This window comes from Odocoileus virginianus, chromosome 13 (genome assembly GCF_023699985.2).
Source record: "Odocoileus virginianus isolate 20LAN1187 ecotype Illinois chromosome 13, Ovbor_1.2, whole genome shotgun sequence".
NCBI lineage: Eukaryota > Metazoa > Chordata > Mammalia > Artiodactyla > Cervidae > Odocoileus > Odocoileus virginianus.
Window position 1 is genome coordinate 3,426,632 of NC_069686.1, and position 72,089 is coordinate 3,498,720.

The following is a 72,089-nucleotide window of genomic DNA, read 5'->3' on the forward strand; positions in this document are numbered from 1 at the left end:
ACTTGGCTACTATGGGATGTCACTAAAATGTTCTTCCATAAAATTGGATTAATATATTGGGTTGGCAAAAATGTTCATTTAGGTTTTTCTCTTACAGCTTATGAAAAAACCTGAATGAACTTATTCAGCAATCTAGTATTTTTTAAATCAACAATAATAAGAATGTAGGAAGATAACATATTTTAAAAAAGGTTCTATAAATTGTAAAGACCTCAATAAATGTTAGAGGCAATAATACTAAAATTAAATCTTGACCTCTTAATAGAGTATGATTTTATATGAAGTTATATAAATTATATGTAAATTATAGAAAGTTATATAAATATAACTTTACTTAAACATGTATACTATAAAATATATAACCATAAAATGCTCTTATTCTAAAGCTATCATTTACATTACAACATATTACAAACCTTGACACTTTTATAATCTAAACATTTGATAATCTACTAGGAACTAATACACATTGAGGTTTGTCCTTTCCATTATTATAATATCAGTAAAAGAAACATTTCATTCTGTTATGAACACATTTGGAAGGAATTTTAAGATATATTTGATTAATTTCTCTTGTAGCTTTGAGAAGAGAATTTTCAAATTAAACAAGAAAATTACATTGAGATTTAAAATATATATACTGTACTTGAAAATGTCTCAACATTTTAAATCATTAAAGTAAGTAATAATGTATTAGTACGATTTGAATTTAGAGAAGACTATTGATGTATCTTTCCTGGTGGCTCAGACGGTAAAGCGTCTGCCTACAATGTGGGAGACCCGGGTTTGATCCCTGGGTCGGGAAGATCATCTGGAGAAGGAAATGGCAACCCACTCCAGTACTCTTGCCTGGAAAATCCTATGGACAGAGGAGCCTGATCGGCTATAGTGTATGAGGTCGCAAAGAGTCGGACACGACTAAGCTACTTCACTTCACTATTGATATATCAGAATTCAATGTTAAAAACTGAAATATATATAGTTTATGCAACTAGAATAATTTATTATGCCATAGAATATTTACATTTGTTTTCAATTTTTCCCTAATATAATCTCTTAACATTTCCAACCAGTTCAGTTCAGTTCAGTCACTCAGTCGTGTCCAACTCTTTGCGGCCCCATGAATCGCAGCATGCCAGGCCTCCCTGTCCATCACCAACTCCAGGAGTTTACCCAAACCCATGTCCATCGAGTCGGTGATGCCATCCAGCCATCTCATCCTCTGTCATCCCCTTCTCCTCCTACCCCTAATCCTTCCCAGCATCGGGGTCTTTTCCAATGAGTCAACTCTTCACATCAGGTGGCCAAAGTATTGGAGTTTCAGCTTTAATGTCACTCCAATGAACACCCAGGACTGATCTCCTTTAGGATGGACTGGTTGGATCTCCTTGCAGTCCAAGTGACTCACAAGAGTCTTTTCCAACACCACAGTTCAAAAGCGTCAATTCCTTTTTGCTCAGCTTACTTCACAGTCCAACTCTTACATCCATACATGACCACTGGAAAAACCATAGTCTTGACTAGACAGACCTTTTTTGGCAAAGTGATGTCTCTGCTTTTTAATATGCTATTTAGGTTGGTCATAACTTTCACCCCAAGGAGTAAGCATCTTTTAATTTCATGGCTGCAGTCATTATCAGCAGTGATTTTAGAGCCCAAAAAAATAGTCTGACACGGTTTTCACTGTCTTCCTATCTATTTGCCATGAAGTGATGGGACCGGATGCCATGATCTTAGTTTTCTGAATGTTAAGCTTTAAGCCAACTTTTACACCCTCCTCCTTCACTTTCATCAAGAGGCTTTTCAGTTCTTCTTCACTTTCTGCCATAAGGGTGGTGTCGTCTGCATATCTGAGGTTATTGATATTTCTCCCTGCAATCTTGATTCCAGCTTGTGATTCTTCCAGCCCAGCATTTCTCATGACGTACTCTGCATATAAGTTAAATAAGAAGGTGACGATATACAGCCTTGACGTACTCCTTTTCCTATTTGGAACCAGTCTGCTGTTCCATGTCCATATATATATATATAACCAACCTATAACAATTGCAGAGCAATTATTTTCTCACCTTCAAAAGTGAAAGATACTCTAAAGTACTTTGCCTGAAGTTACACAGTTATCCTATATGCGACCCAGGGCTAGAATCTTGATCACCTATATCTCTATAAAAGGAAGCAACATGTTTTCTTAAGGGCTAAAGGAGCTGATTATAGTCGTTAAAGAAAGTGAAGTCCCTCAGTCGTGTCCTACTCTGTGACCCCATGGACTGTAGCCTACCAGGCTCCTCCATCCATGCAATTTTCCAGGCGAGAATACTGGAGTGGGTTGCCATTTCTTTCTCCAGGGGACCTTCTCGACCCAGGGATCGAACCCAGGTCTCCCACATTGTGGGCAGATGCTTTACCTTCTGAGCCACCAGGGAAGCCCTGATTATAAGTCATTAGACTTGTTGTAATCTCTAAATAAGTGGCATCAAACAGAAATATCAAGCATTTTAAGTACAAGCTTTTCTATTTCCATGACAACATTGTAAGCAAGGTAGAGTATTGCTGACTTAAATAAAAGTACATTTATTATGATGCATCACTGGATAGGCATTTGATAATATTCCCAAGTGGCATTAGTGGTAAAGAACCTGTCTGTCAATGAAGGAGATGTAAGGTACATGACTGATTGATCCCTGGGTTAGGAATATCCCCTGGAGGAGGGCATGGCAACCCACTCCAGTATTCTTGCCTGGAGAATCCCACGGACAGAGGAGCCTAGTGGCTATAGTCTATGGGGTCACAAAGAGTTGGACATGACTAAAGAGATTCAGCACGCATGCACAAAGCAGCTTAGCATACAAGCATGCATTCAAAGAACAGTAACTAATCACTGAATGCATATAATATAAACTATATTCTTTATATACAGTATAAACTGAAGTGATTTAATACAACAATATTCATCCAGGCAACAAACCTGGTTACATACTGCAATAGTATGTGCTAAGCACGGTTCAAGGTACTTAGAATTAGTCAATGAACAAAACATATACATATCCCTGTTTTTTGGAATTAACTGGTTAGAAGAATGAGCAATTTTAAATAGTAAACAAGATAAAGTATGTTGATGGTAATAAGTTCTACCAGGGGGTGGGGGTGGGGGGCGGGGAAGCAAATTGAGCAGTGACAATGAGGCGTGAATGTTGGATCCAAGAGAAAATAGATACACCATGTCCAAGGGCAAAGGAGAAGCCCTAGCAAGATGGTAGGAGGGGCAAAATCGCATTTGGAATCAAACTCCTTACCCGCCAGAGACTCTCAGAGGACTCAAACAAATCCTGTGTGCACCAGGACCCACAGACCTCACAGAGACTGAGACAGAGCTATGTTTGAATGTATCCTGCAAAGATACAGGACAGCAGTGGCCTGACACAGGGGTAGGGGCTCTGGATGAAGCAGAGCTGAGTACGGCGTAAGTCCTCTTGGAGGAAGTCGCCATTAACCCCACCAAAGAGCCACGAGAACTTACACAGGACTGGGAAATAGACTCTTGGAGGGCACAAACAGAACCTTGTGGACACAAGGAACCAGAAGAAAGGAGCAGTGACCCCACAAGAAACAGATCCAGACTTGCCCGTGAGTGTCCAGAAGGTTTCAGAGGAAGTGTGGGTCAACGGTGGCCTGCTGCAGGGTCGGGGGCACTGCAAGGGACCTTTTGAAGGAAGTCCACAATATCTTCATTACCTCCACCATAGTCTGACTTCAGGTCAAACAACAAGGAGGGAACATAACCCCGCCCATCAACATAAAATTGGATAAAAGATTTACTGAGCATGGCTCTGCCCACCAGAAGAAAACCTAGTTTCTTCTACAGTCAGTCTCTCCCATCAGGAAGCTTCCGTAAGCCTCTTATCCTTATCCATCAGAGTGCAGACAGAATGAAAACCACAATCACAGACCTAAACAAACTGATCACATGGACCACAGCCTTGTCTAACTCAATGAAACTATAAGTCATGGTGTATAGTGCCACCTAAGATACACGGGTCATGGTGGAGAGTGCTGACAAAACGTGGTCCACTGGAGAAGGGAATGGCAATCCACTTTAGTATTCTTGCCTTGAGAACGTCATGAAAGCATGAAAAGGCAAAAAGATAGGACACTGAAATGTGAACTCCCCAGGTCTGTAGGGGCCGAATATGCTACAGGAGATCAGTGGAGAAATAACTCCAGAAAGAATGAAGAGACGGAGTCAAAGTAAAAACAACATTCAGTTGTGGATGTGACTGGTGATGGAAGTCCGATGCTGTAAAGAGCAACACTGCATAGGAACTTGGATGGAATGTTAGGTCCATGAATCAAGGCAAATTGGAAATGGCCAAATAGGAGATGACAAGAATAAACATCGACATTTTAGGAATCACCAAACTAAAATGGACTGGGGGGGGTGAATTTAACTTAGATGACCATTATAACTACTACTGTGGGCAAGAATCCCTTAGAAGAAATGTAGTAGTCATCAGTCAACAAAAGTCTTATTTCAGTACTTGGATGTAATATCAAAAATGACAGAATGTTCATTTCCAAAGCAAACCATTCAATATCAAAGTAATCCAAGTCTATGCCCTGACCAGTAATGCTGAAGAAGCTGAAGTTGAATGGTTCTGTGAAGACCTTCCAGAACTAACATCCCCAAAAGATTTCCTTTTCATTATAGGGAACTGGAATGCAAAAGTAGGAAGTCAAAAGATACCTGGAGTAACAAGCATATTTGGCCTTGGAGTACAAAATGAAGCATGTCAAAGGCTAACAGAGTTTTGCAAGAGAATGCACTGGTCATAGCAAACGTCCTCTTCCCACAACACAAGAGAAGTCTCTACACACAAACATCACCAGATGGTCAACACCGATATCAGATTGATTATATTCTTTGCAGCCAAAGATGGAGAAGCTCTATACAGTCAGCAAAAACTGACTGTATAGGGAACTGACTGTGGTTCAGATCATGAACACCTTATTGCCAAATTCAGACTTAAATTGAAGAAGGTAAAAAAAAAAAAAGAAAGAAAAAAAATTGAAGAAAGTAGGGAAAACCACTAGACCATTCAGGTATGACCTAAACCAAATGCCTTATGATTATTCAGTGGAAGTGACAAATAGATTCAAGGATTAGATCTGATAGACAGAGTGCCTGAAGAACTATGGACAGAGGTTCATGACACTGTACAAGAGGCAGTGATCAAGACCATCCCTAAGAAAAAGAAATGCAAAAAGGGAAAATCATTGTCTAAGGAGGCCTTACAACTAGCTGAGAAAAGAAGAGAAGCAAAAGGCAAAGGAGAAAAGGAAAGATATATCCATTTAATGCAGAGTTCCAAAAAATAGCAAAGAGAGATAAGAAAGCCTTCCTCAATGATCAATGCAAAGTAATAGAGGGAAACAATAGAATGAGAAAGATGAGATCTCTTCAAGAAAATTAGAGTACCAATGGAACATTTCATGCAAAAATGGGCTATATAATGGACGGAAATAGCATGCACCTAACAGAAGCAGAAGATATTAAGAAGAGGTGGCAAAAAATTCACAGAAGAACTATGCAAAAAAATGATTTTCATGACCCAGATAACCACAATGGTGTGACCACTCACCTTAGCTAAACATCCTGGAATGCAAAGTCAAGTGGGCCTTTGAAAGTATCACCACAAACAAAGCTAGTGGAGGTGATAGAATTCCATTTAAGCTATTTCACGTCCTAAATGATGATGCTACTAAAGTGCTACATTCAATATGCCAGCAAATTTGGCAAACTCAGCAGTGGCCAAAGGACTAGAAAAGGTCTGTTTTCATTCCAGTCCCAAAGAAAGGCAATGCCATCGAATGTTCAAACTACTGCACTATTGCACTCATCTCACACACTAGCAAAATCATGCTCAAAATTCTCCAAGCCAGGCTTCAACAGTATGTGAACCATGAACTTCCAAATATTCAAGATGGGTTTAGAAAGGCAGAAGAACCAGAGATCATTTTGCCAACATCTGTTGTATCATCACAAAGGCAAGAGTGTTCCAGAAAAACATCTACTTGTGCTTTATTGAATACATCAAAGACTTTGTTGTGTGGATCACAACAAACTGTGGAAAATTCTTCAAGAGATAGAAATACCAGACCACATGACATGCCTCCTGAGAAATCTGTATGCAGATCAGGACGCAACAGTTAGAACTGGACATGGAACAACAGACTGTTTCCAAATCAAGAAAGGAGTACATCAAGGTTGTATATTGTCACCCCGCTTATTTAACTTACATGCAGAGTACATTGTGCAAAATACCAGAGTGGATGAAGCACAAGCTGGAATCAAGATTGCTGGGAGAAATACCAATAACCTCAGATATGCAGATGACACCACCCTTATGGCAGAAAGTGAAGAAAAACAAAAGAGTCTCTTGATGAGGGTGAAACAGGAGAGTGAAAAAGCTGGCTTAAAACTCAACATTCTGAAAACTAAGATCATGGCCTCTGGTATATCACCTCATTGCAAATAGATGGGGAAACATCAAAACAGTGATAGACTTTATTTTGTTAGGCTCCAAAATCACTGCAGATGGTAACTGTCACTGTGAAATTAAAAGATGCTTACTCCTTGAAATAAAAGCTATGACAAACCTAGACAGCATATTAAAAAGCAGAGACAATACTTTGCCAACAAATGTCTGTCTAGTCAAAGCTATGGTTTTTCCAGTAGTCATTGAGTAGATGTGAGTTGGACTATAAGGAAAGCTGAGCACTGAAGAATTGATGCTTTTGAACTGTGGTGTTGGAGAAGACTCAATGGATATGAGTATGAGTAAACTGCAGGAGTTGGTGACAGACAGGGAAGCCTGGCGTGCTGCCGTCCATGGGGCCACAAAGAGTCGGATACAACTGAGCAACTGAACAGAACTGAACTGAATGAGGGGTGACAAAAATATAGTGGAGGGAGGAGGTTGTTGTTGTTTTTCAGTTGCTCAGTCATGTCCCACTCTGTGACCCCATGGACTGCTGCGTACCAGGCTTTCCTGTCCTTCGCTATCTTTTGGAGTTTGCTCAAATTTATGTCCATTGAATTGGTGATGCCATCCAAGCATCTCATCCTCTCTTGTCCCCTTTCTTCTCCTGCCTTCACTCTTTCACAGCATAAGGGTCTTTTCCAGTGAGTCAGTTCTTCACATCAGGTGGCCAAAGTATTGGAACTTCAGCTTCAGCATCACTCCTTCCAATGAATAGTCACAGTTGATTTCCTGGCTTGATCTCCTTGCAGTCCGAGCGACTCTCCAGAGTCTTCTCCAATACCACAGTTCAAAAACATCAATTCTTCAGTGCTCAGGCTTCTTTATAGTCCAACTCTCACATTTGTACTTTTCTATACAGACCTATGTTGGCAAAGTGATGTCTCCGTTTTTTAATATGCCGTCTAGTTTTGTCATAGCTTTTCTTTCAAGGAGCAAACGTCTTTTAATTTCATGGCAGCAGTCACAGTCCGTAGTGATTTTGGAGCTCAAGAAAATAAAGTCTGTCACTGTTTCCAGTGTTTCCCCATCTATTTGCCATAAGGTGATGTTGGGTAGCTATTTTATAAAGCATGGTCATAGAAAGGGTTTCCCTGGTGGCTCAGATGGTAAGGAATCCACCTGCATTGTGGGAGACCTGGATTCTATTTGCTCTATCCCTTGGTTGGGAATATCCTCGGAGGAAGGCAAGGCATCCCACTACACCTTTCTTGCCTGGAGAATCCCTACGGACAGAGGGATTCTGGCAGGCTATAGTCCAGGAGGTCTTGAATCATGGGACACGACTGAGTGACTAAGCACAGCACAAGGCAAGTATCGATGAGAAGGTGAGCAATGACTTCGACCTGATTAATAGTAAATCATACGGATTTCCAGAGAAGGCAGTTCCAGGAAGAGGAAACTACTGCAGCAAGGGAACATACTTAGCAATATGCTTTATTGTCCTGAAATATTTGAAGAAGGAAAAGGCCAGTGTGACTGGAGAAGAATGAGCAAAAGGAAGAGGAACATGAGGTGAGGTGATGGAGAAGGCAAGAGACTGGGTTGGAGAGCTCTGCAGAGCTTCAGTACCTGCTGCTAGTGAAAGAGGAAGTTCTTAAAGACTTTCCTCTGAGTCAGAGGAGTAACATTACTTGGTATATGTTTTATCAAAACCTCAACAATGTTTTATTGACAATGCAAACCAGGGAGGGGGGTGGACACATTGGGAAACAGGAATACCAGTTAGGAAGGTAATAAACAAAATTAAGCAAGAGATGATAGGTAGCTTAAATAAAGCAGAGATGGTGAAGGGGTTCTGATCCTAGGTATATGATGAAGGGAGAACAAACATGACTTCATGACAAACTGGATGTGGTATATGTCAGAGAAAAATTGAAACCAACAATGACATTAAAGTTTTTGTCTTAAGTAACCTAAAGGATAGACTATCATCACTGAGCTAGGGCAGACTGTAGTAGGGACAGATTTAGGGTAGGCAGATAAGAAATATTCAGTTTCAGGTATATAATGATTCACAGATCTATCAGTTTCATCAAGTGGACAGCAATATGTGACTGGAGCTACAGAATATGGCCTGGACTGGAAATATATATATGAAAGTAGTTGGCGTAGAAGTAGTATACAATGTCAGGAAACTGAAGTCAGCACAAGAGAGAATGTAGGTACACAGAAAAGTCAGTGACTAAGGACTGGATGACTCCAATGTGAAGAATTTTAATGAAAGAGAAAGAATCAGTAAAATAGGGCTTCCCTTGTGGCTCAGCTGGTAAAGAATCAGTAAAATATAATTGAAAAAAAAAGTTCTTCATAGTGAAGTAGGAGGGAAAGTAATGAATAGTGGTTTTCTAGAAGTCAAGTGAAGAAACTACAAGATATAGTACACAGTAAACTAAGAGTACAAAGAACCTATTACTGTTAATGTAGAGTTCAAGAACAATTTCATTGGGGGTCAAGGAGGAAAACACTTTTTTGAGTGACTGAATAGAGAAATAAGGAGAGAATTATTAGATGACACTGGCAATGTAGAGAAAATTATTTTGATGAAACTTGCTGCAAAAGAAGCAATAAAATGTAAAAGAAAAGTTTATGTTTGCTCATTGTTTTTAAAAGAAGATGAAGTGTATAATATATTTATATGCCATTGGGGATAATCCACTAGATAAGGGAAAATTTATGCTGTAAGAGAGAGGATAATTATAGGTTCAAACTTCTTGAACAGGGAAGAGAGGATGGGTCATAGAGACCAAGTAAAGGGACTGGCTTGAGACCAGATCAACTTAATGTGATGCATTGTATTAACACAACATTATAAATCAACTACAATCCAATAAATTTTTTTTAATGATGCACTATATAATTCTATGTTTAAGTATGCACCCTATGTTTTAAATTTGGTTTCTATATATTTGAACAGATTTCTAATTTAATGCAAATTGATAATTGTATACAACAATTTGCTCATACTTCCTATAAAGATGACAAGACCCATCTTAACAATGTAATACTCAGCTGAGTATAATTAAACTATGTTCAATGTTTAGATATGACACATGCGTTATGATGGCTCAATCAACAAATATTTTCTGAGCATTTGCTGTATCCTGTAATTTTTTCCTGAATTAAAGACACTTCCCTGTCAAGGGCTGGGTTAAAATAATGCTACTTTGAGGTTGGAATTCATATCTGTATGTAATTGTTTTTTGACCAGACTACACCAAATTAATAAAAAGATTATCTATCTTATACATGTGTTATGTTATAATATGTTATGTTATGTTATGTTATGTTATGTTATGTTATGTTAAGTCGCTTCAGTCGTGTCTGACTCTGTGCGACCCTATGGACAGCAGCCCACCAGGCTCCTCCATCCACAGGATTCTCTAGGCAATACTGGAGTGGGTTGCCTTATACATAGTATTGGATATATGTCAATCCCAATCTTCCAATTCATCCCACTGTCCCATTTCCCACCTTGGTGTCCCTACATTTATTCTCTGTGTCTATGTCTCTATTTCTGCTTTACAAATAGGTTCAAGTGTACTATTTTTCTATATATATGCAATAACATATAATACATTTTTCTCTTTCTGACATTTCACTCTGTATGACAGCCTCTAGGTCCATCCACATCTCTGCAAATGGCACAATTTCATTCCTTTTCATGGCTGGATAATATTCCATTGTATATATATATATGCCACATCATCTTTATCCATTCCTCTGTCAATGAACACTTAGGTTGCTTCCATGTCCTGGCTATTGTAAATAGTCCTATGATAAACATTGAGATGCTTGTATCTTTTGGAGTCATGGTTTTCTCTGGGTCTATGCCCAGTACTGGGATTGCTGGGTCATTTTTAGTCCTATTGAAGGAACTAGTTCTACTTTTAGTTTTTTTAAGGAAATTCCATACTCTTCTCCATAACAGTTGCACCAATCCACATTCCCATAACAGTGTAGGAGGCTTCCCTTTTCTTCACACCCTCTCTAGCATTTAGTGTTTATAGATTTTTTCATGATGGCCATTCTGACCAGTGTGAGGTGATACTTCATTGTAGTGTTGATATGTATTTCTCTAATAACTAGCGAAAAAGCAAGACAGTTCCAGAAAAACATCTATTTCTGCTTTATTGACTACGCCAAAGCCTTCAACTATGTGGATCATAATAAGCTGTGGAAAATTCTGAAAGAGATGGGAATACCAGACCATCTGACCTGCCTCTTGAGAAACCTGAATGCAGGTCAGGAAGCAACAGTTAGAACTGGACATGGAATAAAAGACTGGTTCCAAATAGGAAAAGGAGTACGTGAAGGCTGTATATTTTCACCCTGCTTATTTAACTCACATGCAGAGTACATCATGAGAAATGCTGGGCTGGAAGAAGCACAAACTGGAAGCAAGATTGTTTGGGAGAAATATCAATAACCTCAAATATGCAGATGACACCACCCTTATGGCAGAAAGTGAAGAAGAACTAAAGAGCCTCTTGATGAAAGTGAAAGAGGAGAGTGAAAAAGTTGGCTTAAAGCTCAACATTCTGAAAACTAAGATCATGGCATCTGGTCCCACCACTTCATGGGAAATAGATGGGGAAACAGTGGAAACAATGGCTGACTTTATTTTTCTGGGCTCCAAAATCACTGCAGATGGTGACTGCAGCCATGAAATTAAAAGACACTTACTCCTTGGAATGAAAGTTATGACCAACCTAGACAGCGTATTAAAAAGCAGAGGCATTACTTTGCCAACAAAGGTGTGTCTAGTCAAGGCTATGGTTTTTCCAGTGGTCATGTATGGATGTGAGTTGGACTCTAAAGAAAGCTGAGCACTGAAGAACTGATGCTTTTGAACTGTGGTGTTGGAAAAGACTCTTGAGAGTCCCTTGGACTGCAAGGAGATCCAACCGGTCCATCCTAAGGGAGATCAGTCCTGAGTATTCATTGGAAAGATTGATGTTGAAGCTGAAACTCTAATACTTTGGCCACCTGATGTAAAGAGTTGACTCATTGGAAAAGACCCTGATGCTGGGAAAGATTGAGGGCAGGAGGAGAAGGGGACAACAGATGATGAGATGATTAGGCAGCATCACCGACTTGATGGACATGGATTTGGGTGAACTCCGGGAGTTGGTGATGGACAGGGAGGCCTGGTGTGCTGCGGTTCATGGGGTCGCAAAGAGTCTGACACGACAGAGTGACTGAAATGAACTGAACTGAACTGAATAACTAGGGATGTTGAGTATTTTTTCATGTACCTCTTGGCCATCTGTCGGAGAAGGCAATGGCACCCCACTGCAGTACTCTTGCCTGGAAAATCCCATGGACAGAGGAACCTGGTAGGCTGCAGTCCACGGCGTCGCTAAGAGTCAGACACGACTGAGCGACTTCACTTTCACTTTTCATTTTCATGCATTGGAGAAAGAAATGGAAACCCACTCCAGTGTTCTTGCGTGCAGAATCCCAGGGATGGGGGAGCCTGGTGGGCTGCCGTCTATGGGGTCACACGGAGTCGGACTCAACTGAAGTGACTTAGCAGCAGCAGCAGTTTGGCCATCTGTATGTCTTCTTTGGAGATATGCCTATTAGGTCTTCCTCCCAGTTTTTGATTGGATTTTCGTGGTTTTCTTTTTTTTTTTTTTTTTTTTTGACAATAATCAAGACTGTATGGTACTAGCACAAAAACAAATATAGACCTATGGAACAACACAGGAAGTCCAGAGATAAACACATGCACCTATGGCCACCTAATCTATGATAAAGGAGGCAAGAACATACAATGAAGAAAAGACAGTCTCTCCAATAAGTGATGCTGGGAAAAACTATATGCAAAAGAATACAATTATATTGTTAGAAAACTCTCTAACACCTACACAAAAGTAAACTCAAATGTATTAAAGACCTAAATATAAGGCCAGACACTATAAAATTCTTAAAAGAAAACAGGCATACACTCTTTGACATAAATCATAGCAAGATATTTTTTTGACTCATCATCTAAATAATGAAAATAAAAACAAAAATAAACAAATGGGACCTTAATTGAACTTAAAAGCTTTTGCACAGCAAAGTAAACAATAAGCAAGATGAAAAGACAGCCTCCAAGATGGGAGAAAATACTTGCAAAAAAAAAAAAGCAACTAACAAGGGATTAATCTCTAAAAGAAAGATCTTCTTAAATTTTAAAAATATAAAGCATCAATTAAAAATACTGGGATCTTTAAGACACTTTGGAGACAATTCTGATATGATTCACAATGTCTGATTTCTTAATGAGCCAGAATTATTCTTTATGATAATTTTTGCTTCTTGAAAAGAGCTCAATATTTTCTTTTCACTTTTTAAATGCTATGAATTGATCTGTTAAATATTCAAGCATCTTTCCATAGCATAAGACAAAATTGTTATTTTCAAAATTATTTAAAGCAGATATATACAAGAAATAGATAATTTAAGCTACACAGTCAAACGACTATTTTCATTAAAATATTTTATAAATATTTACCAGAGTTGAAGTTGAACATCAAATAAACACATTGCTTAAAAGAGACATACACAAATGTTTATCTGGAGTAGTATAACAAAACTTTTGAATAGTTTCATTTCTTCTTTAGATGTTAAATTTCATATCTGGTAAAAACATAATATTATATCTTTCCACATTGTCCAATTAGTTTGAATTTTCCATTCTTTTGTTAAAGAGCATATTTTGCATTTTCTGATGGCTTTATAATTTTTAAGTACATATTATGTTTTAAAGTCATATATTTAAGTTGTCTTAATATTATATTTTTTCCTAATATAAATTTTACATTTATTCATGTATAGTTATAAACACATATACTTATTTCTGAAGATCTCCCATGCCACAAGAAGTTATTACCATCAATTTGTGGCTTTTGAGTGTCCTTCAGTCCCTTTTGCACCTATTCTTTTCTGCTAATAACACATCTTCAATACCTTATTCCTTTCAAATACTATGATATTATTTAGCTTATATGTTCCTATCCATCATTATCATTGCTCCTTTTAAAAGCATTTGCACCTTTCCCAAACTCCAATTTTCCACTGTTCTAGTTTGTGAAGCTGTTTTCATTAAGATCCTCTCTTTATTTCAACCCAATTCTAATTTCATACTTATTTATATTTTGTTTATTATCTGCATATCACAAAAGAAGGTAATTGCCATGAAAGAATCTGTTGTTGGTGTATAGTTGACCCTTAGTAAGAATTGATTAAGTGAATAAGTAAATGAATATTTGCACTCATATGAAAGGCTATGCTCTGCATTAATGAGAATATATGTTTAGTTTCTACAGCAAAGAATCAGAATAATAGAGATACAGTAATTATCAATACATCAGGGATTTAAGTTCAATCTAACTTATTGCTCTGCCACTTCATAGCATTACTCAAATCCATATGGTCCACTGGATCACAACCAAAGCTGAAAAGAAGAAAAAGATACAATGACCTCTTTCATTACAAGGCCACGTATCCATTACCTACATTAGCACTACATTAGTCAAAATTAGTTAGGTGTCTTCAACTTGCTGCAGTATAGCCTGGAATGCTAGTCTTTATTCCAGGTGAGCCAGTATCTTCATAAAACTTAAGATTTTGTTACTAAAGCAAGAATGGGGGTTGTAGCAGCTTCTGTCCTTTCTCATGTTTACAATCACTTGCTATTTTGCATCATTTTTGATTTTCAGAGAAAAAAAGAGCAATATAATCAATTTGTTTTATCAAATAAAAACATTTAATAGGTTAAGTTCTTAACAACTGCATTGGAGGAAACCAAAAACTTTTCCTTTGTATTTTTCCTTTAATTTTAATTTTGATTAAAATTAAGAATGCTGCAGAAATACAGAGAAAATATCTGAAATTAATCAACTGTATGAAACACATACACAAACACATTATATATGTACATATATAATGTGTGTGTGTGTGTGTGTGTGTGTGTGTACATGTGCAAGCTTCCCTGGTGGCTCAGTGGTAAAGAATCCACAGGTAATGCAGGTGATCGGGTTTGATCACGGGGTCTAGAAGATCCCCTGGAGAAGGAAATGGCAACCCACTCCAGTATTGTTGCCTCAGAAATCCCATGGACAGAGGAGCCTGGCAGGCTACAGGCCATAGAGACACAAAAATGTTGGACACGACCTAGTGACTAAACAATATTATATGCACATGTGTGCACACACATATTGCTTCTCTCGCCTAAAGTCATTTTTATCTTCTCAAAACTCCACTAGTCTAATGTACTAGTTTGGGAAGTTTTTGATAGCTGTATGCACGAAGTGCTCCTATTTCTTATCTTTATGAATTCACTTCTAATAACGTGTTTTAAACTTTTCACATCTGCTGCAAAAGATAGATGCCACACACTTATCCAAATATTTTTAGAAGATAATAAAGAAAGACAGAAAATAGGCTGTGTTTTCCTTGTAAAACACAGAAAGCCCTAAATCTTGGGGTGAGGAATGAGAGATGGGTCACTGACATTTTTTGCATTATTTTTTTGAAAGCACATAGATGAAACAATGTAATGTTTTATGTTCTGATTATAAATCATATATATACTTAATAAAGAAATACATGAAAACAATAATGAAAATAGAAATGTGTAAAAGCTTCATGCATGGTAGGAGCTTGTGGCCCCTGTCATAAAGTTTCCAAACAAAGTAATTAGAAGTCATAAATAATTATCAGCATTTTTAATAATCTTAAAAAATCAATCTTAAACAAGTAATGATGATACAAGACAGCCTGTGGTAAACACAGATATGATTTTGTTATTTTGTTGATAGGTATTGGAAGACCAAATATTTCATATGCTCCTCTGGGGCTTTTCTGACCTATCCTATGTGGTTGAAATATCTTATTTTCACCCCCTGGAATTTAGTTTACTGTAAGGCATCTTTTAATGTTGTACAACCAAAAATCCTCTAGGAAATTTATAAAATAGCTCATAGTGGCTGTTGCTTCAGCCTTATTGAAATGATTAAACTGTCTTGTTCTTAATTGCAGAGTACAGACTGCTGTTGAAGCTTTTTCACTTGTAATAAAATAAAGGAGTCTGAAAAATAATGATAGGATTCAGCAGGAATTATTCACCTTTTGTCTTCTAAGGGAAATGCTTTTCGTTTCCATGGAGACATGTTTTATATCATATGATGAAAAGTTCATGAGAGATGGAGAGAAGTTAAGCAGTGCAGGATTTAATTCAGAAGGGCTAATATGACACGGAGACTCATCTGGTTCCAGTGGAATCATTATTAATGCAATTGCATAAGTAGCATTCTCTCCCAACAGTCAATTAAACACCAGCAGTTTGCCAACAGCATAAAAGTGGTGCTGAATTTTTTTTTCTTGATTTAATATTACAATTAAGATGTCTGCTTCTAAGTTTCAGCATTCAGACTAATTCTGACAGCTATAAGCTCTGATCTACTTGGTGAGAAGATGAATGTTTATACTCATATTAAAATAAAAAGAAAATATAATCTAGGGACAAACTATTAAAACACTTTAATAAATGCATAATGTTTATATAGCAGGTAAGTAAGTGGAAAAGCTGGGACTTCCCCGGGGGCTCAGACAGTAAAGAATCTGCTTGAAGTGCTGGAGACCCAGGTTCCATCCCTGGGTTGGGCAGATCCCCGGGAGAAGGGGATGGCTATCTACTCCAGTATTCTTGCTTGGAGAATTCCATGGACAGAGGAGCCTGGTGTGCTACAGTTCATGTTTATACAGCATCAAATGTTTTTTTTTCCTCACCAACAAGCATGAATACACTAAAAAATAAGACAAATATGTTCTAGTCAATTTTAAAATATAAAGAGAAATAACTTCATTATCATTATCAATATTGTCAAAATCAACAACAACACAGCCTAATCAAAAGTATCACTTATGGGTGCCTATTATGTTCTAGACTTTTATGTTTTTTAAAACATATATTAGCTATTTGATCTTAACAATAACTCTATAAGATAGGCATTTATTATCTTCTTAATATTTTAACTGATTATAACATTTGCTAATTAACAAATGAACCATCCATATTACAGCTATCTGTTCTTGTCATGAATATACCTACCTTGCCCTGTTGCTAGACAGCAAAACATTAGGTATGTTCCTAGCAGAAGGTGCAGAAACATAGAAAAATGTAAATAAATTTGGTTGGGGCCTTAAGACATTCCAGGTTTTGAGATCCCATGCAGTGTATATGATTTCATTTCCATTTTCTACAACTCTTAGAAACACATTTTTCTAAATGGACAAGTGTACATGCACCAAGCATGGCTTCCCTGATGGCTCAGTGGTAAAAATTCTACCTGCCAGTGCAGGAGATGTTTGACCCCTAGGTCAGGAGATCCCCTGGAGAAGGAAATGGCAATCAATTCCAGAATTCTTCCCTGGGAAATCCCATGGTCAGAGGAGGCTGATGGGCTACTCTTCATGGGGCCTCAAGAGTTGGACACAACTAAACAACAATAATAACACTCATTTTTTTTATATTTGACTACTACTTTATAAAAATAGAGGTAAAAACAAATAATTTAGGGTTCTTACAGATTGTTACCAACTTAAATACATTATCAAAGAAATGAAATTTTGTCTTCAGGAAATCGAAATATGGTTTCTTCTCTCTTCCTGCTTTAGACATGATGCTAATTGAAGTTGAAGAGTAGGATGCCTAATAACTTTCAAATACAATCTAAGGAAACTGTAAGATATATAGGCTGATGCATGCCTCTCAGTTAAAATATGGCTGACTACACTACAGAGTGAACTGCCGGCATATTTATTATGATTTACAGATATGTAGTAATGACAATATTTTATAATGACTCACTAAAAATTGGGAAGCTCTAAGTCTCTACTTCATTCACCTTACTGTGTTTATGAAGCTCCTAAAGTAGGAAGCTTGAAGGACTCCATAGGGATCAGAAGAAGCTATTTGTTTCCTTGTGTACAGTGGATATAGATTATTGACTCTCAGTCCAAATATATGTATACAACTTATATATTTCTCAAGCATCTTGCAAAAAATTAACAAACATCTCATTTAAACAGAGCTGAGAAACCAGAAGGGGAAGTTCTCACACACTGAGACATCAGAGCCCAACCAGTAGAAGAAAGACTTCTCTTCTTTCCTGGCAAGGATTCATTATAACCTTCCCACTCCCAGCTTCCTCTCCTCTCTAGAAAGTGGTCTCCTTCCCTTGCTGTGGGGGGACTTGGGAGGCAGCTCACCATGGTTGCAGACTCTGAATTGCAATTTTCTGCTAATCTCAAATAAGTACATCATTGCTGGAGAAATATCTGTCAGTCTATTTGATTCAGGTCAACAACCTATTCACATTTACCCTATTCAGACATAATATGTGCAATAGTATTCTATATTAATCTACAAAACATATATTTTATAAGAAATATGTTACTGGTATGTTGTGATAAAACTCTTCTTGATAAACAGTGTGTTTTTATTTTATTTTTTAAAATATTTCCCACTAGATACAGCAGTTTTGATGTTTGCAAATGCGTAGAGAAAGCAGTATTTGGCCTGATCCTAGATGTTTTCCAGAAAAAGAAAGCAAAGATGTCTCAGGATGAGGGAATAAATTACATTAGTAAAGGCATGGAAGTAGCAAGGTATGGTGTGAATTAGCACAAACCCAATGTGCTTCAGGGAGATATAAGGCATTGCCAGAAAATTATGTCATTTTTGAAGACTGTGACAAGAAGAATAACAAATCTCAAAAATTTGAATTTTTCCTAGTACCCAATGTGAAAAAGAAACTTTTGTTTCTCTCTTCTCTTATAGCATTTCCTTATAATTTAAACTTGTAGCTCTTTTCATGTAAATTATTTCTATGTCTCTGAATTGTACTTAAATCTTTTAAAAGCTAAATAAGACTCTTGCTGCTTTTTCACCCCAGGAATCTTTCTTCAGGTTCTTGGAGCCACCTTTTTGAAATAGGAACATCAGGAAGGATTGCAGCCTGTCTCCCTGATTCTGTCTTTCTAGAGATCTGGCTACAACTGGTGACTTCTTTCTTGTCTCAGAGATAAGAGATTATTTTTCCTTTGGATAAAATACCCAATTTTGTATAATGAATTGTATCAACCTAGCTACATGAAAGCATGGGATCTCTTTCTGTCTTTGTAATTTCTTTACTGGATAGCCTAAGATGCAGACAGCAGTCCGAGTTAACGCTTATTCAATAATACAATACTTTTCTTTATTTTTTTACACTTGTAGAGAGAACTTCCGGGATAGCAGATTTTATTTTTAACCATTTCCCCAACACAAGACATCCAAACACCTTTGGTTCCTTACTCAGAATGCTGAAGCTCATTTCTAGAAAAGCCCACTAAAGCTTTCAAAGTGATGCTCTGACTGCTGCCGCTGCTTACTCGCGTCAGTCCTGTCTGACTCTGTGCGACCGCATGGACTGCAGCCCTCCAGGTGCCTCTGTCCATGGCACTCTCCAGGCAAGAATACTGGCGTGGGTTGCCATTTCCTTCTCCAGATGATATGACTAGTTAGGTGTAGAAATAAATTATAGTAGAAATGTGGATGTTGGTTTATCAAGAAAGGCTAAAAATTCTTTATGCAATAATTATGTAGTAAGTATATCTTATTGCACAAACTAATAGAAATATTAGTTTATGCAAAAAAATTACTTTATGCAAAACTAATAAGAAATATTAGTTTATAGACTATATAAAATTAGTGACTGGAGAGACAGAAATGTCTAGGACAGATATAAAAGTATTTATGAAGGTAGAATTTGTAGAATTTAATGTCATGGATACCAAAGATGCTGTGAAACTAACAATAATTTATGACAAAATATTTCTTTTTAGCTTTTTAAACAAGTAGCAAATAACAATAATTAGCAGTTACTAAATGACCACTGTGTACCATGAACTGTTATAACTGTCTATATGTATAAAAGTGTCCTCAACACAATCCTATGAAGTAGATTCTACTACCGTGTTACAAATGAAGACATTGAGACAAACTTTTGAACAACTTACCAAGGGTTACAAAACACAGCTAAGGACCCCTGGTACTTACTGTAACAAGGGTTATAACCTGATACACTAATCACTTGAACATAAATAGATCAACAAAGAAACAACTATGAACCAAGCAGAAATCTGTTGGACCCTCCAAGTACAAGGGTTCCTCTATGTCCCCTGCATCTTGTTCATAGAAAAGCTGAAGTCTCCTCCTAGGCCTCCCTGAGTCACAAAAGAGCAAGCTCAAGCAGCTAATGATTAGGACATAGAATCACTGATGAAGTTTCTGATGGATATCCCTGAGCTGTTGTACAGATATGATAACTCCCACCAGAGGGGGAAAGCTAGCTGCATGATGACCAGAGGCCACTTGTGACATAAACTTATCCATCTTGAGTAGTAGTGAATCTATGGCTAGCACAATTCCGAGAACTGGCCTTAAGAGAATGGTATTAACACTACTGTTTATTATAACCTATATGTTATTGTTATTTAGTCAGTATTCATGTCCAACTCTTTGAGACCCCATGGACTGTACCTGAGGCCTTCTTGTTCCTCACTATCTCCTGGAGTTTGTCCAAGTTCATGTGCATTGAGTCAGTGATGCTATCCAACCATATCATCCATCTCATTTGTGCATACACACACACACACACACACACACACACAAATACACAATTGTAACTTGTTCTAACTATATTCATAAATTGGCAACTAAAACTGTCTCCAAAGAGATGCTACAAACCCATGCTCTCATCTTCCACGCTAAGGATATGGCACCCTATGTCAGCATGAAGAAGGTATAAAAGATGGACCTTTGTTCAGTTCAGTTCAGTCACTCACTCAAGTCCTACTCTCCATGACCCCATGGACTCCCACATGCCAGGCCTCCCTGTCCATCACCAACTCATGCAGCCTGGTCAAACTCATATCCATCGAGTTGGTGAGGCCATACAACCATCTTATCCTCTGTTGTCCCCTTCTCCTCCAGCCTTCAATCTTTTCCAACATCAGGGTCTTTTCTAATGACTTAGTTCTTCACATCAGGTGGCCAAAGCACTGGAGTTTCAGCTTCAGCATCAGGCCTTCCAATGAATATTCAGGGTTGATATCCTTTAGGATTGACTGGTTGGATCTCTTTGCAGTCCAAGGGACTCTCAAGAGTACTCTCCAACATCACAGTTCAAAAGCATCAATTCTTCAGTGATCAGCTTTCCTTATGGCCCAACTCTCTCATCCATAGATAACTAATGGAAAAACCATAACCTTGACTAGACAGAACTTTGTTGGCAAAGTAATGTCTCTGATTTTTAATATGCTGTCTAGGTCAGTCATAGTCTTCTTCCAAGGAGTAAGCATCTATTAATTTCATGGCTGCAGTCACCATCTGCAGTGTTTTTGGAGCCCCCCAAAAGAAAGTCTCTCACTGTTTCCATTGTTTCCCATCTATTTGCCATGATGTGATGGGACCAGATGACATGATCTTAGTTTTATGAATGCTGAGTTTTAAACCAGCTTCTTCACTCTCCTCTTCCACTTTCATCAAGAGGCTTTTTAGCTTCTCTTCACTTCCTACCATAAGGGTAGTATCATCTGCATATCTAGGTTATTGATATTTCTCCGAGTAATCTTGATTCCAGCTTGTGCTTCATCCAGCCTTGAATCTCACATGATATACTCTGCATATAAATTAAATAAACAGGGTGACAATATGCAAATTTGACAGACTCCTTTACCAACTTGGAACCAGTCTAATATTCCATGTTCAGTTCTAACTGTTGCTTCTTGACCTGCATACAGATTTCTCAGGAGGCAGGTCAGGTGGTCTGATATTCCCATCTCTTTCAGAATTTTCCACAGTTTGTTGTGATCCACACAGTCAAAGGCTTTGGCATAGTCAATAAAGCAGAAGTAGATGTTTTTATGGAACTCTCTTGCTTTTTTGATGATCCAATGGATGTTGGCAATTTGATCTCTGGTTCCTCTGCCTTTTCTAAATTCAGCTTGAACATCTGGATTTTCATGGTTCACATACTGTTGAAGCCTGTTCTGGAGAGTTTTGAGCATGACTTTCTAGCATGTGAGATGAGTGCAATTGTGCAGTAGTTTGAACATTGTATGGCATTGCTTTTCTTTGGGATTGGAATGAAAACAGACCTTTTCTAGTCCTTTGGTCCCTGCTGAGTTTGCCAAATTTGCTGGCATATTGAATGCAGCACTTTAATAGCATCATTATTTAGGACATGAAATAGCTCAAATGGAATTCCATCACCTCCACTAGCTTTGTTTGCAATGATGTTTCCTAAGGCCAACTTGACTTCGGACTCCAGGATGTCTAGCTCTAGGTGAGTAATCATTCCACCATGGTTATCTGGATCATTAAGATCTTTTTTTATAATTCTTCATAATCCCATAGAAATATGATATTCTAAGAAGTGGAGATTTGCAAGCAGCTTTTGACAGGAAAGAACCTTTGCAGGAAAGAGCTCTATGCAAAAGGCCCCTTTTTGTCTTGTCACTTTATTAAAACTATTGCAACTATCCTAAAACAGGCAACCCCATGCTCTACTCATCTCTGGCCTATGCACACCTCTCAAATGTTTTTGTCTCATAATACCCTGCCTAACCTGTTGATTCTTTATATAGATTAAAGAAATAAAAATGAACAAGTAATTAAGAGATGGCAGGATCTCTTCTCTATTCTTCAGCAATTTACAAGCAAATTCTGTGAACATGATAGTATCAAGACAAAAGATCATGAGGAGTAAATAAGCTTGCACACAGTGAGAGATAACTACAATTCCAGTCCTGTATCTCAATGAATAACTGAAGTTACTTCCCCTTTCTCTTGAAAATTTTTCACAGTCTATCAAAATGTTCAGTGTTGGTTTCAGGTTATGAATTCATCTTCTCCCCAGATGGCCAGTTTTTCTGATTAGAGAAAGCTTCCGTTCTATCAACACTTGCCTCTCAAGCATTGCTTTCTGAGCAGCACACAGCTGAACCCAACTTTGGTAACAATGTGAATATGTATGAACTTGGAATGTTGGCTGGTATTAAGACCAACTGAAGAAAAATATCAAAATTATTAACTAAAAAATATTCTTTCAAACAGTGCTTCTTGGAAGACTGACTTGTTTATAATTTTTTCTAAAAGCTATAGATGAAAAAGAGTACTACATGTTAAGGTACTAGTGTGTGCACCAGAGCTTTAATAGTGATGAGACATGTGAACTAGCAAAGGAAATGTCCATACAGATAAAACTCTTTTGAAAAGAAACTAATACAATATCTGGAATACTTTTTCCTTCTCTTCCTTCTCTACAAAAATGTCAATACTAATAAAAAACTTCACCAGTGTTTGGTAATTATGATCTATGCTATAGAAACAATGAGTAGTATAAAAATGTGTCTGTAAACACATATGTATACATGTATAATGTCTCTCTCTCTTTCTCTCTCTCTCTCTGTCTATATATATATATATATATATATATGTGTGTGTGTGTGTGTGTGTGTGTGTGGTTTATATATCACATTATTCTAAATAAAAGTTACCAAACATAATATAGATGACTACATCTGTCAAAAATAAAAATTCCACCTCTGCTATTGATCTCTCTGTTTCCTCCTTGAAATAACACCAAACAAAGCCTACTGGTTGTTTAATTTTCTATTAGTCTCATCAGTCAACCTCAGATGTCACTAATCTGCTTTGTTGCACCATGATGCCTAAGGGTATTTTGAAAATTTAATATTGCAGTATAATTGCTTGAAGAACTGCTCCATAAAATCAATACAGCATAATAATCCCTATATGAATAAAAGAGATATGCTACAAAACAATATTTGTTTTATTTCTAGAAATTTTTAACTAGAAGGAGGAATATTTATGAAAAGCATAGAGATGGAGTTCAGAACATCAACCAAAGGGCATGTACACAACATATAAATCATTAAATATGAAGCAAAACCATTAAAGTTAAACAAAACCTTTGGAATCTTACATGGAATTTTTGAACAGAGGAACAAAAAGTTCAGATTGAGTTTTTAAAGGAAAGAAATTGAAGGAAATATGACATCAACATCTCAAATAACTCTAAAAGAAGCATCAGATTGCCCAGTCATCCCAGTTGGTCAAGTGTAATTTTATTGTGCTCCCTAATTTACCATTAAGTCCAAAATCATCCACTCTTGCAGATGAAACAAATGAAAATGTATCATTTCATAATTTGAAATAACAAATACCTCACTAGTTCAAAACACAAACCTCACTATATGGGCTCTGGAGAAGCATTAATCCACAATAACATCTAATGACAGCCAAATTTCTCTCTTCTTAAGAGGAAAATAAAATCAAATACCCAAATGAAGGTAAGAGTCTCCAACATTTAAGGCAAAAAGTTGAAGAAAAGAGAACTTTAGCAAGAATCAGAAAAATCTGAATGAATCATTATACAAAAAATGATACTTTTTCACATTCAACATTCATGACAGTAACAATAAACTGCTGATGAAGTGATAAAGGAATTATTAAAGTTTACATTGCTTTATATTTATTTTTTAAATGTAAAGAAATTAAGTGGACTAATCACCTGGAAAACCACCTGTTGAAACTCTAATGATACTGGATAAAATATATCAAACCACAATCACAGGATGTAAAGTGATACACATAGATTTTAGAAACAGAATTGTGAACCCAAATGGAAAGTGAAACTCTAACTTCCCTAGAGTGTATTTATGTGTATGTGTGTATATGTGCTTGTGTATGTTGGTACACGTGAGTGTGTTAATGCAAAATGTCCTTCTTGGTAGGCCAAGAGCTTTATTTCATGGCTATTCAGGCATAGGATAAATATTCTTGGTTCCATTTGGAGTGACTATTGAAATGGAGACTTCCCACATAAAAGAAGTAACTTTAAAGAGCTATAGCAACAAAGTTCTAGAAACATAGGTCCCCTGGCTTGGAAAAAAAAAAAAACTGCAATGCTTTGCTATGTATTCCTGGGCTGTGAGAGGGAAAAGCGTTTCTCCACATGGCCCAAGGTTGGAATCTACATTTTGCATGTGGTTTCTAAACTCAGAAGTTTACAAATGTGCATAAGTGATCACAGACTGTGACAAACTAGGGTATCTGCCAAATGATAATCCCATGGGTCAGGGGAAGTGGAAGTCATGCAAAGCTGAACAGAATTCTCACAAGTGAATTTGATGAATTCACAGCATCTTACACTAAAAAGCATATGAATAACAGTTCACCATTAGAATCATGAGAAAATAAATAAATTTAAAATCACAAGAATTTTAAACAAATAGGACATTTGTGAGGAATACAAAATTCATCTGTTTAAATAATCAAATATACAAAGAATGAAAAGCATAAGAAAAGAATAACCATGATACATAAAATTGAAAAAGCAGGCAAATTCAAAAACAAATACAAGTTAGAAATAATATGTTTGAAATATAAAATGAATTAAAATAATGTATTAAAAATATAATATATTAAGTTAGAAATTTAATCTATTAGGTTAACCTCATGTTAGATAAAACTAGTGAACTTGAAGGTAGACATAAGGAAATTTTTTAAAACAGAGGTTAAAAGACAAGGTGAGTGAACTTCCAGTTTCTGGTTCTACATGTAAGGAGTTTGGAAGTGGCCATTTCATTCTAAACAATTGAAAAACTTACCAGACCAAAGAATCAACAATTCTTCTAGAATCTTTAGGAAAATAAGGACATGAGATGAACTTCTGTCAGCAAGACCAGAGATAAAGATAGATGAACACCAGGGATCACAGCTTACCTGAGCAGAGATTCACAGGGGAAAACTACAACAGGGAACAATGTCAGAGTAGGAAAACCTGAACTATAACTGATTAACTGCTTGAGGCTCAGAATGAACAACTTTGACAGCTAACAGCTCCAGGGAGATCCAGTTATAGGGGAGCCCCTACAATTTTGTGAGATTTAATCTCCAGAGGCTCTAACAGGTTCTCACAGGTTTCTCACAAACATCAGAGAAACATCCGTTGGACAGAGGGAGGGGAAAAAGAACCATTCTGAAATATGACAAAGCCTTCCACTCAACAAGGCCTGCCCGCAGGAGAAATTAATTAACCAGAGCCTATCAGGCTGAGGTACTTTTAGAGCCTAATCGACCTCAAGGAAAGGAAATGCTCAACTCTAGTCAATTCTAGTCTTCCACGTAGGAAATGAGCAATACTCATCTACAGCCCATGCTAGCCAGCCGGTCTCACCTGAGGGGAGAGAAAACAAAATGGAGAAATGCTTATGAAGCTGACAGCTCAGATGCATAGGATCACCACAGACTAATATCTAATCACAGGACTATAGAATGCTTCTTTTCCACACATACCTTACTACTACATTACTAAAACCCTTTTGCTTCATATCATGTGCAGCTATCCAGAAAAATTTGCAAGGCATACCAAAATCTCTTCCACAATGTGGAAGAGATGAAGCAAACAACAGAACCACACATGGTAAGGACACCAATTATCAGAACAAGATTTAAAACAACTGTATTAATATGCTTATTCTTCTGATGGATAAAGTAGACAGCATGTACTAGCAGATGTAACTAGAGAGCTGGAAATCCAAAGAAAGAATAAAAAAGAAATTCTAGAGACCAACAATACTGTAATAGAAGGAGGATGTCTTTGATGGTGTTATCAGAATACTGGACACAGGTGATGAAAGAAATTGTGTCTAAGGATATCTCAGTGGAAGTCACTAAATCTGAAAAGCAAAGTGAACAAATACTGAAAACAGAACACTCCAGACTGTGGTATAATTTCAAAAGATATAATATACATATAAAGTGAATACTAGAAAGAAAGAAAGGAATGGCAGCAATAATTGAAACAGTAATGACTGAAAATTTCCCCAAATTAATATCAGACACCAAAGCACATATAAAAGAAGCCCAGAGAATACCAAAATAAATAAATTCCAAAACTACCACCTAGTCATAATATTTTCAAACTACAGAAAATCAAAGTTAAAGAAAAAAAAATCTGACAGAAGAGGAAGAGATTACTTATCTATAAAAGGAAAAAATAAATAATTTCACTTCTTACAAGTCATGCAAGCAAGAAGAGGAAGGACTGTAATATTTAAACTGTTGAGACTAAAAAACCACCAACATAAAATTTTGTACCCTACAAAATTATCCTTCAAAAATAAAGGAGGAAAAAAGGGTCTCTCAGACCAACAGAAAATTGAATGAATGTATTATCAGTAGACCTGTCCTGCAAGAAATGTTAAGAGAAGTTCCTTAAATAGAAGGAATATTACATAGGTCAAAAACCTGATTTACATAAAAAATTAAGATCATCACAGCAGGTACAGGGAATAAAATAAAAACTTTCATTTTTTATTCTTAATTGATCTATCAGAAAGTGGTTTGTTCAAATAAAAATAGCACATGCATTCAATTATGTGATATGTGTGTGTGTGTGTGCATGTGTGTGTTATACACACACACATGTTATACACACACATGCACACACACATTCAGGTATAAGTAAAATGAATCTCAGCAAGGATATAAGGAATAGGAGGGGAGGATTAAGATTACTTTGATATTATAAGGTACTCATACTACTTATGAAATGGAATAATATTATTTGGAAGTAGAGTTGAATCAGTTGTAAACTTATAGTGCAAATTTAGGTCAACCACTAGAAAAAGTAAGAAAAATAAACAAATATGACTGATATGCCAAGAAAGCAAGAGAAAGTGGAATCATATAAAATGTTCAGTTAAAACTAAAAAACACAGAAAAGAGTGGAAGGCATAAAGTAGGGCTAAAAAGAATGACCAACAAGCATAAAATAACAGTGAATATGGGAGATAATATTCCAACTATTTCAATAGTTGCTTTGCACATCAATAGTCTAAAAACAATTAAAGATAGATTGTCAGAAAGAATATAAAAAAAACCCCCACAATATAAACAGTGTTTTTACAAGAAATTCACTTTAAAATATCAGAACATATATAAACTGGGAAAGGAGTATGGCAAGTTTATATATTGCCACCCTGCTTATTTAACTTCCATGCAGAGTATATCATGTGAAATGCCAGGCTGTGTGAATCAAACACCAGAATTAAGATTGCCAGGAGAAATATCAACAACCTCAGAAATGCAGATAATTGAACTCTAGTGGCCAAAAGTGAGGAGGAACTAAAGAGCCTCTTAATGAGGGTCCAAGAGGAGAATGAAAAACCTGGCTTGAAACTCAACATTCAAACAACGAAGATTATGGCATCCAGTCCCATCACTTCATGGCAAATAGGGAAAAAGTGGAAGCAATGACAGAGTTTCTTTTATTGGTCTCCAAAATCACTGCAGACGGTGACTGCAGCCATGAAATTAAAAGATGTTTGCCCCTTGTAAGGAAAGCTATGACAAACCTAGACACCATATTAAAAAGCAGAGACATCACTTTGCCAATGAAAGTCCATATAGTCAAAGCTATGGTTTTTCCAGTAGTCATGTACAGATGTGAGATTTGGGTCATAAACAAGCCTGAGCACTGAAGAACAGATGTTTTTGAATTGTTTCTCGAGAGTCCCTTGGACTGCAAGGAGATCAAACCAGTCAATCCTAAAGGAAATCAACCTTGACTATTCATTGGAAGGACTGATGCTGAAGCTGAAGCTCCAGTACTTTGGCCACCTGATGAAAATAATCAACTTACTGAAAAGGATCCTGATGCTAGAAAAGATTGAAAGCAAAAGGAGAAGGAGGTGGCAGAGGATGAGATGGTTAGATAGCATCACTGACTCAGTGGACATGAATTGGAGCAAACTCCAAGAGACAGTGGAGGACAGAGGAGCCTGATGTACTACAGGCCATGGGGTTACAAAGAGTTGGACATCACTTTGTGACTGAACAAAAACAACATAGATTAAAAATAAATGGATGGCATGCACTGCTCTAATAATTATCTATGCTGGACATCTTTTTATGTGCTTTTGGCCATCTGTATGTCTTTTTTGGAGAAATGTCTATGTAGATCTTCTGTTCATTTTCTGATTGGTGTTGTTCATTATTCTGATATTGAGCTGCATGAGATGCTTGTATATTTTGGAGATTAATCCTTTGTTGGTTATACTGCTTGCAAATATTTTATCCCATTCTGTGGGTTGCCTTTTCATTGTGTTTATGGTTTCCTTTGTTATGGAAAAGTCTTTAACTAGGTTCCATTTGTTTATTTCCAATAAATAATTTTATTTTCATTATTCTATAAGGTGGATCCAAAAACATATTATTGCAATTTATGCCAAGGAGTATCCTACCTATGGTCTGTGGATAAAGAAGTTATGGTACATATAAAAATGGAATAGTACTTAGTTATAAAAAGAATGAAATAAGGCCATTTGTAGCAACATGGATGGACCTAGAGATTTTCATACTAAGTAAGTCAGACAAAGACAAATACCATGTGCTACAACTTATATGTGGAATCTAAAATACAATACAAATGAACTTATCTCACAAAAGAGACAACAGACTGACTCACAGAATTTGAAAACAAACCAATGATTACCAAAGGGGAGAGGGAGGGATAAATTGGGATTTGGAGATTAACATATGCACACTGCTATACATAGAATACAAAATCAACAAAGATATATTGCATAGTACAAACTATGCTCAAAATTCCGTAATAGCTAAACAGGAAAAGGATCTGAAAAAGAACAGATATATGTATAACTGAATCACTTGGTTGTTCACTTGAAACTAACACAACACTGTAAACCAATTATATTCCAATATAAAAATATATTCCAATAAAAAAATTTAAAAAAAATTTATTTTTTAACTTTATTTTACATATTTTCAAAAGCTAAAACAGTAAATGGATGGAGAAAAATATACCATACTGACAAAAATCAAAAGAAAGCATGGGTAGCCATATTAATTTCAAACAGAGCAGACTAAAAAGGAAGGAAACTTACCAAGGATAAAGAAGAGCATCATATACTGACAAAATGGTCAATTCTCCAAAAGAAACAGTGATTTTTAGTATCTATGCACCCACAATAGAGCATCAGACTATGTGAGATTAAAAATTGAAAGAACAGCCAAGAGAAACAGATAAATACACTATCACAGTTGGAGACTTCAACACTACTCACTCAGAAATGGACAAATCTTGCAGGCAGAAAATTAATATGGACATAAGCTGAACTCAATACCACCATGAATTAACTGGATATAATTGACATTTATAGACTACTTCATCCAACAACAGCAGAATATAATTTTCTCAAACTAACATGAAACATCTTGGCCACTAAACATAGCTTAATAGATTTAAAAGAATAGAAACAATGCAATATCTAGTCACCTACCATAACTGAATTAAACTAGTAATCAAAAAGAAATGATAACTGGAAAATCCTCAAATATATAGAGGTTAAACAGCAAATTTTCAATAAAAATTCAAGAAAACAAAATTTTGAACTAGATGAAAATGAAAACATGACTTAGAAAACAGTATGCAGAGAAACCAGTGCTTAGAGAAAAACATGGCATTTTATTGCAAGGCATATATTAGAAAAGAAGAAAAATATCTAAAATATTAATCTAAGATTTCACCTTAGGAAACTAAACAAAGAGGAGCAAATTAAATCTAATGTAAGCAGAAGTAAAGAAATAAAAAGAGAGTAGAAATAAATGATATTGAAAATAGGAAACCAGTAGAAAAAATAAACAAAACCAAAAGCTGATTCTTTGATAAGATCAATAAAATCAACATGCTTCTAAGACGTTTAAATAGAAAGAATACAAATTACTTATATCATAAATGAAAGGAAAGAGCACATTAAAAGGAATAGCTCAGATGGTAAAGCATCTGCCTACAATGCAGGAGACCCGCGTTGGATCCCTGGGTCGGGAAGATCCCCTGGAGAAGGAAATGGCAACCCACTCCAGTATTCTTGCCTGGAAAATCCCATGGACTGAGGAGAATGGTGGGCTACAGTCCATAGGGTCGCAAAGACTCAGACACTACTGAGCGACTTCACTTTCACTTTCATGGCCACAAAATAGAAAAGAGGAAATGGCCCAATTCTTCGAAAGACACAATCTGACAAAATTCACATAAGAAGAAACAGACATCTGAATAGGCCTGTATCTATTAAATAAATTGAATCAGTAATTATTAACAGTCCAAAAGGAAAATCTGTACATGAAATTGTAATAAACATTATGCTTATGCCATGAACTTGGGCAAAAAGTCACACAACTTTATATCCTGTAAGCAAACTAATTCATCATAAGACTCCACTCCATCTCTATCTATTGGGATTCCTTAACCAATTATGGCTACAATTGTGATAAAGTCCTTAGAGTTTGCATCTCAACAAAAGTCAGAGTTGTTCATCTAGTGTTGGTTCATCTGTTTATTACATACTGCTTATGAAATGACCATCAACCGAGTTGTTTTTTTTTTTCATCATCCTTTGAGGACCAGGTGTCCAGTTGTTTCTGCATCCATGTTGGGCACAGAGATCTTTGCTGAGGGCCAAGAATTCAGGGGCCAAATATTGGGCATCTCTGAGCACATCAGTCATCATTTTCCTTTACCTACTTATTATTAGAGTAAAACTGTGTGATGCAAAGTCTCAACTGTGTATACAATTTACTTTTATCTAAATTCTTCCATAAGCTTGACACAATTTATAAAACTCTATGCATAATTGACAGAGAAGGAAATGGCAACCCACTCTGGTATTTTTGCCTGGAAAATCTCATGGACAGAGGAGTCTGGCAGGCTACAGTCGCTCAGATAGGACTTAGCGACTAGATCACCATCATGCATAACTGAATACTACTGTTTATAATGAAAGTAAAATTGTATATTCAAGAATTAGGATAAAAAAGCTTACAGAAATAGCATATGTCTGTGTAAAAATATGAAAAGAAACAATATTAAATACTTATGTTTAACATAAACATAGCCACAAAACTAAAAATACAAACATAAAATACAACAAATTACATATAATTATTTGTTACTAAAAATATACACCAATAAAAAATAATCTTTAAATATTAAGTCATGAAGACAAAATATACAATTACTTATAAAAATCTATTACATGTACAAGAACAGAAGCTATACTGGTCTTAACATTTTCTTATTATATTTACAGTTTTGGGTTAGGCCGCCAACAGGTGAGCTATGAATAAATGTAAATGACTACTAATAGTCTTTGTAACTGGCAAGAATTATTTATTTGAAAAATATATGGAGAATACCAAAGCATAGAGAAAGGACATAATCCAAAAGCTAATATATGGGTGATATTACACACCCTGTATGCTGAACAAATTTGTCATTCCACAGTCACTTTTTCAGTCTTAACATCTCACCTCTATTCTCATTATTCCATATTGGGGCCTTGTCCTCAAGACAAGGCAGAAACTACTTATGAAATGAACTACATAGGTGGTTTACCTGGTTTCCAATTCCCTCCATCAGCCATCCATAGACATTTATCTTTCCTTTTCAAACATGTTTTACAATATGTCAGCTAGAGATATTACTTGGGAATGATGAATCATGAGAGTTAACTGTAGTGTGAAAAATCTGGAAGCCATATCATGGATGGAACAAAAAGAGCTTTGTCCCAAGTCTTCGCTATTTAAAAGGTTTCAAAATCAAAATAATTATTTAGAAGGCAATGGGTACTTTGAGATTCCCTTCTGTTTTATCAAATGCTTCACCCACACATTTCCAATTATGATATCATCAGAGCTAGATGAGAACAGAGCACAAGATCAGGAAACTTGGGCTCACCTTTTTGTAATCAAGGGCCACCTCCTTCCTCTTTAGACCCTACCAACCCCTTACCCTGCACCACACACACAGATTCTTAGTTCCATGAACCTTAGTTCCATACATTTATTTGAGTATATGTTATCTAGCTCCACTTGCTTAAGGGGACAAATTGCTTGACAAGACACATCAGCATGCTACATCTTAGACCATAAATTAGTACAAAATAAATCTCTTACAGTACAGAATACACTACAAAATAAATCTCTTGTGGATTAAGGTTACATATAAATTATGATTTAAGTCAAAATGTATGTAGGACAGAGACAGGAGTACTTCGGAGAATATATATTTTTATGAGTAAGGCAGAAAAAGATTTAAAATAATTTTGTCGGATTAATTAGACTAGCGGCAGCAAACTGCTTGCTTATAGGCTGAATGAAGGTTTGTCAACACAGCAGTATTGACCAAAAAAATGAAATCAGCTATAAAAGAAGTCTTAAATTCACACAAAAGTACACATTTCCAGCTTTTTAAAATAAATCAGAACAACAAGACCCTATAATATTGCTGCTTTATACCAATATACCCTTTTGGATGGAAAATGTTTTTTCTAGGTTTCCACAATAATTGTCAGTCTCTTTTAGTCAAACAAAAGGAAATTATATTTCCCCACTAGCCTACTATGGTCCTATTTTACACTGGTCACAACATTTCATTCTCAAATACCAACATTTTCATTCTCAGCAGTGGCATAGTTTAAGTGGTAACATATATACACATTCTACGCACTTACTTTTCTGGTTCCTAAAAATATTTTATTCAACTGCCATAAATATCTAACAGGAGAGCATGCTCAATAACTGCCTAAGTGGTCATCACTGCCATTACTTTTCTCTTTCTCTGATAAAAAGACCCCTGATGGAATATTGGAGTCTCACTCACAATTTTTTTTTTTCATACCAGAGCTGTTAATAAATGTCCCTTTCTTTCCTGATAAGGCAGTTCTCAGGATGTTAGTATAGTTGTCTATGGTCATGTCTCCAGTGAAGATACCAACAGGTAGAGGGGAGCAACAATAGAAGAAGAACAGATCCTAAGAGTGAATAAGAGCTTATTTCCATTGCTACTGTCATCCATGACTTTCCTTATTATGAGAGGAATATATTTCATATTTACTGAGCTAGACAGATTTCAATTTCTGATCAGTTACAAACAAAAACAACTATTGATTCTTATTCCAATGGCTTATTTATTTTTTATATATAAGTAAACATTACTTATATTTCAGTGAAATAATTCAGTGCTTCTTCTGTTTTGACTCATTTATATATGATCTTAAGAATAACTGACTGTTCCTTTAACACTTTCTTTAATACCTTTCTATGGAAAAAGGAAGAAAAAGAATCCGTACACATACAGGAATGTTGGAAGAAACCTTAGAAATCATCCACTTCAGCTTTTGAGTTTTACAGAAGAAATCTGCTGTGGACTGGATTTCTGTGCCCCACCCCCAAATTTATATGTTAAATTATGGCCTCTCTGGAGATAATTAGATCATAAGGGTGAAACCCTCATGAAAGGGATTGTTGTTAATTCTTCAGCCACTAAGTCCTGCCCAACTCTTTGCAAATCCATGCAGTGCAGCACACCAGGCTTCCCTGTCCTTCACTATCTACTGGAGTTTGCTCAGATTCATGTCAAGTGAGTTGGTGATGCTGTCTAACCTTCTCTTCTTCTGCTGCCCTCTTCTTTTGCCTTCAATCTATCCCAGGTTCTTTTCCAATAAGTTGGCTCTAAGCATCAAACATTAAAAAGCAGAGACATTACATTGCAAAAAAAGGTTCTTCTAGTCAAAGTTATGGTTTTTGCATTAGTTATGTACAGGTGTTAGAATTGGACCATAAAGAAAGCTGAGCACCAAAGAATTGATGCTTTTGAATTGTGGTGTTGAAGAAGATGCTTGAGAGTCCCTTGGACTACAAGGAGATCCAACCAGTCCATCCTAAAGGAAATCACTGGAATGCTGAAGTTGAAGCTCCAATACTTTGGCCACCTGATGCAAAGAAATGACTCACTAGAAATGACCCTATGCTGGGAAAGATTGAAGGCAGGAGGAGAAGGGGATGACAGAGGATGAGATGGCTGGATGGCATCACCGACTTGATGGATATGAATTTGAGCAAGCTCCAGGTGTCAGTGATGGGCAGGGAAGCCTGGCATGCTGCAGTCCATGGGGTTACAAAGAGTCGGACAGGACTGAGTACTGAACTGAACTGAAACATCAGGTGGCCAAAGTATTGGAGCTTCAGCTTCAGCACCAGTCCTTCCTATAAATATGCAGGGTTGATTTCCTTTAGGATTGACTAATTTGATCTCCATTCAGTCCACAGGACTCTCAAGTGTCTTCTCCAGAACCACAATTCAAAGATATCAGTTCTTCGGCACCCAGTCTTCTTTATGGTCCAACTCTAACATCTATACATTACTACTGGGAAGACTGTAGCTTTGACTATATGAACCTTTGTCGGCAAAGCGGTGTCTCTGCCTTTTAACACACTGTCCAAGTTTGTCATAGCTTTTCTTGGCAGGAAGTAGATTGTGTTTCATTAAAGAGGTGTTTTGTTAACTTTGCCAGACTCTTAGACAAAGTTTTGAGTACATAATGGTTTTCAGGGATTAACACTTGTAGAGTGGAAAAGGAATATGCAGAATTGTCCAGTGGAAAAGCAGAGCTGTAATGCAGTTCCAAAAGTCTCACTTGACCCCACTGGAGAGAACTGATGCTGAAATGGCCTGTCAGAGCTGTCTGATGTCAACATCAATCAGATATTGAATCTTGGCAATCCCAGGAATGACTTGACCTGGGGTGCATTGTCTACACCATTTATTATGACTGTGTTTTTCCCAATGATATGAAATGTCACTTTAACAATATACAAGGTTATATATGTTTGTCTATCCATTATTGGTGCTCAAACTCATATTTGTTTTTTCTATTTTATGGTATTGGCTAAACTCTAGTAAAATGTTGAAAAACAGGTACAGTAGATATCCTTGCCTTTTTATTTTAAAAGGAATGTTTTTAATATTTCACCTTTAGCATATCTGTGGTATATTTCTGGTAGACACAACTTACAAAGTTAAGACATCCTTGCTCTCTTTTTAACATGTTAAGCACCTATTACAAATGTAAATGTTAACAAATGCTTTTTGGATATTTATTTAGGTGGTTACAAGCTTTTCTACTTTAATCTCTTAAGGTAGATGATTTTCTAATGATATAGTTCTGTGGTCAGTGCAATTAATTGACATGATCTTTTAATTCTCCATGCATCCACACTCTTTCCATTGCTTTATTACAAGAGAAATGTATTTACACACCTCTTGACTTTAGACTGGGCACGTGACCATGTGGGGTAGTTGCCCAGTCACGTCCAACTCTTTGAGACCCCAGGAACTACATAGCCTGCCAGGCCCATCTATCCATCGGGATTCTCCAGGCAAGAACACTGGAGTGGGCTGCCATGCCCTCCTCCAAGGGGTCTTCCCAGCCCAGGGATCATACCAGTGTCTCTTACGTCTCCTGCATTGGCAGGCAGGTCCTTTACCAACAGCAGGTGCATGGAAGTCACTCTGTGCCTTTCTGGAGCCTGAACCTTGATGGATTGTTTTCACTTGTACTCAGGTACTCTGCTTCCATTCTGAGAGGACCATGCGTGGCTAACTGGATGTCACAAGGAGAACAAAGATGTGGCATATAGGGAGAAATATTAAATCACATGTGTTTTTGGTTTTTCTATTCAGGAATAAAATTGGTCTATATTTCTCTCGTCCTGTGCCTGTCAGTTTTGGAATTAGGGAAAACTAGTCTTCTAAAATAATGTATCACACACAATTGTGTAAGTCTATGACAATTTATATGATATCAATCATTAGGTTTTATCAACCAACTTTGTAATTTTTTCTGTTATCTTTATCATTTTTATTATCTTCCTGCTAGTCTTTTTTAATTTGTTTTTAAATTTGGTTATTAATTTCAAACTTCTTGAATTTAAGAACATATATTGTTTTCTAAGAACTGCATTGTACCACTGTATACATTTTATTATTTAATATACTGCAATTCAATCTTAAATAGTTTATTATTTTTATTTTTTCCCCTTTAACTGAGAATGTATGTAGAAATATATTCTTTAATTTCCAATAAAAAATAAACTCTGTATAGTTAGTTCATTTCTTTTTATTACCTTTTGCCAGCAAATAAATATTGAATATTACTTTTAATTTATCGAGATTCATTTTGTTAAATTCTACATGTTAAATAGTATAAAATATTTCAAATATACTTGAAAATAATATTTATATCATGTATTCCGATTCCTAGATTCATAATTCTATATGTTAGACATTTCTTTGTACCTCTATACACCTTCCTAAAAGCACTAAAGAAGTTTTTAAATTATGATATTCAACTATCTATATTTCTCCACTAATTTTTATATCACTGAAGTTAGATTCAGGGCAGATATTATAAGTATCTATATAGTGTCAATATATAGGATTTATTATTAGTAATTGATTCTTAACTACACGATAAAATGCAAATAAGAAGAATTTAAGTAGTTTATGGACTTTAATCATTAATAACAAGTAATTAACATTTTTATCAAATACTAATGATTTGAGACAAAATTACACAGTAACCCCCCATATTTTAAATATATAATTTAATTGTATTAAGGAAAAGAACTACAGAAGATGGAAGATGTGACTTGATTTTATTTTTTGCACATCTGTTCACATTTCAAGTTTAACCAAGGCAGCCTGTGTATGATGAGCACTGATTAATTCACATGTCCCTGTAAGTAAAAAAGAAAGAAAGATCGATATTAGGAAGAAAATAAATAATTCTCTGAGTGCTATCATATTCAGATGAAATAATTAAGCAATTTCAAAATGCTTCATTCTAGTCATGGGACCCTGACACTGTCAAAAACAGTCCTAAATAGAGGAGATAAATACAGTCATCCCGCAAATTGTATTTCTCATATCACTACTGAGTTATTGGGCTTTAGTTTATAAGTGAGTTTCTTTAATGTGCAGCTTGGGTGAAACATTTAACCATCGCTTAATAAGTTGAAAAAAGCTGTAAGAAACAGACTTCACAGATGTGGCAATCACTTGATCACTCTTGGGTTCCCTCTAATACCACTGAAACTGCAGATTTACTCATGTTTAGTAGCTCAATTCCAATTTATGGAACTCACCCTACAGAAAAAACATTATAGATATATTGAAAGCCAAAGACATATTGGCAGTAACTGATGTCCATAAACTGCTTACTGTCAGTAACGTGTGATGTATACAGGAAATGCATTCCATTCTTGATTAGTTCTGTTAATTGGGGTCAAAAATAGCATAATCTGTTTGAATCTAAAAATAAATTCTTAATATATCATTATGCAAATAACTCAACACTCTGTTCCAATCTAACCTCTTAATGAAGACTCTAGGAAATTTTACATTTTTTATATGGGACAATTTGAAATGCACTTCATGTTTCTGACCCTGTCAACCTTTCAGTGGAAGCCTAAAATCAGTTATACGACCATGAGTAATCAGGTGCCCAGAAAGAAAAGTCTTTATACTTCCTGCTTTATTGACTACGCCAAAACCTTTGACTGTGTGGATCACAACAAACTGTGGAAAATTTTTAAAGAGATGGGAACACCAGACCACATGACTTGCCTCCTGAGAAATCTACATGCAGATCAAGAAGCAACAGTTAGAACTATCCACGGAATAACAGACTGGTTCCAAATCAGGAAAGGGGTACATCAAGGCTGAATATTGTCACGCTGCTTATTTAACTTATATGCACAGTACACCATGGAAGATCTCAGACTGGATGAAGCACAAGGTGGAATCAAGATAGCTAGGAGAAATATCAGTAATCTCAGATATGCAGATGACACCAAGTGTCAGAAAACACAAAAGTTCTAAAAAGCCTCTTGATGAAGAGAAGAGTGAAAAAGTTGGCTTAAACCTCAACATTCAGAAAACAAAGATCATGGCATCCAGTCTCATCACTTCATGGCAAATAGATAGGGAAACAATGGAAACGGTGACAGACTTTACATTCTTGGGCTTCAAAAACATGGCAGATGGTGACTGCAGCCATGAAATTAAAAGATGCTTACCCCTTGGGAGAAAATTTGTGACCAACCCAAAGAGCATATTATAAAGCCAAGACTTTACTTTGCCAACAAAGGTCTGTCTAGTCAAACTTTTGTTTTTCCAGTAGTCATGTATGGATGTGAGAGTTGGACCATAAAAAAGCTAGCAATGAAGAATTGATGCTTTTGAACTGCAGTGTTAGAGAAGACTCTTGAGACTCGCTTGGACTGCAAGAAGACCCAAACAGTCCATCCTAAAGGAAATCAGTCCTGAATACTCACTGGAAGGACTGATGTTAAGCTGAAACTCCAATATTTTGGTCACCTGATTCCAAGAACTGACTCACTGGAAAAGACCCTGATGCTGGGAAATATTGAAGGCAGGAGGAGAAGGGGACAACAGAGGATGAAATGGTTGGATGGCATCGCTGACTCGATGGACATGAGTTTGAGTAAGCTCTGGGAGTTGGTGATGGACAGGGAAGCCCTGTGTGCTAAAGTCCATGGGGTTGCAAAGAGATGGACATGATTGAGTGACTGAACTGATATCTGAACTGAACTAATATGTGACTGAACTAATATCTCATGGAGTTGAACAAAGAAAAAATAAATAAGAGGCACTTTTCTCGTATGTGAATTTTGTAACCAGACCTAGTGCATCTAAACTGTTCCATCCAGTATCTCACTGTTTCACACAGAGGGCACTGTATGACAGTAGGTTGAACAAGGATCCTCTGATGTTTTTCTGTACCTTATAAGTATTCCATCTGGAGGATGGAAAATTATGCATTCAGATGGGTATATCTTTCCTTTTCTCCTTTGCTTTTTGCTTCTCTTCTTTTCACAGCTATTTGTTAGGCCTCCTCAGAGAGCTATTTTGCTTTTTTGCATTTCTTTTTCTTGGGGATGGTCTTTATCCCTGTCTCATGTACAGTGTCATGAACCTCTGTCCATAGTTCATCAGGCACTCTATCAGATCTAGTCCCTTAAATCTATTTCTCACTTCCACTGTATATCATTAGGGATTTTATTTAGATCATAGCTGAATGGTCCAGTGGTTTTCCCTACTTTCCTCAATTTAAGTCTGAATTTGGCAATAAAGTGTTTGTGATCTGAGCCACAGTCAGCTCCAGGTATTGTTTCTGCTGACTCTATAGAGCTTCTCCATCTTTGGTTGCAAAGAATATAATCAATCTGATTTCAGTGTTGACCATCTAGTGATGTCCATGTGTAGAGTCTTCTCTTGTTTTGCTGGAAGAGGGTGTTTGCTATGACCAGTGCGTTCTCTTGGCAAAACTCTGTTGGCCTTTGCCCTGCTTCATTCCATACTCCAAGGCCAAATTTGCCTGTTACTCCAGGTGTTTCTTGACTTCCTACTTTTGCATTCCAGTCCCCTAAAATGAAAAAGGACATGTTTTTGGGGGGTGTTAGTTCTAGAAGGTCTTGTAGGTCTTCATAGAACCATTCAACTTCAGCTTCTTCAGCATTACTGGCTGGGGCATAGACTTGGATTACTGTGATATTGAACAGTTTGCCTTGGAAATGAACAGAGATCATTCTGTCGTTTTTGAGATTGCATCCAAGTAATGCATTTTGGATTCTTTTGTTGACTATAATGGCTACTCCATTCCTTCTAAGGGATTCTTGCCCACAGTAGTAGATATAATGGTCATCTGAGTTAAATTCACCCATTCCAGTCCATTTTAGTTTGCTGATTCCTAAAATCTTGACATTCACTCTTGCCATCTCCTGTTTGACCACTTCCAATTTGCCTTGATTCATGGACCTAACATTCCAGGTTCCTATGCAATATTGCTCTTCACAACATCAGATCTTGCTTCTGTCACCAGTCACATCCATAATTGGGTGTTGTTTTTGCTTTGTCTCCCTCTTTTCATTCTTTCTGGAGTTATTTCTTCACTGATCTTCAGTAGCATATTGGGCACCTACAAAACTGTGGAGTTCATCTTTTGATGTCCTATCTTTTGCCTTTTCATACTGTTCATGGGGTTCTCAGGGCAAGAATATTAAAGTGGTTTTCCATTCCCTTCTCCAGGGGACCACATTTTGTCAGAACTCTCCACCAGGACCCATCCATCTTGGGTGGCCCTACCCAGCATGGCTCATTATTTCACTGAGTTAGACAAGGGTGTGGTCCATGTGATAAGATTGCATAGTTTTCTTTGATTGTTATTTTCATTCTGTCTGCCCTCTGATGGAGAAGGTAAGAGGCTTATGGAAGCTTCTTGATGGGCCAGAATGACTGAGGGGGAAACTGGGTTTTATTCTGATGGGCGTGGCCATGCCCAGTAAATTTTTAATCCAATTTTCTATTGATGGGTGGAACTGTGTTCCCTCCCTGTTATTTACCTGGGGCCAAACTATGGTGGAGGTAATGAAGATAATGGTGAACTCCTTCAAAAGATCCCATGCATGTACTGCTAGACTCAGTGCCCCCAACCCTGCAGCAGGCCACCACTGATCCACAGCTTCACTGGAGACTCCTGGACACTCACAGGTAAGTCATGGGTCAGTCTCCCATGGGATCATCGTTCCCTTCTCCTAGGTCCTTGTGCACAAGGTTCTGTTTGTTCCCTCCAAGAGTCTTTTTCGCAGTCCTGTGTAAGTTCTGGCAGCTCTATGGTGGGGTTATTGACAACCTCCTCCAAGAGGGCTAATGGCATACTCAAGTCTGCTGCACCCAGAGCCTCTGTCCCTGCAGCAGTCTACTGCTGACCCATACCTCCATAGGAGACGCTCAAACACAGTTCTGTCTCAATCTCTGGGGAGTCCCTGGGTCCTGATGTGCACAAGGTTTGTTTGAGGCCTCTTAGCGTCTCTGGCAGGAATGGGGTTTGATTCTAAATGTGAATTCGCCCCTCTTCCCATCTTGCTGGGACTTCTCCTTTGCCCTTGGACACGGCGTATCTCCTCACAGTCCCTCCAGCACCTACCATCTTACTGGGGTTTCTCTGACCTTGGACGTGGGGTATCTCCTCTCGGCCACTCCAGCACCGCGCAGCTGCCGCTCGCTACTATCCTTCAGTTCCTCAGTTCCTCAGGGCCTTCAGACACTCCCCCTCCTCCAGCCCCTTGCCTGGCCAACTCCTGCTCAACCCTTAAGACTTTAAAGGTCATTCCTCAGCCACCTTCCTCAGCCTGAGACAATATTTGGTCCCCTTGCAATAAGTATCATAGTGTTAGCTAGTTAGAATAGGGAAAAGGAGTCCAAAATGGCGGTGGCTAAAAGACAGGAAGGGAAAAGTCTGAGAAAATAGAGCAGAGGAAGGTCAAAGGAAGGTCCGAGGACCGGAGTGAAGGCTTCAGGTATAACAGCGCTCCTGCCTAAGCCCAATTTGCATAGGGCAGGCCCAGGGGGAAGAAAAAAACATAAAAAGAAGAGCCAAAAGGCTCTCTCTCTCTCTCCCAGGCGTGCATACGCTCTTTCTCGCTCGCTCTCTCCCACTTGATGGGGCGCTCTTTCCTTCGCATCTTTGGATCGACGAACCCACACTCCTTGAAGATGGATTTTCCTGCTATTATCTAAATAAAATAGAGCTGTAACACTGAGGTGTAACACTGATTTATTTAAGAGCTATAGCGCAGTCCATTTGAGACCTGAGAGCTATAACATGGTCTGTCCAAGAGCCAAGAGCTGTGACCCGCGGAGGGGGCTTTAATGTCCATCACTCCAAATTTTTGTTGTGATGAGACAAAGAACCGAGGAGCATACCCGCCTGACAATAGAATCCTGACTTTCATAAATTCCACCACACTTGTAATTCTTTTTTTTTTTTTTTTTTTTCCAGTACTGAGTGGCATGAAGGATCTTAGATCTTCAACCAAGGATTGATTCAACCAACCATGTCCCCTGCAATAGAAACACAGAGTCCTAAGCACTGGACCTCTGAGGAATTTCCACACTTCTGATTCTTAATCTTCCTCTCTCCCACGAACCTGTAGGTTTCATGAGGGCTGGGTTTTGTGTCTGGGTTGTTCACAGCTGGCTCCTCAAGGATTGACACAAAGGCTGAACTGAACACAGAGATACAGTAACAAACACTAGAATTTGGGACCAAGGTCGTGAAAAATGTCCCACTGGGACTGAAACAGGCAAAGAAGCCTGGAAAGGGTAAGAGGAACCCACTCAAAGAGGTAACCCATATATATATTGCTACAGAAGCTTGGGAAACCTCTGATCTAAAGTAGATACTAAGACATGGCCCCAGGATCAGAAAGCTAAAAAGAAAAGAAAAGAAAACAAAACAAAACACTATTGAGTCATAAATTGCATTTTAAACAGATAAAAATGAGAGACACTATCTGTAGGGAATCTAAAGGCTTGGCAGCCAAAGAACAAGATGCAGCTCAAGTTTACCTCCAGACTCGTGGTTGGGACTCTTTAGCCTTTATCAGTGATCAGTGTGAAGAAATAGAGGAAAATAAGAGAATGGGAAAGACTAGAGATCTCTTTAAGAAAATTAGAGATATCAAGGAAACATTTTAGGCAAAGATGGACTCAATAATGGACAGAAATGGTATGGACCTAACAGAAGCAGAAGATACTAAGAAGAGGTGGCTAGAATACACAGAAGAACTGTACAAAAGAGATCTTCATGACACAGATGATCACGACGGTGTGATCACTCACCTAGAGCCAGACATCCTGGAATGTGAAGTCAAGTGGGCCTTAGGAAGCATCACTATGAACAAAGCTAGTGGAGGTGATGTAAGTCCAGTTGAGCTATTTCAAATCTGAAAAGATGATGCTGTGAAAGTGCTGCACTCAATATGTCAGCAAACTTGGAAAGCTCAGCAGTGGCCACAGGACTGGAAAAGGTCAGTTTTCATTTCAATCCCAAAGAAAGGCAATGCCAAAGAGTGCTCCAACTACCACACAATACACTCCTCTCACACACAAGTAAAGTAATGCTCAAAATTCTCCAAGCCAGGCTTCAGCAATACGTGAAACATGAACTACCAGAAGTTCAAGCTGTTTTTAGAAAAGGCAGAAGAACCAGAGATCAAATTGCCAACATGCACTGGATCATTGAAAGAGCAAGAGAGTTCCAGAAAAATGCCTATTTCTGTTTTATTGACTATGCCAAAGCCTTTGACTGTGTGGATCACAATAAACTGTGGAACATTCTGAAAGAGATGGGAATGCCAGACCACCTGACCTGCCTCTTGAGAAATCTGTATGCAGGTCAGGATACAACAGTTAGAACTGGACATGGAAAAACAGACTTGTTCCAAATAGGAAAAGGAGTCTGTCAAGCCTGTATACTGTCACCCTGCTTATTTAACTTATATGCAGAGTACATCATGAGAAATGCTGGGCTGGATGAAGCACAAGGTGGAATCAAGACTGCTGGGAGAAATATCAATAACCTCAGATATGCAGATGACACCACCCTTATGGCAGAAAGTGAAGAACTAAAGAACCTTTTGATGAAAGTGAAAGAGGAGAGTGGAAAAGTTGGCTTAAAGCTCAACATTCAGAAAACTAAGATCATGGCATCTGGTCCCATCACTTCATGGCAAATAGATGGAGAAAGAGTGGAAACAGTGGCAGACTTTATTTTTTGGGCTCTAAAATCACTGCAGATAGTGACTGCAGCCATGAAATTAATAGACACTTACTCCTTGGCAGGAAAGCTATGACCAGCCTAGAGGGCATATTAAAAAGCAGAGACGTTACCTTGTCAACAAAGATCCATCTAGTTAAGGCTAATGTTTTTCCAGTAGTCATGTATGGATGTGAGAGTTGGATTATAAAGAAAACTGAGCACCAAATAATTGATGCTTTTGAACTGTGGTGTTAGAGAAGACTCTTAAGAGTCCCTTGGACTGCAAGGAGATCCAACCAGTCCATCTTAAAGGAGATCGGTCCTGGGTGTTCACTGGAAGGACTGATGTTGAAGCTGAAACTCCAATACTTGGGCCAACTGATGCAAAAATCTGGCTCATTTGAAGAGACTCTGATGCTGGGAAAGATTGAAGGCGGGAGGAGAAGGGGACGACAGAGGATAAGATGGTTGGATGGCATCACTGACTCCATGGACATGAGTTTGAGTAACTCCGGGAGTCGGTAACGGACAGGGAGGCCTGGCATTCTGCAGTCCAGGGGGTAGCAAAGAGTCGGACATGACTGAGCAACTGAACTGAACTGAAGGGGAACAGAAGTGCACAAGTGAATGAAGGTGTGTCCTGGAGAAAGATTAATAACCTGTTTAATGACTGCTTGCCCAGCATCGTACCATCAAGTTCACTATAATTTCAGGGAATGATATGCTCCAGCAGGAAATCACTCTCCCTACATATAAGACTTATATAGCTCAAAAGATTGTCTCATGGGCCAGCCTTGAAGCCAGCTTTTAAAAATATAACAATAAAATTCATTGCCACTTTGGGCCTTTATATCTGTTGCCTCTTCATCTGGGATGCTTCTCTTCTATTCTTCAGTTTCCTGTTTCAATATTCAAGTTTTAAACTAAATATCTGCCACCTACAAAGGCATATGCTGTCTTGTGCTTAGTCACTCAGTCCTGTCTGACTCTGTAACCCCATGGACTGTAGCCTGCCAGGCTCCTATGTCCATGGGGATTGTCATGCCCTCCGACAGAGGATCTTCCCCACCCAGGAATCAAACCAGGGTCTCCTGAGTTGCTGGTGGATTCTTTATCAGCTGAGTACCAAGGAAGCCCATAGAAAGGCATAATATTATTTAATATAGCTCCTCAATATACCATTAAGTCTGTAATCCAATACACCATAGACTTATCAAAGATAGAGATAACTATCTTAATAGCAGTCATCACAAAGAGAAGTTATCTTATCCAATCATTCACCAGTTCATTTTCTGTCTCTCTTATTGACAGGTAAGGACTTGTACACTGTGAAACCCTTGTTCCTAGAACAGTGTCTGACATCAAAATGATAATATAAAGGTTCACTGAATAAATAAAAGGAACATAGAATAGGTAACTTACTGAGGTAGAGGGAACACTGCCAGGAAAATAATCAAAGGCCTAAAAATCTTACTGGCCATGACCACACGCTGCTGTTTGTTGGCAGAGAAACCAGAAATACCATCACCCTTTGGCTGAAAATCAATCAAATGAGTTCTACAGATATAAAAGATCACATCTGAGAATCAGGCTTGATATTATATAACTATATTTTGCTTTTAAAATAAATATAAATGAAGTGATTTCAGCCAAGTTTGTCCTTGATGTGATTTTGAATATTTGTCAGAACTTAAGTGAAAAATCATGTGGAAGAGATTACTGCTTGAACCTGAAACATTGCTGCATTCACTTAATTTTTCTAACTTTTCAACTTAGTGCTTTAGATTCTGAGCAATATGTACTGCTTTTCAATTCCAAACCCGAACAGCAAATTTCACTAATAAGTCATTCCACTGTTTTCACCACATTATCAAAATCATCCATACTTGATCATTTAAAAGATTTTGGGGAAAAAAAAAAGAGGAGGATGTTTCTCTTATTATAATATATAATATGTATCTATAACATGATCTCCCTTTACCATGAATTTCATTTTATCTGCCTCTGACAATCAATTTCCTAATTACCTTTAATACTGAAATCTTGATTATCTCTCTGCATGGGTCATTGAACAAGGAATATCTTCTCTGTCTGGAAATTCCTCTCTTCCAAATTTTGTTTTTATTTCCTTTAATATCTCATTCAAGTAGCCAATGCCTCAATAATGTGTCTTCTTATAATACATTGGCTTTCTTATTTTGAAATTCTCAGTGTAGGTAAACTTCATATTATTCTTCTTTGGCTTTGTATTTTGCCTTACTGGCAGGTCCAATGCAGTGATATCCTCATTTATTAAGAAGGAACAAATATAATCAATGAAAGTGGAACTGGTATTTTATCAAAAGAGAAAGAAGTAGGTAAATTATAACTAAAGACAATCTCAAATAATATTGTCTATGATTTATGTGTGTGTGCACATAATACAGTTTCATTAGGTATCTGAGTAAGATGTTGATATCTTCTCAGAGATGTCAAATATGTTTTCTACATCTAACCCTGGTAGAGATGGCAAGAAACATATAACATGGAGATTTGACCTAATATCTTTCAGCTTTGTTTAGTTGTGGACTCCAGACTAAGATCCAGAAGAACTATCGGCTACATTGCAGGCGGATTCTTTACAAGCTGAACCACAAGGGATGTCCAATTATGGTACCAAATATATTTTTTCATAAAAATGGCATTGCATCAGTACAAAAATTCCAATAGAAAGTGGAATAATCATCATTGTTGTTATATCATTCAGAATCTACCTCCCAAACAGTCTATTTACATAACCAAAACAGATGATTTTTCTTCATAGGTTCTTACATCAAGGTGTGTGATAATTCTCTATAATTTTTCACTAAATCCTTTTCAGTTACTTCAGGTTTTTCTTAAGGACTTCAGTCTATTGTTTAAATGTACTACTAATATAGAGAAAAATAAATGAGGCTCAATTTAATTTATACAAGTTATAATCTTTTAAAATGCTTCCCTGTGAAGATTTTAAGTTCCTTATTATTTTTGCTTAAAATATTATTCATCTTAAAATTTGGAGCTAATTTTGCAGGAAGTTCTTTCAAATTTTGCATTAGCATTTTATTCAAAAATGCCTAGAAAGAAGATAACAGTTTCTATTTAATCTTTGATGCAACTTGATTTATAATCTTCATTGGTGTTTTCTTTGTTTATAGTTTTAATTCTGTACTGAATTATAACAAATATAGAGGGAAGTGCACAACTTACAAGGCAATATAGCTTGATGAATTTTCACAAAGTGAACATACACACCTGTGCAATCAGCACCTGGATCAAGACACAGAACATCACCAGCCTCCAGAAACCTCCCCATTCCCCCCACCCCCCACCGAGTCATTGTCCTTCCTTCATCCCTCAAACAACCATTATATTGACAACTAACACCACACATGAGTTTTGCCTGCTTTGGAACATATTATTTATACAAGGGAAACATGGATGGCCTTTTCTATTCCTTGGCCTTCATTCCTTGACATTATCTCCACAAGTGACCTTTAATTTCACCCCATCCCCTGTGGCCTTGCCATCTTTAATAACCATTCCACTTCCCATGTTGCTTTGGCTATTATTCCACCTTCTAACCATTCACTTCACATGATGTGCTCTTTGTTCTGGATTTCTTTGATTTGTTGTCCCTGTGAAAACATCAGGTCTACCATGTTCTCACCACCCATCATCTCCCGGTACCCTCACTCCTTCTGGTGCATCTAAGAATCAGTGCTCTCCAAATTCCCTAGACTCCTCTCATTCCACTACATTCACTGGACAAAACAAACTGAATTTACACTTGATCTTAGCCAAAAGGCCGGGAAGCGGTAAAACCAACTGAATTTAAACCCAGCTCTCCACTTAACCTGCACCTGCCCCAGAGTTGAGTGTGGATTCAGGGAACGCATACATTGTGTTGAACTGTCTCATTGGAAATTCAAGTCTTCAGATCTCAAACTGGACCACCAAGCTTCCCTGGTAAATTCATCCCATTCTCAAAAATAATGCTTTCACACTTCTTTCTTTTTTTGTTTCCCATATCTCCTCTCTCTTCTGGTTCTCAGCTCATTACCTAGACTCATATTTCATGGAGAAAACAGTCACAATTAGACAATGGTTTCCTCAGCTTCTCACCACCAAATCTTCAACCTACCTACTTCTGCACCCATCATGCCCTCTGCCTTCTCTCTTGGTGTGATGTGTGATATGTCCCCTTTCCCTATCAAAATCCAACCCTTTCACTTGTAGCCTGCATCTCACCACCTCCTGCCTATTCAAAAGTACTTTCCCAGTAACTCTCATCTTTATTACATCATTGACTTCTCCTTCTACACTAGATCAGTCCTACCAGGGAACAAATATGCCTCAGTATCTGCAATCTTAAAATATGATAACATTCTTTTTTGATCCCTCATCTCTCTTTAGCTACCACTCCACTTTTTATCTCTTTTTCTGATCAAATTATCTACAGTGATTGCCTCTGCATTCTTATCTCCCATATTCCCTTTTTTCATTCCCTTCTTCAACCAAGTGTCTAAACTCCAGTTCAGTACTGAAACTACTTGTGTCGAGTTACAAGTGCCAAATCAATGGTTTCCTTACAATGGCCCACACGTTTTTTGTTGTTGTTGTTTGCTTCAACTCTGATCTCTTGTCTGAGTTTCCCACCCACACATGGGCTTCCCAGGTGGCTCAGATGGTAAAGAATCCTCCTGCAAAGCAGAAGACTTGGTTCAATCTCTGGGTTAGGATGATTTCCTGGAGAAGGGAATGACTACCCACTCCAGTATTCTTTCCTGTAGAATCCCACGGACAGAGGAGCTTGGAGGGCTACAGTCCACAGGGTCACAAAGAGTCAGACACGATAAAGCAACTAAGCACACCTTTATTCATACCACACATAATACCTACTCAGTATAACACCATAATTTCCAGTAGGAAACTCCAGCACTGGTATATGTCAATTAGGTACACTGAATCATCTCGGTTCCGTTCAGAAAAACACCCATTCTCATCAACTGGTTTCTATGAGAATATCAGCTGTTAATTATTTTAATATCACTCCTTACACCTGAAATATAACATGTCCAAATCCAAAATCTTTATCCTCAAAACTGTTCCTTTTTCACCCTCTGCATCTCAGTTAATCTGCACCACAGTCCACTGCTGGGGCTGCTAAGTCGCTTCAGTCGTGTCCGACTCTTCGCGACCCCATGGTCTGCAGCCCACCAGGCTCCCCCGTCCATGGCATTTTCCAGGCAAGAGTGCTGGAGTGGTTTGCCATTGCCTTCTCTGCCACAGCCCACAGTTGCTGTGTTTTCTTCATCGTTTTGTTTATAGTATGTCCTTCTTCCCTCCCTTCCTCCATACCTTCCTTTGTGGCTTATACCTTAATCCTCCTGGGCTCTCAGAGACCTGAAATGGCCAGGAGCTCCCAGAAGCAGCTGCTCTTCATGTTTCCTTTCGCTGCCCCATCCCCGCCACCAAGAGGCTCCTACAACTTTCAGTAGCTCGTGCAACGTTTAGTGGCTCCGGCAGCCTGTACATGTACTCTCACCTTATTCCAGACAGGGGGCCAGACGTAAGCTCCGGGGTCCATGGTGCTCAAACCCTATCTTTCACGATGTCTTTGCTCCTGCCGCCACACCGCATCTCTCATATTGGTGCTCCCACAGTCACCTTAGGGAAGCACGCCGTCCACTGTCACGTGTGCACGTCTGAAGTCATCTTCAGGTTTCCAAGTCGGACGTCGTCTGTCAATTCCTCACATCCAATGTCAAATCTGACATCATCTATCAACTTTTCCAAGTTGGACGCTGTCCGTCAGATCGTCACGTCCGACGTCACATCCGGCGTCATGTGTCAGGTCTTAACGTTTGCCGTCGTCTCTCAGATCCTAAGGTCTGAAGTCCCCTGTCAGGTCTGCACATCTGACGTCATACCCTGGGTCCAAACGTCCCACATCTAAGGTGAGTGTTCACTCTATGTTATTATTAGTGAGGTGTACGACACAGAACTTAGCTCTGTGCAACACCTAACTTGGTCACCTCGGAGTTTTGTAACTCCATGTCAAAGCTAAGGGAATTTATACTGTTGATAAAATTCTTATGTCTGTGAACAGGTATCTGAAAAAAATAATTGAGGTGGTATTGAGAAAGTAAGAGAAATTGAGGTCTAATTTAAGTGTTGAAGGAGAAATTGTTTACTTGAAGAAACTTTGTGATGGATCCTTTAAAAAGTATATCTCAGTTTGCAAATAGTTTTCAAATTAGGTTTTCATAGATGGAAACAGACCAAATATACAGATAGCACTTGCATTGTCTTATGAATATAATTCATGGCACTTTATGTGGGCAAGAGAATTCTACCTGTTTACTGTGTATTTGGAGAAAACAGTGGAAAGAAGGAGCCAGAAATCACTAAAGTCGTAATACCTTTTCATGAGACTTTTTTGTAACATTTTTTATGAGTTGTGAGAGAAATTGCACCTTATTTAAGAAACAATACAGCCTGTCCTAACTAATACAGTTATCCATTATTGTTCAAGAGATGTTGGCAGCATCTATTCTTGGAAACAATTAAAAAATGAAAGCATTACAAACATTTGCACTCACTGTTGATTCTTGCTACTGGTTGCCTTTTAGCTTAACTTTCTGGCTCAGTAATTTCTACCATAAATGTTAGAAAAATGTAATATTTTCATCACTGGTTAAAGATATATATTAATACTAAAGATTAAAAATACCATTCTTTTTTTTTTCTAGAAACTTTCTTCTCTTGAGGTTATGTTTCATTCATTTGAAATATTATACATAGAATATTATATCATAATCCTTCATCAGGTATAGCATAATTTTGTAATATGTTATGATATTATTATATGAAGTCTACAAATTTCTTAATAGGAATACTTAATTTCCTTTCATGTGATTAAGTCATTTCTTAATTTATCTGTGCCTATCTCCTCCCAAAATAAATAAGTATAAAATGCATGTGTGCTAAGTCACCTCAGTCATGTCCTACTCTTTGCAACCCTGTGGATTGTAGCCAACCAGGCTCCACTTTCCATGGGATTCTTCTGGCAAGAATACAGGAGTGGGTGGCCATGCCCTCCTCCAGGGTATGTTGCTGACCCAGGGGTCAAACCTGAATCTCCTATGTCTCCTGCATTGGCAGGCAGATTCTTTACCACTAGCGCCACATGGGAAGCCCAATATAAAGTATACAGTAAAATATAATATTCACTAAACAGGCATGTTTTAATGAAAATAATATTTTTGTCATCATAGACTTTCTAAAATCTTGATAGAAGTAGCTATTATGCATATTGAGACTTCTTAATGGAATGTCCATCAATGCTGAACAAATGATTCATGCATTTTTAGAATTGCAAATAAAGGGAAAAAAATTCACCAATTTTTTTCAATATACTTTAATCACTTTATAAGATATAGGTTGAATTTTTTTAGAGAAACATATTAGTACTAAGGTCAGAAATTCAATGACTAATTATTGTAGTATTTTGTCTCAGATACATTATTTTGTAGTGATTTTAATGCTAGCTTATCTTCAACTAGTCATTTGCTTACCAATTGTGAAATATTTTATTTTAATAAGTACTACCTTCATAAAACATTCTGCATCCTCCTGGACATAAATGGGCACCACTCTTCTCCTCAAGAAACAATCAATTTAAAAGTAGGTGCATGGATACACAGTTCAGTTCAGTCCCTCAGCCATGGCCGACTCTTTGGAACCTCATGGACTGCAGCATGCCAGGCTACCCTGTCCATCACCGACTTCTGGGGCTTACACAGATTCATGTCCATTGACTCCATGATGCCATCAAACCATCTCATCCTTTGTCCTCCCCTTCTTCTCCTGCCTTCAATCTTTCCCAACATCAGGGTCTTTTCCAATGACTCAGTTCTTCGCATCAGGTGGCCAAAGTATTGAAGTTTCAGCTTCAGCATCAGTCCTTCCAGTGAATATACAGGACTGATTTCCTTTAGGATTGACTGGTTGGACCTTGTAGTCCAAGGGACTCTCAAGAGTCTTCTACAACACCACAGTTCAAAAGCATCAATTCTTTGGCACTTGGATTTCTTTATAGTTCAACTCTAACACCCATACATGACTACGGGAAAAACATAGCTTTGAATAGATGACTTTTGTTGGCAAAGTAATGTCTCTGTTTTTTTAATATGCTGTCTAGAATAGTCATAGCTTTTCTTTTGAGAAGTAAGCATCTATTAATTTCATGGCTGCAGTCAACCATCTACAGTGATTTTGGAGACTGAAAAAATAAAATCCCTCACTGTTTTCATTATTTCCCCATCTATTTGCAATGAGCGGTGGCCGTGAGGAGATACCCCGTGACCAAGGTCAAAGGAGAAGCCCCAGCAAGATGGTAGAAGGGGCAAGTTCAAGTTTGGAATCAGGCAGCATTCCTGCCAGAGACGCTCAGAGGACTCAAACAAACTTTGTGTGCACCAGGAACCCGGGACCCCACAGAGACTGAGACAGACAAATATTTTAGCATCTCCTGTGGAGGTATGTGTCAGCCGTGGACTGCCACAGGGACAGGGGCTCTGGGTTCAGCAGACTTGGGTATGGCATTAGCCCTCTTGGAAGAGGTCGCCATTAACCCCACCGTAGAACTGCCAGAACTTACACAGGACTGGGAAATAGACTCTCAGAGGGAACAACAGAACCTTGTGCACCAGGACCCAGAAGAAGGGAGCAATGACCCCACAGGAGACTGTCCCGGACTTGCCTATGACTGTCCAGGAGTCTCCAGTGGATGCATAGGTCAATAGTGGCCTGCTGAAGGGTTGAAGGCACTGAGTGTAGCAGTAGAATATGTGATCTTTTGAAGGAGGTCACCATTATCTTCATTACCTCCGCCATAGTTTGGCCCCAGGTAAATAGCAGGGAGGGAACACAGCTCCACCTATCAACAGAAAATTGCATTCACGATTTACTGGGCATCACTCTGCCCATCAGAACAAGACCCAGTTTCCCCCTCAGTCATTGTCTCCCATCGGGAAGCTTCCATAAGCCACTTATCCTTCTCCATCAGAGGGCAGACAGACTGAAAACCACAATCAGAGAAAACTAGCCAATCGTATCACATGGACCACAGCCTTGTCTAACTCAGTGAAACTATGAGCCATACCATGTAGGGCCACCTAGGACAGATGGGTCATGGTAGAGAGTTCTGACAAAATGTGGTCCCCTGGAGAAGGGAATGACAAACCACTTCAATATTCTTGCCCTGAGAACTCCATGAACAGTATGAAAAGGCAAAAAGAGAGGACATTGAAATATTAACTCCCCAGGCCTACAGGTGCCCAATATACTACTGGAGATCTGTGGAGAAATAACTCCAGAAAGAATGAAGAGATGCAGAGAGAACAAAAACAACACCCAGTTGTGGATGTGACTAGAGATGGAAATAAAGTCTGATGCTTTCAAGAAAAATATTGCATAGGAACCTGGAATGTTAGGTCCATGAATCAAGGCAAATTGGAAGTAGTCAAACAGTAGATGGCAAGAATGAACGTCGACATTTTAGGAATCAGCAAACTAAAATGGACTGGAATGGATGAAGTTAACTCAGATAACCATTATATCTACTACTGTGGGAAAGAATCCCTTAGAAGGAATGGAGTAGCCATCACAGTCAACAGAAGAATCCGAAATGCAGTACTTGGATGCAATCTCAAAAACGACAGAATGATCTCTCTTCGTTTCCAAGGCAAACCATTCAATATCATAGTAATCCAAGTCTGTGCCCCAACCAGTAATGCTGAAGAAGCTGAAGTTGAACGGTTCTATGAAGACCTACAAGACCTTCTACAACTAACACCCAAAAAACATGTCCGTTTCATTTTAGGGGACTGGAATGCAAAAGTAGGAAATCAAGAAACACCTGGAGTAAAAGGCAAATTTGGCCTTGGAGTACAGAATGAAGAAGGGCAAAGGCTAATAGAGTTTTACCAAGAGAACATATTGGTCATAGCAAACACCCTCTCCCAGCAACACAGAGAAGACTCTACCCGTGGACATCACCAGATGGCCAACACTGAAATCAGATTGATTATATTCTTTGCAGCCAAAGATCGAGAAGCAATATACAGTCAGCAAAAATAAGACCGGGAGCTGCCTGTGACTCAGATCATGAACTCCTTATTGGCAAATTCAGACTTAAATTGAGGAAAGTAGGGGAAACCACTGGACCATTCATCTATGATCTAAATCAAATCCCTTAAAGCTCAACATTCAGAAAACAAAGATCATGGCATCTGGTCCCATCACTTCATGGCAAATACATGGGAAGCAGTGGAAATAATGGCTGACTTTATTTTGGGGGTCTTCAAAATCACTGCAGATGGTCACTGCAGCCATGAAATTAAAAGATGCTTATTCCTTGGGAGAAAATTTGTGACAAACCTAGACAGCATGTTTTAAAGCCAAGACGTTACTTTGCCGACAAGGTCCTTCTAGTCAAGGCTATGGTTTTTCCAGTAGTCATGTACTGATGTGTGAGTTGGACTATAAAGAAAGTTGAGCACCAAAGAAGTGATGCTTTTGAGTTATGGTGTTGGAGAAGACTCTTGAAGTCCCCTGGAGTACAAGGGGACCCAACCAGCCCATCCTAAAGGAAATCAGTCCTGAATAGTCATTGGAAGGACTGATGTTGAAGCTGAAACTCCATTTCTTTGGCCAACTGAACTGGAGACAAAAAATAATAATACATAGAATTATAAAGCAATTATAGAAAATAATAATCCTCCTGGTAAACCTCCCAAATTAATAAAGGATAATTACATGAAATGACATTTCAGTTGAAGTGAAAATATTCTCAGAAAGATAGTAATTCAAATCTTCTGGATATAAGATTTTATTTTACAGAATGGTGGGGAGAGGGAAAATAGAGCCAGCACTTGTGAAGGACTTACTATGTGTCAGAGCCTTTAAAGGGTTTTGCATCTATACATAACATAGTCCTGATAACAACCTTGTGACATAAATACCATTATTTCTCTTTTTCACTAATAAAGAAATAGGTACAGAGAGGTTAATAACTTGACAGTAATCACAAAACAAATAAAAGGTCAAGCTAGAATTCAAACTCTTAGATCTAACTTCAAAGCTTCATTAATTTTTACTGCTCCTTTACCTTTTTAGTTCTATGCTTTGATATTAAATCACACAAATTGAATTCATATACCTATATTTTAGGGAATCTAGGATACTTTCATGATGGCTATTCCTTAATCTTGTCACAAGAGTCAACAGAATTTTTCATGCAACCAAGTTATGCTAGCTTTTTTGCCTGTTAGGAACTGTAATCCTTCAAGCCACAAATTTTGGTAGTATGTATTCTTATTTTAAAGAGGTTAAATTGTGGTGGTGGGAGGGGTGGGATGCAAATGAGAATTCATGAAATACATGGTAGTCCTTCAGTTCTGATCAGTCGCTCAGTCGTGTCCAACTCTTTGCAACCCCATGAATCGCAACACGCCAGGTCTCCCTGTCCATCACCAACTCCCGGAGTTTACCCAAACTCATGTCCATCGAGTCTGTGATGCCATCCAGCCATCTCATCCTCTGTCATCCCCTTCTCCTCCTGCCCCCAATCCCTCCCAGCATCAGGGTCTTTTCCAACGAGTCAACTCTTCACATGAGGTGGCCAAATTATTGGAGTTTCAGCTTCAGCATCAGTCCTTCCAATGAACACCCAGGACTGATCTCCTTTGGGATGGACTGGTCGGATCTCCTTGCAGTCCAAGGGACTCTCAAGTCTTCTCTAACACTGCAGTTCAAAAGCATCAATTTTTTGGCACTCAGCTTTCTTCACAGTCCAACTCTCACATCCATACATGACCACTGGAAAAACCATAGCCTTGGCTAGATGGACCTTTGTTGGCAAAGTAATGTCTCTGCTTTTTAATATGCTATTTAGGTTGGTCATAACTTTCCTTCCAAGGAGGAAGGAAATTTAATTTCATGGGTGCTGTCACCATCTGCAGTGATTTTGGATTTAACTCAATGGTAGTCCTTAAATACATTTATATTAACTTTGTTAATTTGACAGAACCAAATAGTTAACATTTTCATAAAGCTAATTCCTCCTTACATGTCTTACGTGATGCTGTTGATGGTAAACCACACCTAAAGCAAGACTGAAATAAGCCTATTCTTGGTACAAGGAAACAAGGAGCTGAAAAACAAATGAGTAAAGATATATAGATGCTTTTTGGACAGTAAATTCACTTGAAATTGGAGCCCTTGACCCAAAATATCCCTCCATCCAAACAAGTTGTTACTGTGTCTTTACAAAACAATGCACTGTATTCTTATGGTTAGAAATTTAGCTTGAAAATCCTGGGTGATGTGGGATAGAGCTGAGGTTTTCTGAAGTAGTAAACAATCCCTAGTACCTAGAGGCATAAAAAACAAAGATTTACTTTTGTTTATGTTCTGTGTCTATCACGGACCTTCCTTGTTGCAGTCACTCAGAGACTCAAGACAATGGGGTGGCTGTCTTTGCATGTAGTGTTGGCTTCTATTGTAAAGAAAGCTGAGTGCCAAAGAATTGATGCTTTTGAACTGTGGTGTTGGAGAAGACTCTTGAGAGTCCCTTGGACTGCAAGGAGATCCAACCAGTCCATCCTAAAGGAAATCAGACCTGAATATTCATTAGAAGGACTGATGCTGAAGCTGAAACTCCAACACTTTGGCCACCTGATATGAAGAAATGACTCACTGGAAAAGACCCTGATGCTGGGAAAGATTGAAGGGGGGAGAATAAGAGAGGATGAGATGGTTGGATGGCCTCACCTACTCAATCAACATGAGTTTGAGTAAACTCCAGGAGTAGGTAATGGACAGGGAAGCCTGGCATGCTGCAGTCCATGGGGTTGCAGAGTCAGACATGACTGAGCAACTGAACTGATTGAACTAATACCAGAGAAAACAGAAAAACTTAAAGAGTTCATGTTTTTGGAAGTAATGCTAAGTTCTGGCTTCAGCAAATAAATGTTAGTGGCTCTTTTAGTCAAAACTAGGCGCCATGATATTTCCAAATATAAGAGCCAGGAGTACAATTCTACTATGGACTTGGAAGGTGGGGATGTGATGGGAAATGGGTTATTTGGCTAACAATTATGACTATCATTAAGTTGCCAAATTCCCTTCAGAGAAGTGCTCCCATAGCTTATGTCTGAACATCATCAGTGAACCATTTAACTGTTAACTAAATACACTTTATAACTCAGGGAAACCTACAACTGAAAAATGCTGTGAATGAACTGATTAGACATCAACACTATGTCTACTCCAAACAGATGGCAGAAATGTAAACTCTGCTGAAATGGAAGGAAGAAGCTTTAATTGTTGAAAGATGTTCTACATATTATTGACAGAGAAATTCATCCTGTTGACTAATTTTTTTCTAGACAGTGATTCATTTTCTGACCAGTGCAGCTTCACTAGTTTTTCTGTAAACAAAATTCATCATCACAAATTGCCTTTTGATTAGTTTAATTAAAATTTTTGCTTCACAGTCACTAAACAAGAGAAACAAACTTAAGGAGAAGGAAAAGGTCAAAAAGTTACCTTATGATTTATTTATTCAACAGAGAACAACATAAAAGTTGTTTAAATATTGGAAGGTAACTAATTTTTAAAAGCATATTTATTTCCTGAACAACTTGTTTTTCTTATAAAATAGTTAATAAACTCCTAACTTAAAATTTTGTGAGTCTCTTCATCTTTTGAAGCAATACTTTCTTCTTCTTCACTCTTCCAACATAGCTATTGCTTTTATAATTTTATTTATGTTTATCTTTTTTTTATCAAAACACTACATGTACAATATAGGAGTCATGGGTAGCAATTATGTATGTTTTTATTATCTTACTCATATATTTACCTGAATCCTTTCGGTTCTTAAAAAGAAACCAGTGTCAGTACAAAATTGAAAAGTATTCAAATTGTGCTTACAAAAGAACAATTTTAAAATGTCTAATTTAAGGGGAGTTTCAAGTTCCATTTTCTAAGAATTCACATGTCTAATGTATGAAATATATATATTATATATATAAATGATTTTAAAGGGTCATATATTTCAGTAACCTCCTTCATTGTTTTTATTGATTGCTTGCCATTATATGGCCTCAATTGTTTAAGGGAAAACTAAAAAGTAGAAATTTGAATAATATATAGTGCTAATAGTTGTAAATTTGAACAGATTACTGATGAAATTATACAATAGATCTAACTGATAATTTAGTTATATTTTCTTCATACTTATCAAGGCCTGATGTACATTCTGACTTGATATGAAAAATGAGTTTGGTTTCATGTGCATCAGTTAATCAAATGAAAATGTAATACAGTCTTTTTAGACATCAGTAGAACAAAATGTATGGAGATATTTGTCCTGATTCCATATATCTTATTAGTGATAATAATTTTCACACTGCATTCAACTTCATGAAGAAATTCCTTTAGGACCATCCAGCATTCACTAAGTCTCCTGGAGGCCCTTCCAGCTCCTTCATTTTGCTAAGTCTCAAACTTGATGTTCCATGCTTCAGATTTCTGCTAAGGTACAATACCACTTTTGATATTAAAGAACTGCTAGTTAGCTATTGCTGCACTAAAAAATGGAATGAAACTCAAAAACATCTTATTGTGCCACAGTTTTAAGATTCAGAAATTCAAGTAAAGCAAACTTGGAATAGCTTATTTCTGCTCCGTAGTGATTATTAAAAATTTAAAATATGCAAAATAATTTTAAGAAAATGAAAGGACAATTGAAAGTAAAATGTTTCCATGTCTTTGCTTCATCTGAAAAGTGATAAAAATACCAATTTGCATATAGCTAGAATAAATCAGGGATATGATATATAATCTCTAGTATAACCACTCTAAAGTACTAAAGATAGTTTAAAATATCAAACTAGTAGAGGAAGTAACTGAAATCTAGGGTTAATGCAAAATAGATAATGAAGGAGATGGAATAGAAATCAAATTGATCAAAGAGCAAAAATACAGTATGATGTTAGATTTAATTTGTCTGTAAAGCAGGAGACAGGGTTTGATCCCTGGGTTGGAAAGATCACATGAAGAAGGAAATGGCGACCCATTCCAGTATTATTGCCTGGAAAATACTATGGAGAGAGGAGCCTGGCTGGCTACAGTTTATAGGGTTTCAGAAGAATAGAACACAAGTTAGTGACTAAACAACACAGCATACTAGTAACTACAATAAATGCAAGTGAACCAGATATTTCAAATAAAAGATCAAAGATTGTCAGATTTTTAAAATTCAGTCATATTTTGATTATAATAGGAGTACCTTAAATACACAAATTTGACCTGTGAAACCTGTATGAAGGTCAAGAAGCAACAGTTAGAACTAGAACAGTTAGAATGTGGAACAACAGACTGGTTCAAAATTGGGAAAGAAATATATCAAAGCTGTATATCATTAACCTGCTTATTTAACTTATCTGCAGAGTACATCATGAGAAATGCCAAGCTGGATGAAGAATAAGCTGGAATCAAGATTGCAGGGAAAAATATCAGTTACCTCATATATGCAGATGACACCATCCTTATGGCAGAAAATGGAGAACTAAAGAGCCTCTCGGTGAAAGTGAAAAGGAGAGTGAAAAAGTTGGCCTAAAACTCACCATTTAAAAACCAAGATCATGACATCCGGTCCCATTGCTTCATTGCAAATAAATAGGGAAACAATGTAAACAGTGAGAGACTATTTTCTTGGGCTCCAAAATTACTGAAGATGGCAATTGCAGCCTTGAAATTAAAAAATGCTTGCTCCATGGAAGAAAAGCTATGACAAAACTAGACAGTGTATTAAAAAGCAGACACACTACTTGGCCAACAAAGGTCCATCTAGTCAAAGCAATGGTTGTTCCAGTAGTCATGTATAGATGTGAGAGTTGGGCCATAAAGAAGACTGGGCACTGAAGAATAAATGCTTTTGAACTGTGGTGTTGGAGGAGACTCTTGAGAGTCCCTTGAACTGCAAGGAGAGCAAACCAGTCAATCCTAAAGGAGATCAGTCCTGAATATTCATTGGAAGGACTGATGCTGAAGCTGAAACTCCAGTACTTTGGCCACCTGATGCGAATAACTGACTCATTGGAAAAGACCCTGATGCTGGGAAAGATTGAAGTCAGGAAGAAAAGGGGACAGACGACAGAGGACAAGATGGTTGGATGGCATCACCAACTCAGTGGACATGAGTTTGAGCCAGCTCCCAGAGATGGTGAAGGACAGGAAAGCCTGATGTGTTGCAGTCCATGTGGTAGCAAAGAGTAAGACAGGATTGAGCAACTGAGCAACAACAACAAATAGAAAGATAAAGGAATATTGAAAATAAAAAGCAATATCAACCATAAAAAGAAATATAGCTACATTAATATCATGTAAAAGTATCCTTTGCATAAAAAAATAGTAACAAAGAAGGACATTTGATAATGGCAGGAAGGTGGCAGAAGGGTCTTAAAGTTTCATGTGCTTAATAATGATAGTTTTAATTTTATAATGCAGATAAAGTGTCATAGTTTATAAGGAGACAAACACAATCATATTAGAAAACAATACTTTTTAACTTCTGGAATTGAGGAACACAGACAAAATATTTGTTTATAGGATATAATATTTGAGTCTAAATTAATCACATTGACTTAATTGGCATATAGGGGACATTACACCATGCAACTACAGAATACATACTCTTCAAGATCACTGGAACATTTACTCAAATTGACCAAATTCTGTTGAACTCAGAAACAAAATAAAACTAGGAAATACTCAAAACATTGTAAATTAAGCTATACACTTGAAATAAAAAGTCATGGGTCAACAAGGAAATCATAACAAAAAACAAAGTATTTTGAAAAGTATGATGGTTAAGATCAAACAGATTAAAACAGAAGGGTCAACACTAATGGAGGATTAAAGGGAATTGTATAGCCTTTACTGAATGAGAACAAAGAGAACTGAAAACCAGATCTATCTCTGTGAAAAAAATGAAACCAACACAATATTGTAAAGCACTATATAAAATAATATTTTAAGGCATTGTGACAATTAGTGAAGGCTGAATATGGTGATTTTTAGAAAATGGTAATGTATCAATGTTAATTTCCTGCTTCTGATGTTGTAATATGGTTATTTATGAGAATCTTCTTGTTTTCTGTAAAGTACACTAGGCCTTTGTGTCATCAACTTATTCTCAGGGAATAAAGAATGCTTTGTATTGATTGCATGGATAACTTTTCTGTCATCTTAGGATCTGTTTTTTTTTTTTAATTCTAGAATTTACAGGGAAAAATCTGCATCAGTAAAGGTATTTTGCTTTTTAATCATTTAAATATTATTGACTTCAAATTAGGCTTTGTTAAAAGGAATCAGAATTTACCTGCATGATCCTTTGTATAATTATAACTGGATCAAATCAGTCAGTGCTTCAGAATCAGCTTTTTGCCAGACATAAATGAAAGAATGGGTGTTTGCTTCTAAACTGTACTTCCTCTCCTTTTACTAAGCATGAAGTTATATATATATATATATATATTATATATATATATATATATATATATTTGGTCTTTAGCCTTAAGTTCTAAAAATTCATTGCATTTATTAACTATGCTTATAAATATTTTTTGATATAATAATGTGACTTGATACAATGCAAGAGAAAAATAGAAACAGTGCCTGAAAGACTATACTAATTACACTTAAAAAACTCTATTTCTGAAGATATATGCTTAATTATAATGGTTATGTTTGTGGGTTTTAAGAATCTACATTTGATATATTGTGATTTAATCAAAGGTGGATTTTATTTTACATAGTTTATTGTTAAAATTGAGAGAAAAGTGAGTGAACTGCACTGTATATTACTAAAATAATTTGATTTTCCTTTTAAGAGCAAGGGGTTGATATTTATCAGATTTTACAGACAGACCTTTAATTCTTCACAAAGTAATTTACTGTAAAATTTCTCCAAATGATATTTTAGCTGTGTATTTATTTTATTATAAACAAGAATTTTGCCCAATCAATAAAATTTAGCATATTCTGTGTGAAATAGGAGTTAGTTTTTCCACTATGGTAATAATGGTATAAAAATTAAGAAACCTAGACAATTGAACTTCAAATGATCAGTAGGATCAGTATTGTCATGGTTGTAATTACTTTCACAAGATATCATTTCTCCTTTAATATGCACTTTGTGTGAATGGCATGACTTGCAATTATCATGAAATTGTTTTGGTCATCTTAACAATCACTGCATAAATTTTCTGTTTAAATGAGGAATGAATTTCCATTAATTCATTAAGGATGTTTTTTTATCAAGTGCTTAACTTGTTTCCATATGTGGTACATGGGAATTATTGAGGACGAGAGAGAGATACAGTTAAGATGTGAGTATTTTCTTATGACATTAAAAAAATTCTCTTTTTCCCTTCAAAAGGCCTGAAACTAAAAAGTGATTTTAATTTTTTAGCTTAATTAAATATCGATTGAGTATTTTCTGCCTTTCTTCATAACTGTATGCCATATGAAGATAGATGAAGTCTAGCACTGAAGCCCACCAGGCTCCTCTGTCAATGGGATTTCCCAGGTAAGAATACTGGAGTGGGTTGCCATTTCCTTTTCCAGGAGATCTTTCCAACCCAGGAATCAAACCTGCACTTCATGCACTGGCAGACAGATACTTTACCACTGAGCCACCAGGGAAACCCATACAACAGATATAGCAAAACAAATCATGAAATGTTATGCAATGGTACATGGTTTTGTCAAATACTAAAATGATGGCTCCAGAATGAATAAAATTTGAGTATCAGAGAAATTAAAGCACTCCATTTATGTCTGGCAAAAAGCTGATTCTGAAGCACTGACTGATTTGATCCAGTTATACAAAGGATCATGCAGGTAAATTCTAATTCCTTTTAAAGAAGCTACTTTGAAGTCAATAATTTTTAAATGATTAAAAAGGAGATCATGAACTCCTTATTGCCAAATTCAGACTTACATTGGAGAAAGTGGGGAAAACAACGAGACGATTCAGGTATGAACTAAACCAAACCCCTTATGATTATACATTGAAAGTGACAAATAGATTTAAGGGGCTAGATCTGATAGAGTGCCTGATGAAATATGGACAGAGGTTCATGACATTGTACAGGAGACAGGGATCAAGACCATCCCCATGGAAAAGAAATGCAAAAAACCAAAATGGCTGTCTGAGGAGGCCTTACAAATTGCTGTGAAAAGAAGAGAAGTGAAAAGTGACAGAGAAAAGGAAAGATATTCCCATTTGAATGCAGAGTCCCAAAAAATAGCAAGGAGATATAAGAAAGCCTTCCAGAGTGATCAATGCAAAGAAATAGAGGAAAACAACAGAATGGGAAAAACTAGAGATCTCTTCAAGAAAATTAGAGATACCAAGGCAATATTTCATGCAAAGATGGGCTCAAAAAAGGACAGAAATGGTATGGACCTAAAGGAAGCAGAAGATATTAAGAAGAGGTGGCAAGAATACACAGAAGAACTGTACAAAAAAGATCTTCATGACCCAGATAATCACGATGGTGTGATCTCTCACCTAGAGCCAGACATCCTGGAATGTGAAGTCAAGTGGGCATTAGAAAGCATCACTACGAACAAAACTCGTGGAGGTGATGGAATTCTAGTTGAGCTGTATCAAATCCTGAAAGATGATGCTGTGAAAGTGCTGCACTCAATATGCCAGCAAATTTGGAAAACTCAGCAGTGGCCACAGGACTGGAAAAAGTCAGTTTTCATTCCAATCCCAAAGAAAGGCAATCCCAAAGAATGCTCAAAGTACCACACCATTTCACTCATCTCACAGGCAAGTAAAGTAATGCTCAAAATTCTCCAAGCCAGGCTTCAGCAATACATGAACCGTGAATTTCCAGAAGTTCAAGCTGGTTTTAGAAAAGGCAGAGGAACCAGTCTTTGTTTGCAAGGCCAACAAAGTCCAACAGAGGAACCAAATTGCCAACATCCACTGGATCATCGAAAAAGCAAGAGAGTTCCAGAAAAAAACATCTATTTCTGTTTTATTGACTATGCCAAAACCTTTGACTGTGTGGATCACAATAAACTGTGGAAAATTCTGAAAGAGATGGGAATACCAGACCACCTGACCTGCCTCTTGAGAAACCTGAATGCAGGGCAGGAAACAACAGTTAGAACTGGACATGGAACAACAGACTGGTTCCAAATAGGAAAAGGAGTACGTCAAGGCTGTATATTGTCACCCTGCTTATTTAACTTATATGCAGAGTACATCATGAGAAATGCTGGGCTGGAGGAAGCACAAGCTGGAATCAAGATTCCTGGGAGAAAAATCAATAACTCAGATATGCAGATGACACCACCCTTATGGCAGAAAATGAAGAGGAACTAAAAAGCCTCTTGATGAAAGTGAAAGAGGAGAGTGAAAAAGTTGGCTTAAAGCTCAACATTCAGACAACTAAGATCATGGCATCTGGTCCCATCACTTCATGGGAAACAGTGTCAGACTTTATTTTTGGGGCTCAAGAATCACTTCAGATAGTGATTGCAGCCATGAAATTAATAGATGCTTACTCCTTGGAAGGAAAGTTATGACCAACCTAGACAGCATATTAAAAAGCAGAGACATTACTTTGCCAAAAAAGGTCCATCTAGCCAAGGCTATGGTTTTTCCAGTGGTCATGTATGGATGTGAGAGCTGGACTGTGAGGAAAGCTGAGCACTGAAGAATTGATGCTTTTGAACTGTGGTGTTGGAGAAGATTCTTGAGAGTCCGTTGGACTGCAAGGAGATCCAACCAGTCCATCCTAAAGGAGATCAGTCCTGGGTGTTCACTGGAAGGACTGATGCTGAAGCTGAAACTCCAATACTTTGGCCACCTCATGCGAAGAGCTGACTCATTGGAAAAGACCCTGATGATGGGAGGGATTGGGGGCAGGAGAAGAAGGGGACGAAAGAGGATGAGATGACTGGATGACATCACCGACTCGATGGACATGGGTTTGAGTAAACTCCGGGAGTTGGTGATGGACAGATTAAAATTGATAAAAGAGTAACCAGGCAAAGAAGGAAGAACATTTCAGTGTGAAGATACATCATGAGAAAAGAGCTCATGTTAGGGATAGACATAAAATGCTTGATAAGAGAGATCAGTGTGGATGAAGTGAAGTAAGATATGAGCAGTAAAATATGAGCCTGGACATAAAGATAGGGATTGATTTTTTTGGAACCACACAGGCCATATGATGAATATTGTTATTTATTGTAGTTGTTTTTCAGTCGATAAGTTGTGTCTGACTCTTTGCGACCCCATGAACTGCAGCACAACCAGGCTTCCTGTCCTTCACTAACTCCTGGAGTTTGCTCAGACTTATGTCCACTGAGTCAGTGATACCATCCAACTATCTCAACCTCTGTTGTCCCCTTTTCCTCTTGCCCTTGATCTTTCTAGAGTTGGGGTCTTTTCCAACAAGTCTGGCTCTTCACATCAGGTAGCTGAAGTACTAGAGCTTCAGCTTCAGCATCTGTCCTTCCAGTGAATATTCAGGGTTGATTTTATTGTAGAGCAATGGGATAACCATAAACATTCTTAATGGAGAGATGACATGTAGATTTGTACTTTGAAAATATTGCCTGCTTTAAAGTGAAGTATTACTAGAAAAAAAAAGAGAAAAGTGTAGTAAAATGATGTTACACACTACACTGCTTATTCTTATTTTAGAACACGAAACAATTTAAAACTGAACGGTTTCTTCTGGTTAATTGCTTGTCCTTTGGTTCCCTTTCCCCTTCTTTTGCTTCTCTCCAAAGGGTTTCCAGGTATAAGTATTCCCACCACCTTTGAGTTACCAGTGGTCTCTCTGACAGAATGGTTTTTCTCACAATTTCCTGACCTAGTATCTATCGTGCTGTAGATGGTTCTATTATGCTATAAACCACTCATCCAATTCTGGATAGGCTGCACAGAATCTTAGTGGCTCTTTTTTTTTTTTTTTTTTTTACAGCATTTTTAGACTCTCAGATATTGCTAGCATCTCCATATTCCACCCCTCAACAACCATCCATCCCATGGCCATCCCACCATTGGTAACTAATATAACCCATAAGAGGTCATTATGTCACCTATGTTCTCTGTAGTCACTGCCTCCACATGTATGTATTATTGTAAAATATGGCAAAAGACCAAATAGAGCCTTTCATGGATTTCATCCAGGGAATTGAGTCATCAGTTCTAATGTGCTCATGTTTCCTCTTATCCTTCTGGAAGTTTCTACTGAATCCCTAGATATATTGTCATATTCATCCACCAAAGCTACAAATATGTACACAGTGAGTTTTCTCACATAGATGTCCAGAAGTAAGGACATTAATATTGAACTCTTTGCCCTTTACCTTTCTTGAAGATAGTATTTCCCCGAATACCCCAAGATATTCTGAGTTCTCTTTATCTTTTGCTAATAGTGAAACAATGTTCAATGGTACTACTCCAGGTCCATAATTTGTTGATAACAACAAAACAAAATCACTTTATTAATGTCCAACTCTTTACAATTCTGTGAATCATAGCCCACTAGACTCCTTTGTCCATTGGAGTCTAGAATGCTGGAGTGGGTTGCCATGCCCTCCTCCAGGGCACCTTCCTGACCCATAGATCGAACCCACGTCCCTTATGTCTCCTAAATGGCAGATGGGTTCTTTACCACTAGTGCTACCTGGAAAGCCCCCAAAAGGATAATTAATACAGATAATCCTTCCAACTTCACACTATTATACGGCTTCCCTTGTGGCTCAGCTGGTAAGGAATCCGGCTGCAATGTGGGAGACCTGAGTTCAGTCCCTGGGTTGGGAAAATCCCCTGGGGAAGGGAAAGGCCACCCACTCCAGTGTTCTGGCCTGGAGAATTCCATGGATGGTATAGTCCATAGGGTTGCAAAGAGTCCGACACGACTGAGTAACTTTCACTTTCACTTCCAACTTCATACTATTATACTGCTAGGGAATTAAAAAAAAAAAAAAAAGCTTCCAAAACACTTTTTTCATTGATCATAAAAGCTAAGCATTGATTTTTTTCCCCATTCTTCTCATTTCCTACAGCAACAAGTTTAATTCTCTCTTCTCATTCTGTTCTATCACACAGTATATATTAGTGTGTGTTAGTTGCTCAGCTGTGTCCCAGTCTTTGCAACTCCATGGACTGTAATCTGCCAGGCTCTTCTGTCCGTGGAATTCTTCAGGCAAGATTACTAGAGTGGATAATGATTCCCTTTTCCCCGGGATCTTCCTGACCCAGGGATTGAACCTGGGTCTCCTCATAACAGGCTAATTCTTTACCATCTGAGCCACCAGGGAAGCCTCTGTATATGACATTGGTTAACCAAAGAGTTGTCAAATACAGGGGAAGGACATAAAAAATAGTGTATTTCAGATTAGATTTTAATTATATGGGGGAAAAAGAAAGTGAAATGAGATGTCTACTGCAGTGATCTAGAAGGATTAAAAATGGTAAAAATGTTGATGATAGAACTGGTAAAAAGTGAGTGAATTTAAGAGACAAATCTGGCCCAACACCAATTTGGGGAAATAAACTTGTGTCACTCATTCATTTATGTACTCTTTATGACTACTTTGCATTGTAAAAACAAAATTCAGTTGATGTGATGGAGACCACACAATTAACAAAGTCTAAACTATTCACTGCCTTCTCCTTCATAGAAAATCGTTGCCAATTCCTAATTAATAGCACAAGTACAAATTCTATGCACTGTTTATACTCATTTTACTAAATATATCAGCAAGAAGATTTTTAACCTTTGTAAACAGTGGCTTTGATCTTACCTGTTTTTTGTTTTGCTTTGAAGATTTATTTATTTCTGGTTGCTTGCACTGGGTCTTCATTGCTGTGCAAGAGCTTTCTCTAGTCAACTAGAGAGTAACCCCAGTAGTGAGAAGGGGCTGCTCTTGGCTGTGGGACACACGTGGCTTCTCCTTGTGGTGTCTTTTCTTCTTGCAGTCACGTGCTCTGGGGCACGTGGGCTTCAGTAGTTGTGGCACATGGGCTCAGGAGGTGCAACCCAGGGACCCAAGCTCCTGCACCGCAGTGAAGACCCAGTTTACAAAGGTGAAAAATCTTCTTGCTGATACATTTAATAAAATCTTCCAAGTCCCCTTCACTGACAGGCAGATTCTTACCCACTGCTCCACCAAGGAAGCCTCTGATCTTACCTGTTTTTAACCTCATGTTCTAGAGGCAGAATTTATGTTAATATTTTTTAACTTCATATGGAAAGGAGCTTTTAAAGATAACATTTACATTCATTTTTAAAATTAATAATGGATTATTCTAATAATATGTAATTATTCTGTTTTTGAATGACTTTTACCAACTCATTCATAAAAAATTTTAGCATATATAAAATTGTAGAGAAAATAACATAATCATCTTTCATCTGCATGTGTATCCTAGTTTGAATAATAAATTCATGGCACTGTTTGATATCTCTGCATTCCTTTATCCAACTGTGGAAAGCTCTTAGAGAGATGAGAATACTAGACCATCTTACCTGTCCAGAGAAACCTGTATGCAGGTCAAGAAGCAATAGTTAGCACCCTGTATGGAGCAACTGATTGCTTCAAGATAGAGAAGAGAGTATGACAGGGCTGTCTGCTGTCACTGTTTGTTTAACCTTTACACTGAGCACATCATGCAAAATGCTGGGCTGGATGAGTTACAAGCTGGACTCAAGATAGGTGGGAGAAACATCAACAACCTCAGATATGCAGGTGATACCACTCTAATGGCAGAAAGCAAAGAGGAACTAAAGAGCCTCTTGATGAGGGTGAAGGAGGAAAGTGAAAGACCAGGCTTAAGGCTAAATATTAAAAAAATAAAATAAAAACTAAGATTATGGCATCTGGTCCCATTACTGCATGGCAAATAGAAGGGGGAAAGGTGGAAGTAGTGACAGATTTCCTCTTTGGGGGCTCTAAAACTACTGCAGATGGTGACTGCATCCATGAAATCAGAAGACGATTGCTTCTTGGTAGGAAGTGATGATAAAGCTAGACAGTACACTGAGAGGCTAAGACATTACTCTACAGACAAAGGTCCATACATTCAAGGCTATAGTCTTCCCAGGGGTCACAAACAGTTGTGAGAGCTGTACCATAAAGAAGGCAGAACACCAAAGAATTGATGCCTTCAAACTATGGTGCTGAAGAAGACTCCTGAAAGTCCCTTGGATAGCAAGGAGATCAAACCAGTCAGTCTTAAGGGAGGTCAACCCTGAATATTCACTGGAAGGCCTGGTGCTGAAGCTGAATCTCCAGCATTTTGGTCATCTAATGCAAATAGACCAATGATCTATTGGATCTTTGAGATCATTGGAAAAGTCCCTGATGCTGGGAAAGATTGAAGGCAGAAAGAAGAGGCTGACAAAGGATGAGATGGCTGGATAACATCACCAATGCAATTAATATGAACTTGGGCAGACTGTGGGAGATGGTAATGGACAGGGAGGCCTGGTGTGCTGCAGTCCATGGGGTTGCAAAGAGTCGGACAAGACGGGTGACTGAACAAACAGACAAATTCCTTTATCCCTGCTTATTTTGAAACTAATTCAAGATATTTGGGCTTCTCAGGTGGCGCTAGTGGTAAACAATCTGTCTGCCAATGCAGGAGACATAAGAGACTCAAATTTGATCCCTGGGTCAGAAAGATCCCCTGGAGGAGGCCATGGCAACTTACTCTATCATTCTTGCCTGGAGAATCCCACCACAGAGGAGCCGGGAGGACTACAGTCCATGGGGTTGCATGGAGCTGGACATGACTGAAGTGACGTAGCATGCACATGCAAGGTATTTATGTCTTTTGTCTGCAAATATATCTAAAGTTTACATATCTAACATATAAGTACCCTTTTGTAATAGAACCACAAAATATTTATCACACCAAAAAGTGACAGCAATTCTTTAATAAGATTTTTTTCATATAATTTTAAAGTATATTTCAGTGACCATACTTTAAAGTCTTTATTTTGCAGTTTGCTAATGTGATTTGGGTTTCCCTGGTGGCGTGGTAATAAAGAATCTGCCTGCCAATGCAAGAGACACAAGTTCAATCCCTGAGTCAGGAAGATTCCTTGGAGAAGGAGATGATAACATACTGCAGTATTCTTGCCTGGAAAAGCCCATGGGCAGAGAAGCCTTGTGGGCTACAATCCCTGGAGTATCTAAAGAGTTGGACATGACTTAGTGACTAAACAACAACAATAGTGTAACTCTTAGGTCTTTAAATTTATAGTTTCTATCTCTTTTTATTTTTTCCATATAGTTTATTTATTGAATTAATTAGGTCATTTGTATGGTAGAGATTCCCATATTCTGGATTTTGCTGGTTGAAATTTTGTGGTGTCATTTAACATGTTTCTTTAACTCCAGTACTTCACATAAGTTCACAAGCTAGATTTAGAATCATGTTTATATTTTGGCAGGAGTATTTGTATATAGTGTTATGCAAGCACGTGATGACTTGTGGCTTCTCTTTTTTATCATCATGCATTGATCATTATTGCCTCAATCCATCCCTTTCATTATGACTGTAAAATTGTGTTAGCTTAATTCTATTAATATAATCTCTACTTCTATTAGCTAAAATATTTTCATAAAAAGAAATATTCTCTAATCAATTATTTATTTACACTAAAGCATATAGGAAGAGCAGTATAACGACTGGTTCTTTCAAAATAATGAGGTAGTTTCCTAGTATTTTATGTAAGTGATCATCAAGAATAGTTTTATTATTACAAAGTCATGGATGGAAATGTATTTGATGTGTTTCAGTCCATTACAGTTATTAGTCTTAAATGTTCAAATTGTCCCAAATTTGGCAATAGGGAGCTTGTTAAAGTTAGCTCCAGGCGTCCTTTTAAAGATTCAGTAATCATTTATAACTTCCTCATGATTCCACTGGACATGAATAGCTCAGTTTGTACATATCCTGTTGTAGATCTGGAGTTAGCTATTTGTTCAAGGAGTTCTGTATCCTTTTAGTGAGAAATGGTAGTTAGCACAATCGTGTTACTAGGAATGCTAATTGGTTATTGGGTTGGTCATTATTTTTAAGATTTTTTTTAAAAGACAGAACTAGGACACATTTTGTTTTAAGATAACTATGTTGATGCTTCCAATTCAATATCAGAATTAATCTTACTTAATCTCATTGATCTTACCTCCATATCTCCACCTATCAATATTAAAAATACTTGTTCTCAGTGACCCCAACATAATCATTTATTTTACCCTGTGTAAGAAAATACAACAGTCTCAGAATAAAAAAAAACAACAGAACCAACAACAATGTTATTACCAAATACTGTTTTCAGTATACCTAGACATTTCCTTTACGTCAACTTTACTTCTAACAGTTACTCAATATATTTTAGTAACTACTTTAGTAAACTGTTTGCTGACTTTGGTAAATTTCCACTGAAACTGTCCATAGTTCTGGAAATCTCTATAATATTTTGAAGTTAAGTAAAATAAACACAGGGTGCTTCCTTGGTGGCTCAGTGGTAAAGAATCCTCCTGCCAGCGCAGGAGGCGCTGGTTTGACCCCTGGGTCGGGAAGATCCCCTGGAGAAGGAAATTGCAATCCAATGCAGTATTCTTGCCTGGGAAATCCTATGGACAGAGGAGCCTGGCAGGCTAGTCTATGGGACTGCAAAAGAGTCAAACATGATTTAGCAACTGAACAACAACCAAATAAACACAAAATCACTTGATAAAATATCTTGAGAAATGTCATAATTCTGCATCTTTTGTTTTAGAAATATT

The 72,089-nt window shown here is 37.5% G+C and overlaps 1 long non-coding RNA gene across 1 annotated transcript; it reads right to left on the reverse strand.

Moving 5' to 3' along the window:
* Nucleotides 1-37,114: 37,114 nt before the first annotated feature.
* LOC139037987 (uncharacterized) lies at nucleotides 37,115-49,889 on the reverse strand. The gene is made up of 2 exons (XR_011490891.1): nucleotides 49,717-49,889; nucleotides 37,115-37,263 (listed from the first exon to the last, which is right to left on the reverse strand). It is a non-coding gene; the product is annotated as an uncharacterized lncRNA (long non-coding RNA).
* Between the last annotated feature and the right edge of the window lie 22,200 nt (nucleotides 49,890-72,089).